Source organism: Myxine glutinosa, chromosome 5 (assembly GCF_964187855.1).
Source record: "Myxine glutinosa chromosome 5, kmMyxGlut1.1, whole genome shotgun sequence".
NCBI lineage: Eukaryota > Metazoa > Chordata > Myxini > Myxiniformes > Myxinidae > Myxine > Myxine glutinosa.
This window is the reverse complement of record NC_136265.1, coordinates 27,188,777-27,260,865: the sequence shown is the minus strand read 5'-3', so window position 1 is coordinate 27,260,865 and position 72,089 is coordinate 27,188,777. Positions and strand designations below refer to the sequence as shown.

At 46.3% G+C, this 72,089-nt stretch overlaps 4 protein-coding genes across 8 annotated transcripts in view; 2 read left to right on the top strand and 2 right to left on the bottom strand.

Moving 5' to 3' along the window:
• LOC144892224 (uncharacterized) overlaps positions 1-7,329 on the top strand; it is a 38,575-nt gene extending 31,246 nt beyond the window's left edge. Inside the window, exon 6 of the mRNA XM_078777743.1 lies at positions 6,598-7,329. Within this exon, the coding sequence (XP_078633869.1) occupies positions 6,598-6,613 (16 nt within the window). The 3' untranslated portion in view covers positions 6,614-7,329. The remainder of the gene's footprint in view (positions 1-6,597) is intronic.
• Positions 7,330-29,082: 21,753 nt separating this feature from the next.
• On the top strand, positions 29,083-33,868 carry MED30 (mediator complex subunit 30). 5 transcript variants are annotated; one of them, XM_068117553.2, is made up of 6 exons: positions 29,083-29,142; positions 30,757-30,957; positions 32,552-32,704; positions 32,842-32,949; positions 33,296-33,328; positions 33,453-33,868. In XM_068117553.2, exons 2-6 carry the CDS (start codon positions 30,760-30,762, stop codon positions 33,501-33,503), a joined length of 543 nt encoding a protein of 180 aa, XP_067973654.2. In that variant the 5' UTR covers positions 29,083-29,142; positions 30,757-30,759; the 3' UTR covers positions 33,504-33,868. The 5 variants fall into 5 exon arrangements, with proteins under 5 accessions (XP_067973654.2, XP_067973653.2, XP_067973651.2 ...); XM_068117552.2 differs by having other exon boundaries at positions 32,555-32,704; positions 33,296-33,868; XM_068117550.2 differs by having other exon boundaries at positions 33,296-33,868.
• On the bottom strand, positions 33,655-60,198 carry LOC137427803 (exostosin-1b). Its single transcript, XM_068117549.2, has 11 exons — positions 58,907-60,198; positions 51,172-51,265; positions 50,874-50,981; positions 50,602-50,721; positions 48,817-48,949; positions 48,445-48,563; positions 48,173-48,262; positions 47,430-47,519; positions 37,137-37,297; positions 36,743-36,914; positions 33,655-36,253 (listed from the first exon to the last, which is right to left on the bottom strand). The coding sequence occupies exons 1-11, from the start codon at positions 59,890-59,892 to the stop codon at positions 36,068-36,070; spliced, it is 2,259 nt and encodes a 752-aa protein (XP_067973650.1). The 5' UTR covers positions 59,893-60,198; the 3' UTR covers positions 33,655-36,067.
• A 2,330-nt stretch (positions 60,199-62,528) lies between these two features.
• On the bottom strand, positions 62,529-67,852 carry LOC137427799 (uncharacterized). The gene is made up of 2 exons (XM_068117546.2): positions 63,525-67,852; positions 62,529-63,087 (listed from the first exon to the last, which is right to left on the bottom strand). Exons 1-2 carry the CDS (start codon positions 64,498-64,500, stop codon positions 62,735-62,737), a joined length of 1,329 nt encoding a protein of 442 aa, XP_067973647.2. The 5' UTR covers positions 64,501-67,852; the 3' UTR covers positions 62,529-62,734.
• Between the last annotated feature and the right edge of the window lie 4,237 nt (positions 67,853-72,089).

Here is a 72,089-nt window from a genome sequence, read left to right as displayed (position 1 = left end):
TAGCTCTTTCACGAGCCTCGATTCAGTATACAAAAACAAAAACAAACAAACAAAAAAAACCTTCAAAAACAGAAGAGTTGGCTCGCACCAAGTTGACTGCTTGTGTACTATGAATACCATCTAGTTTCTTTCTTTTTTACATTGACCTTAGGCTCAGGGAGGAGCTTGTACATAAATAAAATGCAAGTCAGAGATATTACGAAACACTTACTGTAATTACAAAGACATTAGTAGACAATGGAGAGCTATTTGAACCTGAATTCTAGGCCTCATGAGCCATCAGTTAAGAGGAGAGCACCAAACAGGCCAACCTTGACTAAGTAGAATGGCCGACAGAAATATTAGTTTTAAGAGGATGATGATATATCTATGTATTTTTAACTCACCTGGACTTTAATCCGGTGAGCTTATGCGATCGAGCAGTATCCATAGGTAAGTCAATGAGTAAGTGAGTCAGTAAACACTTCAGTCATTATTGCTTGAAACAAACACGCGAATTTGATGAAACTTGGCCACAAGCTTCATATTTGAGGCCAAATGACAGTATATTTATTGCATCAAAATCTGCGGTCATTAAGGGGAGTCTACAGGGGGAGGGGGATTTGACCCCCCTCTGCCCCCCCCCAAAATATATACAAGGTATTTCCTCTCTTCTCCGAAACTACACACAATTTCGATGAAACTTGACCACAGACTTCATCGCCCATGATGTACTAAAGTTTGTTCATGGCATTAGAAAATCAGGGGTTTTCCCCCCTCCCCAAAATAGGTATTTACTTTCTTCTCTGTTACACATTTTGTGGGTCATCCACACATACGAGTATTCCCTGGTTCGAACAGGCGAGGCCAGGGGCATTGCTCATATTTTGCTTTTGCAAATTAAGCTAAACAAGGCAAATGCTTTTATTTGAGCAAGGTGAGCAAGGCCAGATGTAAGTCCATGAACTTGTCACCAGTGGGAGAGTGAGAGTACTTTGAAATTAACCTCATGTTTTGATATTCCAATAGTGCAGGAACCAGGAAGGCCTCAAAAGGAGCAAGGTGGGAAGCAGGAGAACCAGCCTTGAGTGAGGAGCTATACACCATGGAGCTCCAAAGAAAAGCCTTGTAGACCATGATGAGTTTGGTGCAGCTTCGGAATTCCATAACTCTGTGGATAATACCCAGACGGCGACGAGCCTCTGATGCTACCTTGATGATCGGAAAGATTATGGTTCATAGTGAGACCAAGAAGTTCCAGGTAGTGCACTCTTCCAGGGGCTGTCCAGAGAAGTGGAATTCATAGTTGATTACTGATCCTTGTGGAGAGACTGTGAAAGCTGGTGATTTTCCGGCGCTGAATGTCCTGTTCCAACTGGAAGAACAGCAACTTATTTTGTCCAGGTCTGATGGAAGCGATTCAGCAGTGGCTGGCCTTTCACCATAAATCAAGAATAATGGAGGTCCGAAGACACTGCCTTGTAGAACCCCAGCCTGAGGGGAAAGGTAATCAGAAAGGAGAACATCAAGGGCCACCTGTTGTGTCTGGCTCTTAAAGGAAATCAGACAACCCCTTGAGCAGGAGACCCTGAATCCCAAAGGAAGCCAACTTAGAACTCAAAACTCGATGTCAGACAGTGTCAAAGACCCCAGAGATATCCAGAGATTTTCCTCACCTCTTTGCTTTTAATCCAATGCATCAATCCACTACCTTGTCAGGAGTAACATATCCAAGGTGCAAATGTTAGAACATTGAGTTTAATAACTGTAGGAAGGGACAGATTTGGGACATTGGCCCAGAATTGGGACATTGAGTGACAACAGAGCTTAAGAACTCTGGTTAGGTTAAGCAAGGTTAATGTGAGTAGAGAGGATCAGGGGTTGGAGACAGGGGCTGGCAGGATAGCTTATGCCCCCTTTACACAGGGGTGGCGATCGTTGAGAGATCGTTGAGCGATGAAAAAATCTCAATGAGCGCCCAGCGATCGCTAAGATCTCTCAATGATCTCTCAATGATCTTCCAGTGATCTCCAGTGATCTCCATGGTCGCCACGGTCTCCTCAAAGTTTTGACTCAGTCCAAAACAATCTCTCAACGATCGCCAAGGGAAGCGAACGCTCAACGAACGCTCAACGAACGCTCAAGGAGCGCTCAACGATCTCATCGATCTCCCAATGATCTCTCAGCAATCTTTCAATGAACGCCAAATTTTTCCTATCGAGTAGGGCTTCATTAGGTAGGTCCTGAGTGCAAATGCATTATCCGCGAGGATGAAATAGGGGGTGTCACGGTCGTCATTGGGCAGCGGGTTTGGATCTGGGAAGTTTATGGTTCCATCAGCAAGGCACTGCTTGAGCTCACATTCATTGAAGATCTGTGAGTCCGACATTGCACCAAAGCCACCCACATCCATCCATAAGAAGTTGTAATTTGCATCTACTAAGGCGAGCAGCACCACTGAGAAAAAGCCCTTGTAATTATGATATAGGTTGCCTGAGTTAGGAGGGCATCTGACAGCCACATGCTTTCCATCCAGAGCACCACATGCGTGAGGCACATTCCATCTGGTCTTGAATTCATCTGCAATAGGCTGCCACTCTTGAGGTGAATTAGGGAATTTCATGACTTCATCCTTGTACTCATCTCGGATGGCTTGGCACACTTCTGGCACAAACAGGGAGATGGTGGAATGTGACACACGATACGAGTACTGGAGGGCAGGATACTTTTCACCTGTAGCAAGGTACCTGAGGGTCACAGCCAACTTTAACCCTGGTTAAAGACTTTCTCTCCAGTTGGTATTACTTTTAGTGATCTTAGGTCCAACCCTTTGAAAGAGCACGTCAAACATGGCCGGCTCCATGCGCAAGTAGTTGAAGAAGGCTCCCTCATCTTCCAGCCTCAGCTCTTGCATCAGTTGGTTGTAGTCACCAAACCGTAGCCTTCTTGTTTGTGTCAACCAGGGACAGACCCACCAGGTTCTTGGTCTCCTTCTTCTGCGCCTCTGTCTCCTCCTCCGGACGAGAGCAATGGCCATCTGGTTCTGGAGAAGTGCTTGGTGACCTAGTAGGATGGCACCATGTATCAAAGCTTCGTTGTTCATCTTGGACTCTTGACCTTCTGGAAATTTTTCTTCTTCAACACTTTGTCAGAGACTGATGGAAGAGCACTAGAAACCTCTCATATATATATATATACCCAGAGGCTCCCTGTCGCCCAAGAAACGCTCAGCAACCTCCTTGGTCGCCCAAGGAACTCTCAATGATCCCTTAGTGATCTCTCCTGGTCTCTCAGTGATCTCTCTTGGTCGCACCTGATCTCTCAGCGATCTCCGTATATCTCTCAGTGATCTCTCTTGGTCACCCAACGAGCACTCAGCAAACTCTCAATGGTCGCTGCAGGAGGCTTAGTCTCCATTGATATCTCAAGGATGTTTCAATGGGCGCTCAATGATCGCCAAAGTCGCTCAAAGATCTCTATAGATCGCCATGAAAGTTGCCGAAAATTGAATTTTTGATCGCACAACGAGCGCACAAGGATCTCCCAAACATTTACACAGAAACGGCTTTTTCGAGGCTTAGGAGATCGTTGAGAGATCGGGCCAATTTTTGATCGCCCAATGGTCACCCAACGATCTCCGTGCTGTGTAAAGGGGGCCTTAGCGAGGTATGCGCACTCACCTATGAGCTGTCTAGGCTCGACTTGAATGTTGACACAGCTGTAAAATGTCATCTTGGTGTTTCACATGCAGGCCGAGGCATTCATGTGTGTGCCGTTCCTCGAATAGAGGTTAAACTGGGTATCCTGTCTAACAGCATTAGTTGGTGGTCATTAAATATGCCATGATGTCCTTTGTGAAGAGGAGGCGAGCTGCCGCCAGAACCTGGCTATGCTCCATATTCCTGTTCTAACATACTTAGACAAACATCAACAACAACCAGGCCAGCCGGTTCATGAAAGACTTGGGCCGAACACTTTACCCAGCTGACCCCACAATACAGTGGGAATAGTTGTGGCAGTTAAGGAAAGAAAAGAATCAGCGATCTTCATGGAAGACTCTTTTATTCCTGTTTGAATCTTCTCCCTGAATTGATAGTCCATTTTGTTCAATGTCCGTTCCATAAATGGTAAATATACTCTTAGGGCATTGCTGAGATAGAGTGGTTCCTCATTGCGCTTACATTTGTACAATGACTTCCTGCTAAATGGCGAATCTTTCTTCATTGTACTTTTTTTGTATACATAGTCGAGGCTCGTGGAAGAGCAAGTACTAGTACACTGAATGTATCAAGATGCAACGAAAGGAACAGTAGAGAGAAGGGGAAGCACCACCAGCATAGTTGCAGGCCAATATAGAGGCGGACTTGGATGAACAATGGGTGTTGGGAGGAAGTGAGGCAAAAGAGGATGCATGGGGTGGACAAGATGGATACAGAAGGAAACTCTCAGGAGGGCAAACTGGATATTTGGAAATTGGGGTGGGGTGAAGGGTTGGGGTGGGGGAGGGGTGAGTTGGTTAACGAAAGCAGAAAAGACAATGGTTTTCGGATTGTGGACGATCGGAGATGGTGGTGAACAACTGTCTTGAAGACCTGGAGAGAAGAATGAGATTGAAGTTAATGTGGAAGTTGGTTCCATAGGTGGGGGAAAAGGGGAACAAGTGATTGGAGGTGAACAGTGATCCTGGATTTTGGGAGTTTCACCAGAGGGGGTTGGTTGATGATGGACCGTGTATGTCCTGCAGAAACCTGAGGGCAGTCGGGGAGAAAGCATGGAAAGAGCAGAGGGTGCAAGAGCAGAAAGGAGGTGGTAGAAGACAGAGTCCACTGACCTACCTACAATGGTGAAGTGATAGGCCCATAGACTCAGCTTCATCATGGGAGATTGCAATAAACTTGAAGGCCTTGGTTTCCATGGTGTCATGCTGAGCAAGATGTGAAGCAGGGAAGCCAGCCCAGAGGGGATAGCAGCACTCCATCAAGGGGGGAGGTAATGAAGGTATGAGAAGGCTACTTCAAGGAGCTGTTGAATCATTGAGGAGCCAGAGATAGCTAGGGATATCAAGCTATGTAGAGGGGAATGTGGAAGCACTCGAAATTACCGAGGAGGAGGTGCAGATACCGTTAAAGAAGAAGAAGAAGGGGATGGTGCTGGGCATTGATGAAATTCATGCAGAGATGCTAATTTCAGTAGAAGGAGTTGGAGTCAGCTGAACTAAGAGGCTGTTGAATGTATGTATGAGCGAGGACAAGAAATCTGGAGTAGTGTCAGACTGGTCAAATTGTTCCAATATGGAAGGGGAAGGGAGACGTACAAGTTCTGGCGAGGTACCAAAGCATCATGCTTCAAAAGTCATGCCTGGAAGTTCAGAAAGAGGATTGTGGATGGGAGGACTAGGAAATGGGTCCAGCAGGCGATAGGCAAAGAGCAACAGGGGTTCATAAAGGGGAGAGGGATGAAGGATGGCATGTTTACGCTGAGACAGTTGGTGTATAAGAGGTTGGAGATGCAAGGGGGGGGGGGGGGTGTATTAGGGTCTGTGGACCTTGAAAAGGCTTAAGACATTGTCCGGAGATAGATGGTGGTGGCAACGCTGAGATGGATGGGAGTGCTGGAAGCAGAATCTAGGTTGGTGGAAGGTATGTATGAGGCAATGAAGGGAAGATTTTCGGTTAGTCACAGTTTGTCGGAAGAGTTCAGCGTGAACATCGGATTGAGGCATGGAAGTTCACTCAGTGCACTACTGTTTATTATGGGGTAGCTGGTGACCCGGAGGGTCAGCAAGGGAACCATTTTGAGAAAGATAATATGTGCAGACGATCTAGTTATTATGGCAGAAAGTGCGCAGAAAATTCAAGGGGCGTTGGAGGAGTGGAAGTATGCACTTGAGAGACATGGATTAAGAATTAGCCTGGAGAACACTGAGGTAATGTGAGTCTGACAGCAGAGAAAGGAACTGAACGTCAGTTTAGAGAGGAAGACGACCTGGCAGGGAAGCAGATTTGAGTATCTAGGTGGAGTGGTGGCCGAGGATGGTAGTTTGGAGGTGGAGGTGCAGGGGAATACAGGTGGATGCGTGTGCATGAAGGAAAGTGGAGGGACTATGGCGGAGAATAAATTATCAAGGAAATTGAAAGAGAAAGTTCTGGGGTCTTGTGTAATGTCGGCCTACCTTTACAGTCTGGAGATGGTGACACTGACAGAGAAGCAACAACAGAGGCTGCGGGTCTGCGAAAACAACTGGGTCAGGAGGATAGCAGCAGTGAAGAGGATGGATAGAAGAAGGATGGATAAATTGAGGGAGGAGATCAATGTGAGAATGAGCTTGACGGAGATTGATGAAGAGCCAGCGGATGTGGGCCGGGCACCCGGTGTGGATGGAGGAAGAGAGATTGGAAAATAAAGCAGATGAGTTGAGGGAGCAAGGCAAGAGAGGCATAGAGGGCAGTAGACTGAATGAGCTGAACTGAATGCCAATTGGTTTTCTTGCGTTTAAGCTATCCCGACTGTATAGGCCTAAAGATTTTACAATAACGAGTCTGCAGAATGTACCTGTTCCCTACAATTACAAACGAATCACTTTTGTAATACATAAATGTTTCTTTCTTTCTTTTCCAGGCAACACGTCGGGTAACGGACCGCAACAACGGAGGAAGTACATTTGTCACCGTGCATACCCAAAGGATCGACGGTAGATGAAGCTGATGGCAGGCTGTCGAAAAGCCATAGGTAACAGATGTGTCCTGAGCCAGATCATGGAAAAGACTTTCCAAAAAAAGACATTTATTGTTTTAACGCACACATACTGTGGATATGGTGGACTTTGCCCTGCTGCAACTGTGAAGCAGTGAAGGGAGGAATGTGATTGGACACACACGGAGATATAAGCCAGTTCCAGAGGTGCGAAAACGAGAGGGACAAAGAAATGCAGGTGAGAAGAAGCTTGGACTTCAAAATGATGACAAGGAAGGGTGATGTTGAGGTTTGCTCTGTTACAGATTGAACTTCCTGAGTTATCACCAAGATCATCAGGAATGAAGGCTAGACTGGTGGAACTGATGGTTTGCTATGTGAATGAAATAGTCTGTTGCTTTACAAAATGGACATTCACACATATACCGATAATGTTCACCACTTGACCTGTCAGGGTAGTGCCAACACAGGTAGCTCTGAGTTGTGGTAAGTTATTTCTGACTGGAAATAACTGGGATCCTAAAGTTCTCATTTGGAAAATGTATGTTTGTCGTGAATAGTTCTACTTATTGTGGTTGTCAATCAACCAAAATGTATCGTGCACCGCCCAAGGTTGTTGTTTTGTATGCAGCCGGTAGTGGCTTTGTTGGAACCCATCTGTGGATCGGTCCCATCGGCCAATGGGTCTGACCCGTTTGGCGACCCATCTGTGGATGCACGAGAAATGACAATGCAGACCCATCGGCCGATGGGTCTGCGCCATCTGCGGATGTGTTGTTCACCTTGAAGGAATGTGTTGACAGAATGGTGCTCTTCAATCAGGTACACAGTCATTGGAATTACATGTGGTAGGAATTTAACAGAGATGATTTTTAAATGTTTTATTATCTATTTCTACCCATCTATTTATACATTTTGTCAATACATTTTGTAATTAACAGATACATGGCAGTTTTAGTAAAGCTTTACATAACATACTCAACATTCATACAAAACATTAGGTGTTCTTCTGATAATGGCGGAGGGGAATGGTGGCAGGGTAGAGAGTGGCAGGTGCTGATGATTAGGGTTAGGGTTAGGGTTAGGGTTATTAGGGTTAGGGTTAGGGTTAGGGTTAGGGTTGTTAGGGTTAGGGTTAGGGTTAGGGTTGTTAGGGTTAGGGTTACGGTTAGGGTTGTTAGGGTTAGGGTTGTTAGGGTTAGGGTTAGGGTTAGGGTTAGTTGTTAGGGTTAGGGTTGTTAGGGTTAGGGTTAGGGTTAGTTGTTAGGGTTAGGGTTGTTAGGGTTAGGGTTAGGGTTAGGTTAACTCATCCACCATTGATGCATACACATTCCTTCAAGGTGAACAACACATCCGCAGATGGCGCAGACCCATCGGCCGATGGGTCTGCATTGTCATTTCTCGTGCATCCACAGATGGGTCAGAGCCATCGGCCGATGGGACCGATCCACAGATGGGTTCCAACAGCTTGACTGCATAATTTTCTGGGGCTGCTGTGGACCCCTGTTACCAGTCATCTGGTACTCATTTTCCGAATTCAGAAGGATGACAGGCTGAGTAACCCACCTGGAGTTATTTCAACAGCACCACAGGGGCTATCAAGCTCAAGACCCTGAGATCTTAAGCCAACCACCTTAACCGTTAAGCCATCACCAGGCTTATTGCTCAAGGTAATTGCACATATTCTATTGTCACGATAATCCACTGGGGTAGCAGGATAGCCGAGACAGACCTGCACTCTCCTCAGAGCTGTCTCGTCTGGGATCGAATGTGTACACAGCTATAAACAGTCACCTTGGTGTTTCGCAGGCATTGCGAGGCCTCTGAATGTGCCGTCCCTCGGTTGGACGTTAAACTGGGTGTCCCGTCTGTCACAATTATTTGGTGGATGTTAAAGATCCCACGGTGTCCTTCGCGAAGAGCAAGCGAACTATTAGTCAGGTTCACTATGTTAACAAATATAATTTCGTTCAAAATTTTGGGAGATTAGCAAACCTGTACAGTTTTGGAATCATCAGAGCATGGAGAATGCGAAAATCAAAGTTGACATTTGCACAGACACCTGCATGGCCGCCATTTTGGATTTTCAAAATGGCCGCCATAAAATACATATTTTGCGCTATCTCGGCTTCTGGTCAACCTAGAAACTTAATTAAATATGCTAATCCTATGTTTTCTGGGTCAAGGAATCCAATAAAGGCCTCAAAATAGTGCTCAGGATTATAGAAAAGCAACAAACAAAGGTAATTGAAAACCATTGTCTTTATATTTGTGATATAACTGTATTACATAATACATGATATTGCAAGTCCTTTGAAGTTATAGGTTGTTATAGGAAGTTATAGGTAGTATCAGATTGAACTATAAGTCCTATACACAGGATCTACGAGGTCTACACCGTTCAGGAATATGCTTTTACAGATCTTCATCACTGTCCTGAGTGTCATTTTCGCAAAGGTGTCTACGCAAATGTAAACATTAATTTTTGGATTCCTCATGCTCTGAATATTCCAAAAATGTATAGTTTTGCTAATATCCCAAAAAAATTAACGAAAAAACATAGTGAACCTGACTATATTTCCTGCACCATGGCCAAATTACAAATTCCTACCCGAACTTACAAGGGACACTGGATTAGCCAGAGAGCTGCGTCCCCAACAATGATGCTACTCGCAGACATGTGCTGCATACAAAAGAAGAACATAACCTACTAATTCTTGTGTTTGTAAATTGTTGGTTATTTTTTGCAGCAAAAAAAATTGCTGAGCATTGTACAAAGTTCTTTATACGTACGTCTGTATTTATTGCGACATTTTTCTCCGAAATGTATTGCGGAATTTATAAAGTGGGCTTACATTGTTAATTTTATCTTGGTATCTTGCTTTCTTTATAGTTTAAGGCTCTTGGATGAGATGAACAACATAAGGTGGCAGGTTGATGAACAAACAGGAAGGAAACACGTGGACAAAGGAAACATGGGGAGATACACACACACACACACACACACACACACACACACACACATATATATATATATATATATATATATATATATATATATACACACACACACACACACACACACACACATATATGTGTGTGTGTGTGTGTGTACACCCCATCTGGGAGGGGCTTTTTATTGTCACTTAACTAACTCATCCACCTCGTTTTGCCAAAAGTCACCTACAACTTTTTGAGATATCATGCTGTGTATCATTTTCGCTCCTATCACTTAAAATTGTCGTATCCTGATTTGGATCTTCACCAGATTTGAAGCAATTCTTCCTTGTCGCACGTCCAACCTGTCCACCAAGGTTCGTTGGTCCGAATCCGTCCATAGCGTTTTGAGATATCGTGCTATTTATGGACACTCGCAATGCTCATGTGCCCGTGTTTCCTCGTCTTGGTTCTAAACCTGATGGAATATGCTAAACCTGAATATAAAATGCTGTCCTGATGTTTTGTAGACAGGAAATTGAAATGGGTGCAGACCTTCGGGAGGGACGGTCAGTGGTACACTCCATCTGGTAGCGTTCGCTTCTGAATTTTAACTGAAGACCCCATCATTTAAAAATGGTACCCTGGCCAAACTTCAAAATCCGACCTTCTGATCTACAATGTCATTTGTAACTGAGAATACATACTGGATAGAGCGAGAAAGCAAGATGAGACATTAAGATGAGACATTCCGGGTTGAATGCCCTCCTGGTAGACAGATGCTCTCCCATCTGTTGTTTCCAAGGAACACTTGGAAATCTCCATGACTATTCCTTCCTATTCCAGCATACAACTAAGTTACTTTTCCAAAAGGTCATTCCTAACTTAGAAACAAATCCTTTTTTTTTTCCGACTGCAATTGTTTGCTGCATTGTGAAAATGCTTGATGTGGAAATGGTACCAGCAGAAACTTCCTGTGAATGGCAGAGTGACAAAGCCATCTGTGTGATGAGAATCTCTTATCAGGAAGCTGAGTCTTGGGTCTGCACCTTGCTCATGGTAGGAAGATCGGCGGCCTGTCACTTTTCTAGTGGCTATGGTCTGGCTTCTGCTGCCCACTCACCTCTTGGGCCAGCCGAAACCCCTCCACCTTCACATGGATTCTAACCACAAACTATTTCCTTGTTAGCCTTCCCAAGTGTAAACTCAACGCACAACTCAATTCTCTCATACCACTCTTTTTTATTACGTGTGTAACTTTCGGAGTCTATTGTCTCAAGTTCTCAACGGGACTTCAGGTCACCTGCCCACCATAACCTCACGGTCTCTCGCATTTCCACCACTGAGTTTTGTTGCAGCTGCTGAGATGCTGCTCTCAACCTTCTCTAACAATATTCCTCCATTTGTGCTTCTGCACACCTACTTGATGTCATCGTTTTCCCTTTGCCCCATTTTGTTTGCAAGTCCAATGTCCCCTGTCGTTCAGCTCTTCCATTTCCAGGCTGTGTTTAGATGCTTGCAGTGCACACTTTCATTAACTCTGCACAAGATCTGACTTTAGTATTGTCCTGTGGTTCCCTCAATTAACACTAAAAGAACCACGGAAGGCAAACGAGCGTTAATGGAGGCGTTTCGAATCCAACTATGTGGCGGATTATACGCGAGGGGGAAGAAGAGTACCGGCTTACCTGGACGGGTCTCGCCGACGTCTTCACCCTGCAAAAATAAACTCAAACAAAAACCGGGTTTATAAATGCACAGAAAATAATGAAAGGGTTTATTAAACGGATGCCGATAACAAGAAAACGCAACGGTAAAATCAATTTCCTAATCGGGAGATCCCAACACCAGAATTATAACACAGACGATGGGAAAAGATAAACTGGATAAAATAAATGATGTGTGTTTTATCGTGGCACTTAGCTCAACTCGCTGCCTCGTCAGAAATTGTCCAGGCCTAGCGTGTAGTCTTGACGCGGCCCCAGCGTTGGCGGGAAACCGCTCGTCATTTGGGGTGTGCGCACAAAGTCAGGCCTCCGTTCTCCTCGCACGCCAAAGGATCATTTCAGTCAGAGTGTCGAAGGCCAGGGGTGAGCGAGAGGCAGGAACGCCGAGGGACAAGAGGAAGATGCGAGAGGCGAGGATGGGCAAAAACCTCACATTTACAAATTAAAAATGGTGGAATTCCCTTTGAAATACACATTTAAAACTTGTATTCCAACAAAACTCCATTTGGGATGACAGGATAGCCTGGAGGTACGTGCACTCACCTCTGAGCTGTCTTGGCTGGGTTCAAATAGCTACCGTCCTGGTGTTTTACGTGCAGAGCGAGGGAATGAAGGTGTCCCTCGAATGGATTTGACATTTCATTTCAACTGGAATTTAATGAAATCTTCTATTCTGTGTTGAATTATATTTAGTGATATCTTTCTGGCATGTGAAGGTCGCATTTACATACCAGCACATTCGCAAAACCTAAACATCCACCAAAACAATACATCTGCCGAACTAAAACATCTGACAAACAAACACATCCGCCAAACCAACACATCCGCCAAACCAACACATCCGCCAAACCAACACGTCCGCCAAACCAACACGTCCGCCAAACCAACACGTCCGCCAAACCAACACGTCCGCCAAACCAACACGTCCGCCAAACCAACACGTCCGCCAAACCAACACGTCCGCCAAACCAACACATCCACCAAACCAACACATCCGCCAAACCAACACATCCGCCAAACCAACACATTCACCAAACCAACACATCCACCAAACCAACACATCCGCCAAACCAACACATCCGCCAAACCAACACGTCCGCCAAACCAACACATCCGCCAAACCAACACGTCCGCCAAACCAACACATCCGCCAAACCAACACATCCGCCAAACCAACACATTCACCAAACCAACACATCCGCCAAACCAACACATCCGCCAAACCAACACGTCCGCCAAACCAACACGTCCGCCAAACCAACACGTCCGCCAAACCAACACGTCCGCCAAACCAACACGTCCGCCAAACCAACACGTCCGCCAAACCAACACGTCCGCCAAACCAACACGTCCGCCAAACCAACACGTCCACCAAACCAACACATCCGCCAAACCAACACATCCGCCAAACCAACACATTCACCAAACCAACACATCCACCAAACCAACACATCCGCCAAACCAACACATCCGCCAAACCAACACGTCCGCCAAACCAACACGTCCGCCAAACCAACACGTCCGCCAAACCAACACGTCCGCCAAACCAACACATCCACCAAACCAACACATCTGCCAAACCAACATATCCGCCAAACCAACACATCCGCCAAACCAACACATCCGCCAAACCAACACATCCGCCAAACCAACACATCCGCCAAACAAATACATCCACCAAACCAACACATCCACCAACCCAACACATCCACCAAACCAACACATCCACCAAACCAACACATCTGCCAAACCAACACATCCGCCAAACCAACACATCCGCCAAACCAACACATCCGCCAAACCAACACATCCGCCAAACCAACACATCCGCCAAACAAATACATCCACCAAACCAACACATCCACCAACCCAACACATCCACCAAACCAACACATCCGCCAAACCAACACATCCACCAAACCAACACATCCGACAAACCAACACATGCACCAAACCAACACATCTGCCAAACCAACACATCCACCAAACCAACACATCCGCCAAACCAACACATCCACCAAACCAACACATCCGCCAAACCAACACATCCACCAAACCAACACATCTGCCAAACCAACACATCCACCAAACCAACACATCCGCCAAACCAACACATCCACCAAACCAACACATCCGCCAAACCAACACATCCACCAAACCAACACATCCACCAAACCAACACATCCACCAAACCAACACATCCACCAAACCAATACATGCACCAAACCAATACATGCACCAAACCAATACATGCACCAAACCAACACATGCACCAAACCAACACATGCACCAAACCAACACATGCACCAAACCAACACATGCACCAAACCAACACATGCACCAAACCAACACATGCACCAAACCAATACATGCACCAAACCAACACATGCACCAAACCAATACATCTGCCGAACTAAAACATCTGACAAACCAACACATCCACCAAAACAACACATCCGACAAACCAACACATCCATCAGGCCAACACATCCACCAAACCAACACATCCACCAAACCAACACATCCACCAAACTAACACATCCACCAAACTAACACATCCACCAAACCAACACATCCACCAAACCAACACTTCCACCAAACCAACACATCCACCAAACCAACACATCCACCAAACCAACACATCCACCAAACCAACACATCCACCAAACCAACACATCCACCATACTAACACATCCACCAAACCAACACATCCACCAAACCAACACAACCACCAAACCAACACATCCACCAAACCAACACAACCACCAAACCAACACATCCACCAAACTAACACATCCACCAAACTAACACATCCACCAAACTAACACATCCACCAAACCAACACATCCACCAAACCAATACATCCACCAAACTAACACATCCACCAAACTAACACATCCACCAAACTAACACATCCACCAAACTAACACATCCACCAAACTAACACATCCACCAAACCAACACAGCCACCAAACCAATACATCCACCAAACGAACACATCCACCAAACGAACACATCCACCAAACTAACACATCCACCAAACTAACACATTCACCAAACCAACACATCCACCAAACTAACACATCCACCAAACTAACACATCCACCAAACCAACACATCCACCAAACCAATACATCCACCAAACTAACACATCCACCAAACTAACATATCCACCAAACCAACACATCCACCAAACTAACACATCCACCAAACCAACACATCCACCAAACCAACACATCCACCAAACTAACACATCCACCAAACTAACATATCCACCAAACTAACACATCCACCAAACTAACACATCCACCAAACCAACACATCCACCAAACCAACACATCCACCAAACCAACACATCCACCAAACCAATACATCCACCAAACTAACACATCCACCAAACTAACATATCCACCAAACTAACACATCCACCAAACTAACACATCCACCAAACCAACACATCCACCAAACTAACACATCCACCAAACTAACACATCCACCAAACCAACACATCCACCAAACTAACACATCCACCAAACCAACACATCCACCAAACCAATACATCCACCAAACTAACACATCCACCAAACTAACATATCCACCAAACTAACACATCCACCAAACTAACACATCCACCAAACCAACACATCCACCAAACCAACACATCCACCAAACTAACACATCCACCAAACTAACACATCCACCAAACTAACACATCCACCAAACTAACACATCCACCAAACCAACACATCCACCAAACCAATACATCCACCAAACTAACACATCCACCAAACTAACACATCCACCAAACTAACACATCCACCAAATTAACACATCCACCAAACTAAAACATCCACCAAACCAACACATCCACCAAACCAATACATCCACCAAACCAACACATCCACCAAACTAACACATCCACCAAACGAACACATCCACCAAACTAACACATCCACCAAACTAACACATCCACCAAACCAACACAACCACCAAACTAACACATCCACCAAACTAACACATCCACCAAACCAACACATCCACCAAACCAATACATCCACCAAACTAACACATCCACCAAACTAACACATCCACCAAACTAACACATCCACCAAACTAACATTCACCAAACCAACACATCCACCAAACCAACACACCCACCAAACCAACACAACCACCAAACCAACACATCCACCAAACCAACACATGCACCAAACCAACACATCCACCAAACTAACACATCCACCAAACTAACACATCCACCAAACTAACACATCCGCCAAACCAACACATCCACCAAACCAACACATCCACCAAACCAACAAATGCACCAAACCAATACATCCACCAAACCAACACATCCACCAAACCAACACATCCACCAAACCAATACATCCACCAAACCAACACATCCGCCAAACCAACACATCCACCAAACCAACACATCCACCAAACCAACACATCCACCAAACCAACACATCCACCAAACCAACACATGCACCAAACCAACACATCCACCAAACCAACACATGCACCAAACCAACGCATGCACCAAACCAACGCATGCACCAAACCAACGCATGCACCAAACCAACACATCCACCAAACCAACACATGCACCAAACTAACACATGCACCAAACCAACACATCCACCAAACCATCACATCCACCAAACCAACACATGCACCAAACTAACACATGCACCAAACCAACGCAGGCACCAAACCAACACATCCACCAAACCAACACATCCACCAAACCAACACATGCACCAAACCAACACATCCACCAAACCAACACATCCACCAAACCAACACATGCACCAAACGAACACATGCACCAAACCAACGCATGCACCAAACCAACACAGCCACCAAACCAACACATCCACCAAACCAACACATGCACCAAACCAACACATCCACCAAACCAACACATCCGACAAACCAACACATCCGCCAAACCAACACATCCACCAAACCAACACATCCACCAAACCAACACATGCACCAAACCAACACATGCACCAAACCAACACATCCACCAAACCAACACATCCACCAAACCAACTCATCCACCAAACCAACGCATGCACCAAACCAACACATCTGCCAAACCAACACAAACGGAATTTAATGAAGTCTCCTATTCTGTGTTGAATTATATTTAGTGATATCTTGCTGGCATGTGAAATCAAGGCAATTATTGCCAGATTTCACCAACAACCAGTTTCACCAGGTATGGCTGGAATCGTCATAGAAACCAAAGAGTGGTTGTGAGTGTGTGGATGTCTTTCTGGTGGGGTCTGTACTCGGACCAATATTATTCATAATTTAGTCGACGATATGGATAGTGGGCTGCAAGTAGGATTTCTAAATTGATCTGCTTGATCTGCTTAACAGAAACTTTCCTCCTTCAAGATGTCTCTGATTCCTTAATATCTCTTCCTGGTTACTCCCTCCTCCGGTATGATAGACCTGAGCCTCGTCCTGGTGGTGGGGTTGCTATCTTTATCAAAAACTCTCTTCCTCACTCTCCTTGCACTGCCCTCTCTCCACCCCACCCCCAGGAGTACCTCTGGCTACGGCTTCCTCTCCGCTCCCGCCTTTTGTTCATATGTGTTCTGTACCGTCCTCCAAACAGTGATGACTCCATTTACATTTCACTGTCTGACAACATGGACCAACTTCTATCAACTCATCCCAACTCTCTCTTCCTCATATGTGGTGACTTCAACTGTCATCATGCCAGCTGGCTGGGTGTGGGTTCCTCTCTCACCAGCCATGGCACCTCAGCAAAGGACTTCTGCGACTCATTGGGACTGACACAATCTGTCAATTTCGCAGTCAATGGAGTACCTTCTCTTCTAAACTTGGTTATGATAAACTTCCCTGCAAATGTCTGCTGCTCTTCTTCTGCTCCAATCGGTTCTTCTGATCATGTGCTTGTTAAAGTGGACATCTCTCTGGCCATTCTCAGAGAGCCTCCTCAGCGTCGACAAGTCTGGCATTTCACTCAGGCCGACTGGCACGGTCTGCAAGCAGCCATCAATCATCTGGACAGGTCTCCCATCTCTACTGCCTCTGACATCAATTCTTCCTGGGAATTCTTCCAAAGCAAACTGCTCTCTCTCATGCGCAGATTTATCCCATCTCGTCTTCAGTTGTCTTACCCTTCCTCCCATCTATGGTACACTGAATCTTGTGGTGAGGCAGTTGCCCTGAAACAACTTGCCTTCACCTCTTGGAAGGCAAATCCAACTGAAGGCAATCTCAGTTCCTTCCACCAACCTCGGAACAAGTGTGTGTCTACCCTCAGGTTGGTTGGTTTTCATATCGGCTGAATCGTTGGTGGACGTGGGGCGTGGATTGCACTCACGTTTTTGGGGATCGTTACCCCGTGCCGCCATCTGCCCGACCTCTCACCTCTTAACTCCTCATCCGCAGCCGCGCTGATACCTGCCTGTTGTTCTTGTCGTTCTGCACGACTTCGACCTTCACCCAGCGTTGGAATTCGTGCACGGACTTTGGGATTGTTACATTCCACTCACGTTTGGCGTATTCACGTTCGTGAGTTTATTGCTTTGAGAGCATTGGGGAATGATGGTACCATCATATGTAGTGTTCATGAGATGCAAATGATATTTTCATGGTACTTTCATTAAGAGTGTTATTATTGTGTATGTGAGAGTTCTTAATACAATTACTTATTTTGTTCGACACAATTGCATTGGTGTGGTTTTACCATGGTTTATTAGAACACTCAAAATAACAAATCTTTCTGCCGTGTTCCCGCTCGAGACTCTGAGGGACACCGTAACCGGAGTTTGGGGAGGTAACACGTAACAATAAGCTTAAATTGGAATTAGAGAGAGATAGGTATAAAAAAACAAACAAAAAAACACCTTCAGAGGCCATTTCCCCCCGCAAAGCGGGGGTTGGCCTTTTTCGGGCACCGTGGTTGTTGTTGTTGGTCCCCTTTTTGAAGCAATGTTTTACGGCCGGATGCCCTTCCTGCCGCCAACCTTGTTTGTCGCCTTTTACGACAAACAGGGAATTACCAGTGAACTGGTACTCAATTAGCCGACCTCGGAAGGCATGACACGCTGAGTCAACCCCCCTGGCGTTAATTCAGCGATCGACCGGGATTCGAACCCAGGACCCTAGGATCCCAAGCTGGCACCCTAGCCGCTAAGCCAACACCAGGCTTAGAGAGAGATAGGTATACCCGGAAGTATTTGAGATTGAAGGGTATACGGTTGTTGGCAGGACTTTCAGGTAGCTCGAGTATGGATGGGTGATTGTGTGTATCTGTGAGGATTGTTGTCTGCAGGGGTTTCGTTAAGGGGTGGTGTGTGGTTCATGTTGTGTTTCTCATCCGAGAACCACCTTCGCCCACTCCCCAATCCCCCCCCCCCCCCCCCACAGAAAAAAAATCTATAAAAAACTTTTGCAATTTTTATATAAACTAGTCTGGTGTTGGTTGCCGAATGGCCTTCTCCTGCATCTAATTTCCTTGTGTGTAACTGATTGGGCAGGCCTGATCTTCACCTTTCAACTGGAGCCTGTTGGGGCAGGAATTTGTCACTTGTTCAGGGTGTCGACGATACCTCGCCTACTCTTCCTAGTAGCGTCCAACTTGTTTGCAATACCTCGCCAATACCTGATTGACATCAATCAAGTAATGCTAGTAGACCGGATAATCAGCTTCACGTCCATCAGACGAATGGCACACTTTGGGATGCCTGTGAAAATCACCAATCCCAAAGTTCGTAGTCGGGTCAGGAATGAAACCCAGACCAGACAGCTCAAAGGTAAGCACTCTACAACCAGTTTCACCGTCTTGTTGGACCCAGGTCAAATTTCAACCACCTTCGTAAAATGCCTGAACATGCGATTCCGATTGAACTACATTCTCCGGAAGAATCCAAATCGAAATAAATTTCCCCCAAGTTTGTTGTATGTTGTTTTGGATCATTTCACATCGTGTTAAAGGGGGGAAAAAACATGAGTTACACTGTTATTCAAAGACATTAAAGGGTTTGTTTGTTTGCATGTTGCCATGGAGATGACTAAATCAGACAGGTGTCAAATATTTCAACAAGCTTTACTCCGCCCATTGCTATAGATGTAGTCACGTGGTTTTCGGGAACTGACACCTCCACTGTCATACGTCAATGTTCGTTTTAGGTATTTATACTGTACATGGATTGAAGGCAAATTACATGCACAACAAAGCACGAGTCACCAATGTACTTTCACCTGAGTTACAGGGACAATTGACACATATGGGACTCGAACCTGGGTTCCCTGCATCGTGAGCCAGGGATTCCGATTGGAAGATGAGCAGGCCAATTCAATTTAACATGTTTTTTTGTTTGCAAAGTCGAGGCTCATGGAAGAGTGGGAACACTGAACCGATCAGGACGCAGCAGAATAAAAAGAACACAAAGATGGGATGGTGGCACCAACACCTGGTTTGAGGAACAAAATGGAGTCTGGGGGTCTATCACTTCAACATCGCAGACAGGTTGATGGTCTCTCTGTCTTCTACCTCCCCCTTTGCTGTTCTTGCACCCTCTGCTCTTTCCTGAATCCAGGATCACTGCTCACCTCCACTCATTTGTTCCTCTTTTTCCCACATGTGGAACCAACTTCCACATTCTCTTCGGTCTCATTCTTCCCTCCAGGTCCTCAAGACAGCTGTTCACCACCATCTTAAATTACCCCCCATCCAAAATCATGATCTTTCCTGTCCCTGCTAATCCTGCCCCTCCCCCCACCCCAAGCCCACCTCCTTCCAATTTTCCAGTCTTTCCTTCCTGAGAGTTTACTTCGGTTTCCATCTTGTCCACCCATGCGCCCTCCCCTATTCCCTCATTGCTCTCGCAACATCCCTTATTGGTCCAAGTCTCACTTCTTTTTTTGTATACCAAGTCGAGGCTTGTGCAAGAGCTAACACATAAAACATAATAAAAGGGGGTGGGAGACAGACAAGAGGGGGAGAGAGAGAGGGAAACACAACACCAGTTGAGAACAGGTACATCGGGAGATCTGTGGAAGGGAGAGGGTTGAGTCAGGGTACACGGGATAAACAAGTTGGACACTACGAGGAATTTCAGGAAAGAAAATGGAATTTGAAGGAGGTGGATGTGATGTGTATTAACTGGGGTAGAAAAGATCAAGGTTTTGGATGGGGGAAGATAAGAAATGGTGGTGAACAGCTGTATTGAAGACCTGGAGGGAGGAGTGGGATTGAAGAGAGTGAGGGAGTTTGTTCCAGAGGCGGGAGAAAAGAGGAATTAAGGAGTGAAGGTGAGCAGAGAGTCTTGATTTCGGCAGTTTAACCATAAGAGGGTTGCTGGCAGATCTTGTGCGACCTGTAGGAATATTTGGGGGACAGAGCACAGATAGAGCTGGGGGAGCAAGGCCGGAGAGGAGTCGGTAGAAGACGGAAAGACCACCAACCTGTACTTAATAAAAAATGAATTTCGTTAAGGGAATTGCTGACAAAAGTTTTCAGTAATTACCGCCATCTGGTGGAATGTTTTAACAATCACACAAGGTAAATACCCTACATCCCAACGCCTATAACTCCAACTACCGGGGACGCCTCCTCTCTCTGTCGTGGCCCTGACTTCGTGAAGGTCGGGGTCCACCATCTTGGATGTGGGGGATCTCTGGGTCGCTCCTGGGAGATCGATCGGCTGTCTCGGAGCCGCGGGCTTGTTCGAGAGAACTGTCCGGGGCAATACAAGAACAACACCACCACCTATAACTGCCATAACAACCCTTGGACCACTACATTTACCAGAGATATACATTACATCTGACGGTGAAATAAATATGAATTTCACACACGTTTCGTTCAGTTTTTGTTAAAAAATGTGTGAATCGAATGAAAATGTGTATTTTTTTCGTGCATTACCTCACCTCAGTCCTTGATACATTCTAACATTTTGTCGTGTTATAACTTGAGAACGGATTTCAATAAATACAACTACGGTGGATTCGGGTAAGTCCTGGGAATGTTTGTGATCCCAATTTTTTGTTTTTATTTTTAAGTGTTATTTTAAATTATTTTTTTAATTTAATTTTTTTTTAATTATGGGTACACACTACAGAGTTCTATAAATAAACAAGAGTCGCAGTTCCTCTACCTCTAACGTTACGATCGTGTGCGCACATGAGGGCACGTCCGCCATTACCAAAGAGGGCAAAAATGGCTCGGATAACCCGGATGTACATGCATTGGCGTACGAGTTTAAATGTAAACAATACGTAAAACTGTCACTGGTGAACGAAACCGTACCTGGCTTTATCTTAGCCAAATAATGGAAATAAATAAGAAAAAAGTATTTCCTGCAAATGCATTTGATAACAGAGTGTATTTTCTTACCTTAAATTGACAATTTAGGGCTGAATGTCGATGTACAGCTTTGAACAGAAGTGATTTGTATCGGCGATATACACAGTTATAATGCAGTGAGTTAAGCTTTAACTTGGTAAGCTAATACAGTCTATTCCATGCGACAATCCGGGGTAACACGATAACAATCATTCTAAAATGGAAACAAAATCAGTTCAAACGTCTAATGAAGTATCCAATCCAACAAAGTGCAGCATAATGATACGTAACATAACCGTACATAACCGTACATAACCGTCACTTTTCGGCAGCAAACAATAAAATTGTAAATATTAAAAAAAAATTAGTAAAAAAATTAATAAATAGTGAGACCTAATACATAAATATTTATTACATCATTTTAGACCTAGACTATTTGTAAATACAATATCTGATCTACGCCTAAGGCTTAATCTCCTTCAATTAAACTTCACTTCATGCCTAGTAGGCCTAGGCCTATAGAGTTTTAGTCGTCTAGTCACAATTTAAGGCATCAAAGTTTAGACATTTTGCTTCATAAGCTGTCAGTAGTGTAGTCTCGGTCCCAAGGCCTACGTATCAATCTTGGCCCTAATAACATATGATATGTTGTGGCGGACACAATGCCGGCGGGTCATAAATCCGCGCACCAGTGGGTGACGCGAGCGACCGGACGTGGAAGCAAGGCTCGGGCCACGCCCGGAGCAAAGGAGTCATGAGGCTTAGGGGTTGAACTGAAATACATGCCCCGCCTTTCGGCCGACCGGCCACGCCCGAGGGCAAGGCGTGGCCTCGGGATATATACGCGGGCTCGAAAGTCGAGCCCGCCCAGTGCTTACAGTGCTTACGCCTTGAATAAAGTGTTTGGTTTTGTTCAATGCGTGGTGGCCTACCTTCTTGGCAAACGAGCTGTGTGTGCATAGCACCACACTGGTGACCCCGACTGGTTCAGCCATAGCTGACCCCTGAACGTGCCGTGGCTACCAACGCTGTCGCCGTCAAACTCCCGGAGTTCTGGGAAGCACAGGCCGACATTTGATTTGTGCAAGCCGAGGCCCAATTCCAGCTCCGGGGCATCACAGCGGACGACACCATGTACTTTCACGTGGTCGCCGCCCTTGGACCCGGCACTGCCGCCCGCGTCGTGTCCTTCCTGTGGCACCCGCCGGGTACCCACAAGTACGCGGCGCTCAAGCGACTTCTCATCACCACGTTCGGGCTCACGGAGGCCGACAGCGCCGACCGGCTCCTTGACCTTCCCGCCCTCGGCGACACACGACCATCCATTCGGATGGATTATATGTTGTCCCTTCTTGGAGACAAACGCCCGGATTTCCTTTTCCGAGCACTTTTCCTCCGCCAGCTACCTGCGCAGGTACGGCTCGCGCTGGCCGGTTAGGCTATAACGGAACCCCGCGCCCTGGCCAGAGAGGCGGACAAATTTTTCGCGGTCTGCGACGCGCAGCCGACGCATAGTGCTGCCATAGTGGATACCGGTGCGGAGGCTTCAGCGCCCCCTGAGTCCCTCGTGGCCGCTGCTACGCCCCGCCCACCACCGCCGTCACGGCCGACGCGGCAGCCACCACCGCAAACCTGGTGCTATTATCATGCCAGGTTCGGCCGCAAGGCCCGGGCGTGCCGCCCGCCGTGCTCTTTCGACGGGTCGGGAAACGACCGGGCCGGCGCTCACTTGCGGCCATGAGCGTCGGCCATTCCGGCAGCCTCCTTTTCATCAAGGACACCTCGTCTGGTCATCGCTTTCTGTGCGACACTGGAGCGCAGGTAAGCGTCCTCCCTGCCTCCGCGTCCGACAAGCAAGCCGCGGGCCGGGGCCCCGCCTTGCTCGCTGCCAACGGAACTCCCATCCGCACATTCGGGAAGCGTTGTCTCTCGCTGCGGTTCGGGCAACAGCGCTTCCAGTGGTCTTTCATCACCGCCAGTGTGCCAATGGCCCTGCTCGGTGTGGATTTCCTTTGTGCGCATGGGCTGTTGGTGGACATTATGTGCAGACGCCTCGTCCAGGCCGAAACCTTCAGTTCGCTTGCTTGCTCGCTGAGCGGCTCGTTGAGCAGCTCGCTGAGCGGCTCACCAAGCGGCTTGCTGAGCGGTTCCGTCCCGGCGAGGTTGGTCTGTACGCTTCCGGCAGCGGACGAGTTTAACCGCCTCCTCACCAGATTCCCGGCGCTCACGCGGCCCACCTTTTCAGCGGTGGCCATCAAACATGGGGTGGAACACCATATTCCCACCGTCGGACCACCGGTCTACGCCCGAGCGCACCGCCTCGACCCAACGAAGCTTGCCATTGCGAAGGCGGAATTCGCCACGCTGGAGCGGCTGGGCATCGTCCGGTGTTCCAACAGCGCATGGGCCTCACCGCTGCACATTGTGCCCAAGCCCGGCAGCGGATGGCGGCCGTGTGGTGACTACCGCCGGCTCAACGACGTCACCACCCCCGACCGCTACCCGGTCCCGCACATTCAAGACTTTTCCGCCCGGTTGGCGAAAACGACCATTTTTTCCAAGGTGGACCTCATCCGGGGCTACCACCAGGTGCCCGTCAAACTGGAAGACGTCCCGAAGACGGCCGTTATAACACCTTTCGGCCTCTTCGAGTTCTTGCGGATGCCTTTTGGGTTGAAAAATGCGGCCCAGGCGTTCCAGCGGCTCATGGACAGCGTCTTGCGCGACTTGTCCTTCGTCTACGTCTACCTGGACGACATCCTAGTCGCGAGCGCGTCCCAGGAGGAGCACCTGCTCCATCTCCGCACGCTGTTCGAACGCCTGGGCCAGCATTGCCTGATAATCAACCCCGCGAAGTGCCGGTTCGGCATCACCGCTATCGACTTCCTGGGGCACCGCATCACCAGGCACGGGGCCATTCCTTTACCAGCCAAGGTGGAGGCGGTCAGGAGTTTCCCGTGCCCCCGCACGATAAAGGGGCTCCAGGAATTCCTGGGCATGGTGAATTTTTATCACCGCTTCGTGCCCCGCGTCGCCCAGCTCCTGCGCCCCCTGCACGAGGCCCTCCGGGGGAAGCCGGGCAAAGGTGATATCGCCTGGACGGAGCAGATGGACGCGGCGTTTGCGGGCGCGAAGCTGGCCTTGGCCAACGCCACCATGCTGGCACACCCGACGCCCGATGCACCAATCGCCCTCACCACCGACGCGTCGGACTATGTGGTGGGCGCGGTGCACGAGCAGTGGGTGAATGGTGCTTGGCAGCCACTGGTGTTTTTTGGCCGGCAGCTCCACCCGCACGAACGCCGGTACAGCACCTTCGACCGCGAACTTCTCGGGCTCCACCTAGCGGTCCGACACTTCCGCCATCTTCTCGAGGGCCGCCCATTCACGGCCTTCGTCGATCACAAGCCCCTTGTTTTCGCGATGGCCAAGGTCGCCGAGCCGTGGTCGGTCCGGCAGCAGCGTCACCTCTCTGCCGTGTCCGAATACACGACGGACATCCGACACGTCGCGGGTAAGGACAACCCGGTGGCGGATTGCCTTTCCCGGTCCGTCGCACACGCGGTCCACCTCGGGATCGACTATGCCCGGATGGCGGCGGACCAGACCGCCGACCCCGACGTCCAGGCCTTTCAGATCGCCGTCACAGGCCTCCGTGTCACCGAGGTACCGTTCGACGTCGCGGGCACTGCCCTCTTGTGCGACGTCTCCCTCGGCCGGCCTCGCCCCATTGTACCCGCTGGCTGGCAGCGCTCGGTTTTTGACGCCATCCACGGCCTGTCCCACCCGGGCACGAAGGCCTCCCAGAAGCTGGTCGCGGCAAAGTTCGTCTGGCGTGGCCTCCGGAAGAATGTCCGTGACTGGGCCAGAACGTGCCTCGCGTGCCAGTGCGCAAAGGTCCACCGCCACAACCAGGCCCCGTTGGCCCCGTTTACGGTGCCCGAGCTTCGGTTCGACCATGTCCACGTCGACTTGGTGGGACCTCTGCCCCCCTCGCGGGGATTCACCCACCTCCTCACCATGGTGGACCGCACCACCCGGTGGCCGGAGGCCGTGCCATTGGCGGCGACGGCTGCGGCTGACGTCGCGCAAGCTTTCATCGCCACTTGGGTTGCCCGGTTCGGCGCCCCCTCGGACATCTCGTCCGACCGCGGCCCCCAGTTCACCTCGGAGCTCTGGGGAGCGGTGGCACAAGGGCTCGGCGTCAAGTTGCACCGCATCACGGCCTACCACCCCCAGGCCAACGGCCTGTGCGAGCGCTTCCATCGCTCGATGAAGGCCGCGCTCCGTGCCAGCCTCCGTGACAGCAGCTGGGCCGACAAGCTCCCCTGGGTCCTGCTGGGCCTCCTGACAGCGCCCAAGTACGACCTGCGCGCGTCCTCGGCGGAGCTGGTTTTCGGACAACCGCTGCGGGTACCGGGCGAATTCATCCCCGACTCCACGGCACCTTTGTCCGCGACGCAACAGCGCTCCGCCCTTCAGGAGACCGCCAGGAGGTTCGCCCCGGTGCCAACGGCACGTCACGGTTGCCCGCCCTCACACATCTCCCCGGAGCTTCGCACGGCGGAGTCCGTTTTTGTCCGGCACGACGCCCACCGGGCACCGCTGCAGCCCCCTACGACGGGCCCTTCCGCGTGCTGGAGACCGGGGACAAGCATTTCACCATGGACATCGGCGGTACTCCAGATCGCATCTCTGTGGACCGCCTCAAGCCGGCCCACCTCGACCTGGACCACCCCCCGCCAGCAGCTCTGCCTCCGCGTCGAGGCCGACCCCCGGCGGGCGGACCCCCGGCACCCCCCACCCCCGCTGTCCCGCCACCCCCAGCCCTGCACGCATCGCCAGAGGGCGTTTCGGCCGGGTCATCCGGCTTCCCCGCAAGCTCACCCTTCAGGTGCACGGGAATTCTGGGGGGACGCGTGTGGCGGACACAATGCCGGCGGGTCATAATTCCGCGCACCAGTGGGTGATGCGAGCGACCGGGCGTGGAAGCAAGGCTCGGGCCACGCTCGGAGCAAAGGAGTCATGAGGCTTAGGGGTTGTACTGAAATACATGCCCCGCCTTTCGGCCGACCGGCCACGCCCGAGGGCAAGGCGGGGCCTCGGGATATATACGCAGGCTTGAAAGTCGAGCCCGCCCAGTGCTTACGTGCGAGCCTTGAATAAAGTGTTTGGTTTTGTTCAACGCGTGGTGGCCTACCTTCTTGGCAAACGAGCTGTGTGTGCATAGCACCACAATGTCATGGTAGTAGTACCATCACTAGTTACTAGTACTAGTATCATCAGGCCTAGCTAGGGGCTAGGCATAGCCATAGGGCCTAGGCCCTATCCCAGTTTATTTTTTCCCACTAGATTTTCATGCTGTTTATAAACATGACCCAAACCTCACAATTATGCCTACACGATCCCCTCCCTCTCCTCCCCTCTCCTTCCCTCTCCTTCCACTGTAAGCCTTGCTTCCGTGATACATTTGGCACAAGTGTGAGAGTGTAAGGGCTTAATCATGTTATAACAGCCGAATATTTGGTCTTGGGCTAGGCCTATAATATTTTGTAATCTCTACCAATCTATCTCCAGGCGTGCTATGATAGATCAATTCGATTTCTTGCATGCATGGACTGAAGTTGGGGACATAAAAGTAAGTTCAGTTAAAGTCCTAGCTAAACTAACATGAATTCAGTTGTCATGACATGCATTCATTCATGCATTCATTTTTGCATTCATTCATTCATTCATGCATTAATTAATTCATTCATTCATTCATGCATTAATTCCTGCATTAATTCATGCATTAATTCATTCATTCATTCATTCATGCTTTAATTCCTGCATTAATTCATGCATTAATTCATGCATTCATTCATGCATTAATTCCTGCATTCATTCCTGAATTCATTCAGGCATTCATTCTTGCATTCATTCATGCATTAATTCATTCATTCATGCATTAATTCCTGCATTAATTCATGCATTAATTCATGCATTAATTCATGCATTCATTCTTGCATTAATTCCTGCATTAATTCTTGCATTCATTCCTGCATTCATTCAGGCATTCATTCATGCATTCATTCATTCATTCATGCATTAATTCATTAATTCATTCATGCATTAATTCCTGCATTAATTCATGCATTAATTCATGCATTCATTCTTGCATTAATTCCTGCATTAATTCTTGCATTCATTCCTGCATTCATTCAGGCATTCATTCATGCATTCATTCATTCATGCATTAATTCATTCATTCATGCATTAATTCCTGCATTAATTCATGCATTAATTCATGCATTAATTCATGCATTCATTCTTGCATTAATTCCTGCATTAATTCCTGCATTAATTCATGCATTCATTCCCGCATTCATTCCTGCATTCATTCATGCATTCATTCATTCATCAATTCATGCATTAATTCATGCATTCATTCTTGCATTAATTCCTGCATTAATTCCTGCATTAATTCATGCATTCATTCCCGCATTCATTCCTGCATTAATTCATGCATTCATTCATTCATCAATTCATGCATTAATTCATGCATTCATTCATCAATTCATGCATTAATTCATGCAAATAATTCATGCATTAATTCATTCTCGCATTCATTCATGCATTTGATCATATTCATAATTATCATTGCCATTCTTCATGTTCTTGCTAACTAGAAATTTATGATTTTAAGCTTGCTCAGAGTAAAGTCTGTCACTTTTAGAGGAAATAACTTTGAGTTTGACAAAAAGATTGTGAAAGGTTTATTTGTTAGGGACAGCCATAAAAATCCTATATTTATTCCTATTTAACCAATATATGGGGTTAATAGGGACTATAAGTTGCTTTTAAAAAAAACAAGAGAACACTTTCAACCCAAATATCACCAAATCAGTATGGTTATCAATTTTCAGCGAAAAAAGTTTCCGAACTATTTTTCAGTTTGTGTCCCTATTCACCCCATTGTCCGGTACCGTTGCGGTGTTTTAAATGTCGCGGCCGGCTGACGTAAACAGCGCTGATTTTCACTTTGGTAATGGCGGCTCACTCTTCAAAACGTCACAGGATCACGTGATAGGTGCGCACTCTTCTTTATTTATAGAACTCTGTGGTACACACGTGTAAAAACTGTAAACACGTGACGTTGTCGTTGGTTATCCCTGCACGGAGAGCAGGATCTCCCAGGAATCCTTTTTTTTTTTTCCCCCCCATAGATTAGCCATCGCAGCAAAGATTGGTATTTCCATCTGCGAAGCGACGGGTCTTCTATTCTATTCTAATACGAATAACATGAAAGAAAATAGCATTTAAGATATATTAATATCGCGAGAGTTAGACATACTATCGCGAGATGAATTTATCTCGCGAGACTCATAACGCCTAAATGTCGCGAGAACCCCCGATCTCACAACATTGGTGAAGTTTAATATCGCGAGACTGGACACCAACGAGCAAACTGCTGCGGTAACTGTAAGTTTTATTTTTGTTTATCACGTGTTTGTCAGTACAGGTCGTTGATTGAATGCAAAATTTGCACTGTCGTTACTAATTTAGGTAAATATAAAGAATAAATGCAGAGATTTAAAAAAATAATATCCCGTTGCACCTGCTTCACTGGTAGTGGTATTCAGTGTCGTGTCTTTAAATCCACATTTTCGCCTCAAGGCGAGCGTGGTCCTTCCTCACCGGTTATCGTCCTTTTCTTTCATCGTGGCTTAAGTTTTAGATGTGCTCGGTCATTAAACATTTGAGGCTGGCGTTGCGTCAGGACAACAAACATCATTCGGGTAAAGCTAGCCCGACCTCACGTTTTCTCGTTGCTATGGCCGCTCAAACACGGCTAGGCCCAGTTATCTCTTTGGTAACTTTTCTGACACCTATTGCTCAAAACAAAAGTCAAAAAGTTGGCCACGATTTCACTTTCTGTATTCGTACGGGAAAAAATAATAATAATCAAGTTCCAGCAAGCTTTTGCTCTGCAGGTGACTTGTGTGCACCTTGATTTTTGGAGAATCTTTCACCTGCATGGTGCTCCATTACGTCATACCGCCTTCACCAGGGGTGTGTTCCGTCTTCAAGCGGCTTGCGGCCCACCTGTCGGTGTTGGCGAAGTGATAGGCCCATAGACTCACCTTCATCGCAAGAGATTCCAATGATCTTGAAAGCCTTGGTTTCCATGGCGACAGGCTGAGCAAGATGAGGCAGGGGAGCCAGCCCTGAAGTGAGAGCGGTACTCCATCAAGCTGTGGATGAAAGCCTTGTAGGTGTATAGGAGCTCAGGTGTGCCGAGGAAGGACTTTGCTTGACGGAGGATGCCCAGTCTGGCTTTGGAGGCCAAATTTGAAATGTGGCTTGCACAACAGAGATCATAGCTATAAGAGTGGAGGAAGTCAGCAATCCAAGAGTGGAGTTGGCTTTGGATTCCATAGGAAGACAGTTTGGAGATCAGGGCCGTCTCTCAGAATTGAGGGTAGCCAACATTTTTTTCCACTTTCTCTGCTGCAAAAGACACAGAATCCAGGAGCAGTGACCAACAGGACCCTGGTTGCAGCACCAGTTGCCCTTGCGATTCTCACTAATGGCTGCGATAACGCTGCTCATGCTACCTGGTCGCCTTTCTCAGCATTGTCTCCGTTTGTTTAAGTCGACGGGAAGCCAGACTCGGATCGATTCGGCAGAGACCTCCATAAATCTTTCTTATCAAACCACTTGGGCTTCTAAGTTCACTGCCACAAGTCTGCACATAGGTGCTGGTGACCTTGAGAACACAGTGGCTCAGGTGCCTCACTCTCTGTGGGTAGGGCACCAAATGTTCCTGTTCATGTTCGAGCACTACACGGAGAAAGGAGTGCAGTTATGCTTCTGTAGTTCTCGACCCCCATAGAAGGCCCGACCATTACCTCATCCTATCCCGATTTTACCCTTGGTGGATAAGTCTGATTCCTGCCCCGAAGACGGAGTCCGCTTAAGCTCATACCTATATTATGAAATGTGAAGCCTCAGGTCGATACGTTAATTTTCAATTTAATGTTTTAAAATTTCAATGCTGCTGCTATTTCAGGTGTTTTGTGCTTTGGTTTGCAGTAAATGGCAGCGCCCAATCCGACTGCTCAGGGTGTGCTGCTTCCTGGTACGGGCACAACCGGTTACCCGACGGGTGTTCCAATAGTAACTGGTCCCCCGAGGGAGGTTAACACGGCATCCTTGTGCCGCATTGGTCAAGATACGATGCAGGACATCGTAACGAGGACAACCGAGGTGTTCCAGATTCTTCGTGGGATGCAGGTGTTTATCTGTATGTTTTCTTATCTTTGAGTCACCTAAAGCTGTGTTGATAAAATTTTAATTGCTTTGTCTGTCAAATTGTCCTGTAAATTGTGATTCTTTCAAAAATCCCTCCCGATTCTATGTTGTGCAAAGTCCTTCCTTAGCACACCTGAACTCTTATCCACCTACAAGGCCTTCACCTGCAGCTTGATGGAGTACTGCTGTCCCCTCTGGGTTGATGTCCCTGCCTCACACTTTGCTCGGAGTCAATGGGCCTATCACGTTACCATTGTAGACAATCGGTGGTCTCTCTCTGTCATCTACCTCCTCCTTTCTGGTCTTGCACCTTCTGTCCCTGCCCACCCACCATCCCAGGGTGCTGCAACCTCCTCCTAGTGAAACTTCCAGGATTACAGCTCATCTCCACTCATTTGTTCCTCTTTATTCCCCACCTGTTGAATAACTTCCACGTTCTCTTCAATCTCATTCTTCCCTCCAGGTCTTCAAGACACCTGGTCCCCATCATCTCAGATCATCCCCAATCCAAAACCATGATCTTTTGTACGCCTGTTAAACCCCCACCCAACCTCCAAGTTTCCCCTTCCTGAGTTTGTTTCTGTATCCATCTTCTCCCAATCCTTCCTTTCTCACCCGCATTCCCTTCCTCCCTCTCTCTACTGTTCCTTCTGTTCTGTTGCATCCTGATCCATTCTGTGTTCCAGCCCTTTCACGAGTCTAGGCTTTGTATACAATCTCCACCCCCCCCCTCCCCCCACCGATTTTAGTATTTGATGCATCCCAACAGTTGAGAAAATTGTGGCATTTAAAATGGTTTCATACTTTGGGGCTATCTTTAAATGGCAGACTTGAGTGGAAATTATTAGTTGTCACAGTTGATCCCGTCTGGCAAAACGGGCACGAAGCACACCCGTCCTCCAAGATACCTTCTGGACTACCCTTTGGAAAAATGACAATTGATACAAAGTGGTCTTCTCAGGTAATTCTGTTACTTTGCGGCCTTCATTCATCTCGTGCATTTTGTGAATCGGATTTTCAAAATTGGGAAAAAAAAATTAGAAAAGTATTTTCCCCCATACAAATAAGGGGCCTCTGAGGAGCAAAATGATGAAAGCCAGCAGGATTAGACTAGCAAAGGGTATTTGTTGGGGTGGGTGGGAGTTTTGGTACGACAGACATAAACGGCCTCGTGGGCAATGGCATGAGAAGAATCGTGTGTACAAGACGTTGTGGATGTGCTTGGTTGAGCATAAGGTAGTGATGGGCAACACATTTGAAAGACTGAAGTGAGGAAGAACATGGAAACTTCTAAAATTGAGGATGAGACGATGGACATAGGGAGACTTCTAAAAGTGAGGACGAGGCGACCTACACAGGAACTAGGAAGACTTCTAAAATTGGGAATAATGGGACAAATAAATGCGGGTGGCGAACCGGCTTGGTCTTGGGGTTTGTCATTTACATTCCATTTCCGAGGAGTCTTAACTGCCACCGTGTTTAATTCTACGCGGTTATTTTCTCTTGCGTCACAAGTTTATATACATTTTTGGAAATAGGACTTGTACTCCCCGAACCTTTTTGCACCATTCCCTAGCAGCTTCCCAACGGGGGTTCGTACAGCGTTGCTGTGCATACTGAGCGTCAAGCAAAATTGCAGGAGCACCTACGCCAGCTCACGGTGCTTTTCCGGAAATTGCGGCTCGTCTTCGACAAGTGCCGTGAGAAAGCCGGGCCGGGGGAACCGGAGGTCGAGTATGACGACGGCGATGGCGGATCTGATTATTTGAATGCTCGGCGTGTGTTGTGGCATTACATCTCCCGTCTGACAGTTGTTCTACGTGAAAGCCGTTTTTCTTGAAGCAACCTAACAGTTGCAACATGCAGGTGCCGCTGCTGCATATCCCTTTCGTGGATGAGGAAGGAACGAAGCAGGAGGAGAAAACGAACCCTGCATTGCTCAGTGCCAATGAGGAAAGGCACGAGCTCATCGAGGTAAGGATGCGAAATCGTCTTGTGTGAATGGCCTGGACAATAATGTTCATTTTGCGTACAGCTTTCAACATTCCAAATGGATCAGATTTGTACTTTCTTGTATCCAAATGTCATATGATGTCATTCACCATCCTCGTCGGTTGTACCATGATCGGAGGCCAAGCATCAATCCAGGAAGTGGTGCGTGCCATTTTTAGTCTTTGGTATTACCTGGCAGACTCGGAGCGAACGCTCTAATCATTGTGCTGAGTCTGGTCGCCATTTTTTATTTATTTAAATACACAACTACAAATCGTCAACAGCAGGTATCACGATGTTATTAAAAGTGTCGTTTCCATTTTTGCAGAAACTACGGCAGAAGAACCAACAGCTGAAGCAGGTGATAGACATGCTGCGAAACCTCATCTGGGACATCAACTTGATGATGTCTGCACGGAGCTAGTACTGTTTTCCTTGTACACGTTTATCGTGCTCATCATTTTTTTTTTTACGTCACCTCGAAGGTCATTAACGAGCCAGCTCAAGTTTTACCGACAAGATGGGAATGCTCATGAATGTGGGATCCCACAATCATGAATTGGAACTCAACCGCTTGCCATGAGGCCACCGCTGTGCTCACAAATCCTGTTATCTGTAGGAGAGGGGGGGGGGGGGGGGGGGATTGCAGGACGTCCAGTTTCTCTATACAGACACAAGATCCTTCAATGAAAAGCTTGTTGTGTTTTATTGAAGATATGAAATTCGATGAGGCATGACGGAACGTAGTATCAATTGCTGCAAGTAATTAAAGGAAAAAAACCCATTTAAGGCTGAGTTGCATACACTGGTTTTTAACGAAGGTTTAAAAAGCAAGTTTGATTTGAAATGAACCCTTTGGCAGTTTATAATTTACATCAGAGTAAAGAATTACCCCCAATAATTTGCTTTTGATCTGCTTAATGATTTGTAGTGGAGAGAGGGTGTCTTGTGTGTGTGTGTGTGTGTGGAGTGTTCAGTTGTTTCCATTTTCGATGTTTCAGTCTTGGGTGATACCGCTTACAATTTACGACATCCAGATGAGACTGGGTGACGGACGGACCGTATCCGTGAACGAGTTATTTGTACAAACAAAAGGATCATCCTACGAGGCCGAGCGGCGCGTTATTAGATCGGGGTTGTGCAACTTGTCTTTAAAAGCTTTGTTTCATTGTCTCATGTAGTGTTTGCTTTCGGCCGTTTAACTCCCTGGTGCCTTATTGTGAAGGCCGTGCAATAATTCCATCAAAACGGCAGTCCTTCAAGTGTTTTAGCAAATAGCTGCCTTCCAAAGCACAAGTAGAAATACTTCCTTCCGGGCACCCTCCGTCAGGATACAGCGAGTGCTGATAAATTAAAAATAATGTTAGATCGAGAGACATTTTAACCAAAAGTTGTGGCTGCAGCATTGGTTGCTCTGCTAAGAATGCTGCAACAATAGGACAGTCAAGATTCAACACTAAAAGGTCACAGGCCTTAAACCTTGCACGTCAGAACGAGCTTGATCGGGTTCAAAACCAACGGGCAAGTGCACTTGCTTGAGAAACCAAAAGACTCGACACATTGTACAAAACTCGGGTAACGGTATCTCGTGAAATAATTGAGGAAAAAACATTTAAAAAAATAAACGAGAACTTGAACCACCCGAAACATTGTTTCTGAAATGCCGAAAGTGCTCCTGCAGCATCCAGTCCTAATGTATATGCACGGTCGAGGGTTAATCTGAGCTCGATTATATTAACGCAATAAGTAATAACCGGATTTTAAATTTTAGGAAAGGCCTAAATGTTCTTGCGTTAGCGATGATGCGTTTCCTTGCAAAATTGCTACATGATGCTGTCAAAAACCTTCGATTGGTTTATTAACCCAACTAATCTGTGTCACGTGATCGATCATCTGATGTTTTGCAACCGGCAAAATCGTGGCATTAAATTGATGATCGGCCCCTTTACAGGTGCAAGACCAAAAAAAAACAGTCATTCTGAACTAAAAACGTAAACGGATGTTGGTAGGATGAGTGGTCTAATATTTCTCCGTGTACTCTAACCACCATTTTCAAGTGCCGACGCCACTGCATCATCCAATGTGCTTGATGCCGACTTTATCACCCGACCTATTCATAGCAACTTTAGAAAGCCACGGTGCCGTACTCCTTTATAAGAGGTTAGGTGTTGCTGAATCGCTCTCATGCAGGGGAAATACGGCGAATGTTTTGCCATTGCCTTCTGGGTAAGAATAGAATTTGATCCCATGACCATCAAATTCCCCCCCTTTCCACCAAAAAAATAAATTAAACCATGATAAGCGGTTGTTGCCCAACAGAAAACTGATTATCCTGCAATTTTTGAGCAGTCTTAATTGGCCGAACGGTCCACTAGTCGAGCAAACCCCGACTCGTACGAATGATCAAAATATAAACGATAACGAAAGAAAGTAATTTAAATGTGGCATGCGTACTCTTGAGGTTAATGCTACATAAGAAAAAAAAGTCGATACCTATTAATCCCGAAACGCATCTTGACGGCTGGCCTGCAGACTTTATCTTGCTCTTGGCTACGCGCGTTCCAAGCATCAATGTGCCTCATTTCCAGGTACTGGTGATCAAACATATTTCGATTGAAAATCTTTCACAGGATAACACATTGGCTCAGAAATCCGAGGGAAAGTCCTATCTTGCTGGTGACGCCAGCGCCATAAGGAGATCAAAAGGAGGGTTCAACCGTTTTGCGTTACACGACCCCCTGAATACAAAAATAATCACAAATTTGTACTGGGGCTGGTCACTCGATGGCCAAGTTCAGTGGTTTACACGGTCTGGCCAATGACCATCGCCGGATGTCTTCACAGCCCCAGTGAAGATGAGTGTGATACTGCTTCGGTAGCAAATACCAGCAAACAAAACTTCTGGAATGAACACATCCACAAAACAAAATATACAACATATAGGCACGGGTTAAAAGTACTAACTACATCCGAAGATGCATCAGAAAAACAAAAGCGTCTTTTGAGTGCTCAGCTCCTCATTCGGGTCTGTTAGATCGAGGGGCGTCGAGAATCGCAAAGGTCCGGCGCCTGCAACTCGACCTTTTTGAAAACGTGTGCTTCACAGTCGCTCAATGTCACGGTATTTCTTCCGTAGGACCGACACCTGGTCCTTAAAGAGCAGAGGGTCGAGGCGTGTGCGGGAATGGCGCAGTGGCATGAAACCGAAGATCGATGCAAAGGCGTCCGTGCAGCTCTGTCGCTGTGCGAAGTGTTCGGGGTCTGCCCAGCGCGAAGTCCGCGTGCCCTGGAAGATCAGGATTGCAAATTGAGATATTTATCATGAGAACATCCTTCAATATGAGTTACTTTTTTTTTGTTTGTTTACAGGTGCCAGGCAGGACAATTGCATGCAAGCATATCCACTTTGGGCAGTGGAGGGAGGAATGTCATTGGGCAGTTTTAGGCAGTAGGTAAACTGAATAGTTTGCTTGTGCTTTCACAGCAGCAGCCACGGGCCCAAATTTAGAAACCCGGGCAGACTTCTGATTCACAATGGCCTACTCTTTAGTACCCACAAGTGACTGCTGGCAAAGAAGTCTAAGCTAAAGGGACCTGTTAACGACACAGTGCGAGTAAGCAGGGCAGCTGACATTCCTCCCGATGAGGTCTACTCATGCTGCACAGAGCACTACTGTGTGAAATTCCAGGGTGACGGTTTATAGTGCGATGCGCAATTGCATTGTGATAGGAATTGGAACGCGATGTCAAGCCGTCATACCAATGAAGACCTCACCGGCTGCATCATGGCGTCTTTGTATTGCTTCTTGTGCGTGACCTTGATGGGAGGACGTTGCGTCACGATGGAAACCAGGAAGTTCATAAGGATGTCCTCACAGTTGGACAGCGAGTCCACCATCGTCCGCAGCTCCCTTGGTGCGACGTGCGTGTAGAGATGATGGTAGTACCTAAAATGGTACGGAGTGCACGCACCGGAAATAATAAGCAAATCACTTGTAAGAACAGTGCATATCCATGTGTTGCACATGGCACTTGAATATTGTGTTTAAGGTCATGAATGACGAAAGTTGTTCATGTGCGAAAAACCATGAATAGTCTACGGTTGGTCGAAACACGACATACCGTGCCGTCTTTATTTTTGCATTGCGGATAGTGTTTGCTCAGATTACCGATGGTAAAATGCTGCTCCTGTGAGAACCATCGAATACTCGTTTGTCCATTTGGATGTGTAACCCCAGCGCTCTCTTGCTGCATCCCAGAAGTGGCTACGGGCAGGATAGCCCACGATCCGATCCGGAAAGCTAAGCCACACAGAGAAGGCAAAGTCCACCTGGGTTTGGGAGCAGGAAGGAATCAAAAATTGAGAGCAAGCTGCGATTTAGCTTTCACAAGTTGACGTGTGAAAGTGATATGCAAGGGAATGTTCCATCCATCATGGAATTCAGTCTACGGTATGCAAATTGTAATAACCCCATTCCATAAACTTACATTTGTTTAATATTAGTGAGGTACCCATGCTACACACGGGTGGGAGGCCAGAAGCAAACAGACAATGCAGAAACGGCGAATGCTAAAGCATGAAACCAATAAATTCCACATTCCTGTAGCACCTTCAGTCGCACGTCAGACATGGACAGCAGGTTCGTGAAGGACTTCCATGAAAAACGTACCCGTTGGCAAACAAACGGGTACGTTTGTTCCATACCCAGTCAATGGCGAATCTGCATATGGCGATCCGCGAATTCACGTTGAGAAAGTAGAAACCGTCACGGCATTTCGTCATTCACTTGAACTCGATATCTCTTTTTTCATTCCAAACAGCATAACTCCAATCACAAATTAAATAACATTAATATAAAAAATAAACTTTTAACAACATTCGTGACATAAACAAATATTTAAATCCTGATGTGAAGTTCCGTATCGTTGGGTGAATACAATTAGGAATTCAAAATCGTACTTGTATTCACTCAATTCCAATCATCAATTGATACTTTAACAAAACGATTAAAACGATTAACGATTTAACATTACGATTGAATACACAACAACATGCATTTTATTTAAAGGCCATTTTCCCTGCTAGAGCGGGGGTTAGCCTTGCGGTCCCCATGACAATCTTCTCCATTTTGCCCTATTTTCTGCATCTCTCCTTGTTAACCCCCTTGCCCGCATTTCTTCTTCCACCATCTTTAGCCAAGTCTTTCTCGGTCTTCCCCGTCTTCTACTTCCTTCTACATTAATTTCCATCACTCTTCTCAACCAGTCACTTTCATCCTTCCTCAACACATGACCAAACCATCTCAACCTGTTCCTCTTCACAGCATCAATCACAGGCTCTATTCCCATCATCTTTCGCAATTCATCATTTGTCTTCCTCTCTCTCAACGATACTCCGCACATCTGTCGAACCATTCGCATTTCCACCCTTTCCAACCTTCGTTGCTGCTCTACGTTCATTACCCATGTCTCGCTCCCATAAATCATAACACTTCTCACACATGCAGCATACACCTTTCCCTTCAGCTTCAACGACACTCCCCTCATCATCAGCACGCCACTCAATTCCCGAAACTTCTTCCATGCACATCTCACTCTAGCAACCGTTGCCGAGTCTGATCCACCTTCTCCATTCAGCATGTCTCCGAGGTAGCAAAATGTTTTCACACCTTCCAGCTTCACGCCGTCTCCAAGATCCAACTCAACGTTTCCTTCATCTGCAGCTCCCTCTGTGCACACCTTACATTTGAATGTAGCTGCCACACTGGTTAATGACCCTCTCAGACCACTACATTTTTGATGAACCCACTCAGCGCACATTGTACACTGAATGGAGTTCACTCCGACACCCTTCCTACACACAGCACAGGGCCACTTCCCAGTTCTTTCCACCTCACCACATGCTTTACCACTTGCCATCACCTTCGTCTTTCCGATATTCACCTTCAGACCTTTTGTCTCCATACATTCCTTCCACGTGTTCATCTTTTCCTTCAGTACATCCATACTTTCCGCAATCAACACCAGATCATCTGCATACAACAACTCCCACGGTAAACCCTCCTTTACGTTCTGAGCCAGCACCTCCATCACAGCTACAAATAGTAGTGGACTTAGTACCGACCCCTGATGCACTCCCACCTTCACCTCAAACTCACCACTGTTCCCGTCCTTCGTCCTTACAGCTGTGCGCGCTCTTTTGTACATTGCCATCACTACTCTGATCAACCATTCCTCCACTCCTAACTTCCTCAATGCCCATGTCAATATTTTGCGTGGAACCCGATCGAATGCTTTCTCCAGATCAACAAACCCAAGAAACAACTTCTTCCTCTTCTCCATGTACTTCTCCTGCAACTGCCTCAATGAAAAGCGCGTCTGTCGTTCCTCTTCCTGGCATGAATCCAAACTGCATTTCGTCGATCTTCACTTTCTTCCTTATCCTCCTCTCCAACACCCTTTCCAATACCTTCATTCCATGCTCCAATAACTTTATCGCTCGGTACGAGCCACACTCCAGAGGGTCACCTTTCCCTTTGTATAGAGGGACGAGGGTACTCAGTTCCCAATCCACTGGAATGCGGCCTTCTTTCACCACCAGATTACAGATCTCTGTCATTCTCTTCACACCCCAACTTCCTGCTGCCTTCAACATATCTCCCACAACTCCCGTCGGCCCTCCCGCTTTTCTACCCTTCATTGCTTTTATCGCTTCCTCAACTTCCTTCTCAGTTATCTTCTCTGCCGGTCCTAAAACTGGGTTACTCTCAATGTTGCCATCCCATTCATTCTCTGTATTCAACAGCATTTCCATATATCTTTTCCATCTTCCTTTAATTCCATCTGGGTCGACAACGATTTGTCCCACTTCATCCTTCAAGCAACTCACCCCCATCACATCACACCTCTCTTTCGCTATCTGCTTTGCAATCCTGAATACTGCTTTCTGACCCTCTTCCGAATCCAAGTGTTCTCCGAACATTTTCCGACATGCCTCCTGCACCTTTGCTACCTCTTTCTTTGCAGCGTTCCTGGCTGCCTTATAACTTTCATGCTCTGCTGTTTCTGCTCCCGTACCCTTCGCCTTCTGCCACTCCTTGAACTTCTTCCTCTTCTCGTCAATCCTCTTTCCAACTTCATCATCCCACCACCATGTTTCCGAGTGCCTCGGTGGTCCTTTTGTCCATCCACATACCTCACCAACGGCTCCCAACAGACTAGCTTTCATTGACATCCAACCACTTTCAAGCTCAACCACATCAGCCTCGACCCTACTCAGCCTCTCTTTTAATGCCTCCCTTACTGTCACCTCTTTCAACCTCCACACCTTCATTCTCGGTTGGTACTTCACCCGCCGAGCTCTCCTCGCATCTTTCACCCTTACGTCGCAGACAACCAAGTGGTGCTGTGAAACAGCCTCCTCCCCCGGGATCACCTTTGTGTCCCGGAGGTGTCCCCTATCTCGCCTACGCACCATCAGGTAGTCAACGGTTGTCGTCGACCCACCTGACGTGTATGTAACAAGCTTATTATCCTCTTTCTGGAACTGAGTATTACAAATCAACAAATCAGCTTCATCAGCAAACTCCAAAATCCTTTCACCTTCTCCATTTCTCACACCATATCCGTAACCCCCATGAACTCCGTCAAAACCATCCATACTCCTTCCCACATGTCCATTTAGGTCTCCTCCTACCACAACAACTTCCTCATCTTTCACGTTTTCCATCAGCTTCTCTATCGCACACCAGAACTTGTCCTTCTCTTCATCGCTTCGACCAACCTGCGGAGCATATCCCGAGATGACGTTCACCAAGAGCTTTCCAATCATCATTTTCACCATCATCAACCTATCACCCACTCTAGTCACACTCACCACACTGTCTACAAACTCCTCAGAAAACAGGACACCAACACCATTCACACACTCCGGGCACCCTTGCCACACAAACTTGTATTTCTGTCCCTGCCTACCCTTCACTGTTCTCACACCACTTCCCTTCCCGTAACATTACGATTGAATGACGGTTGTATTTGGATATTATCAAACCCGCGCATTGCCGTCATCTGTCCACTTCCGCATTCGCGGCAGGTTCATAATTGTCATTAAAATCTAAACAGTATTTGTAGAATTTCAATAAAAGCCACATCTCTGTTCATATCGGTAAATATTCCATCGTGTTTGGAAAAACTGGAAAATTGGAAAAACAATATAGCCTATTTTACTCCCAGGGGTCCCAAGAATAGCTACCCAAAATATCGTTGCGATCGGTTGAGCCGTTTTTGCGGTACCTTCGAACGGACAGACGGACATTTGGTGAATTATAGTAAGATTGTTGCGCTTTTGGGAAACCACTGAGAAGTAATGGCAACCACCATACAGGTCCCTTAGAATAGCTATTTCATAGCAGAACATTATCTTAGCCCCTTCCCTTTATTTCGGGTTAGTATGTCTTCATGCGTTGAGGAAGGGAAAGATAGGCCCTCCACTCATAAAGGATAATTAGCCAGGCGTATGCACAAAGATTGCATCCACAGATTGATTTAAAGTCTTGAAGGACAGACCAAAGACCATTGGGATGTGCACCAATCAGGGCCCGAGTCCCTTCGAGAGAGCCAGTGGAGGCGGAGTGACAGGATCCACCAATCGGGAGCCAGGACACCCGAAAACACACACCTTCCCCCCAACCCCCCTGCTCTCCCACGCTCGGTGAGGGTGGACAAAAGGTGATTCAACACGTTTTTGCACTCTTGGTTTTGGCCATTGTTGACCTAGCACGTGCCTGCATCTCTCTCTTGGCCTCGGACTTTGTTGGCTGTGCAGGTGGGCTCTAGGCCGGACACTCTCACAGGCCTCTGCACTTGATTCTCTCTCTTGGCCAGACTCTCCCTGTTCTCTGTTGGCAGCCAGACTCCCTCTCGGTGCACATTTGCATGACTTTCTACACCTACACGTGCCTGCCCTTGTTTGTGCTGGGATCACCTTTACCTGCTCGTGTTCAGGACTGCCGTTTGCCGGCCAGATGCTCGTTGGTGAGGTTGCGAGGAGAAGTATCTGGTAACATCGTGGCCATTTCGATAACAGGTTCCCAATGTTCGTTTTCCCCTCCCCCTCCCCCATGAATGTGTGCTGGGCCAATGTGTTTATTTGTTGTAATCGTAATAAGGCGTAGGATAAGTTTAGTTCCTGCTTCTTGTCCTTTTCTATTTTCTATTGAGTAATTACACTGTAAATACTTGTTAATAAATCAAATCGTTAAACGTTTCCTTTCTCTCTGTCTGTGAATGTCTTTTCTTCCATTGGTCCGCCATTGCTCGCACCCAGAGTAGCGATCGGCCGTAACAAAATTAGCATTAGCCTGGCGGGTACCAACAGTTGCTCGGCCATCTAAATTTCCATCCAGGAACAAAAGAAAGTGGTACACTGCCGGAGGGTACGTACAGTCACGTGAAAAAGTAAGTACACCCCATGTAAAGTTTTGACTTTTTAAATATATTTCAACATTACAGCTATTTGATCTTCATCTATCTATAATTCCAGTAATCTCTGTACGTCTGTACGTCTGTTTGTCTGTGACCGCTGTTTCTCGACAACCACGGGTCCGATATACTTTTAACTTGCCAGGTATATTGCTGGGGACCCGAGGATGTGCCTTTTCAAGGTTTCATATTAATCGGACAATTACTTACCGAGCTATGTCCAAAAAACGATTCAACCAATCAGAGAGCAGCGAACGATCGCGTGTGCCGAACGTGGAGGACACACTCTGCCTCGGATGGCACATTTGAGAGCGTATTCATTTATTTCACGTTTGCAAACTATGTTGGCGTTAAACTATGTTTTAAAACTAATAAAAACGAATTTGCGATTCATTCGCTTTCCTGCGCGTTTGTGCACGCGATGGCGATTTCTTTACCAAACTCCGGAAGCCGTTCGCTTTGGACCAAACCATTGCATGTAAATAGAGGGGGGGGATTGTCACCGTACTCGCAAGCCGTTCGCTTTGGACCAAACCATTTCATGTAAATAGAGGGGGGGGATATAATTTTAGATATAGATATAGTACGGGCAATGCCCTAGTTTCAACAATATTGATAGATAAAGGTGATATAATATAACAAATATCATGAAACTTTCACATTTTGTAGTCGATTGCATAATTTAAATAAACATAAATGCAAGTTTCGCATGTGGAAAAAGTAAGTACACCCCTACATTTATCACTACTTCAAATACCTAAAATTAGAATCAGGTGCACCAGCTCAGGTGCAATTGATTAGAACATCGTTAGAGAGGATCTTGGAGGAACCTGTCTTATTTAAACCTCAGACATTTAGTTTGGATTTCTCTTTGTTGTTGAAGTGTGTGGTGCCACCATGCCTAGATCAAAAGAGCTCTCTGAGGCCTTCAGAAAGAAGGTTATAGATGCCTACGACTCTGGGAAGGGATTTAAAAAGATCTCCAAACAATTTGAAATAAATCATTCGACTGTCGGGAAGATCATCTACAAGTGGAGAAGATTCCAAACAACTGCCAACTTGTTCAGGCCAGGCCGCCCCAGCAAGTTCAGCCCGAGAGCAGACCGCAAGATGCTGAAAGAAGTCTCGAAGAACCCCAGAATGTCATCACGGGACCTACAGGGAGCTCTTGCCACTGTTGATGTCAAAGTGCACGAGTCTACCATTAGAAAGAGGCTGCACAAATTTGATCTACATGGGAGGTGTGCCAGGAGGAAACCTTTGCTGTCCAGAAAGAACATCAGGGCAAGACTAAAGTTTGTCAATGAACACCAAGGCAAAGACCAGCACTTCTGGAACAATGTGCTCTGGACAGATGAGTTATAGGTAGAGCTATTTGGCCACAGTACTAGAAGACATGTTTGGCGAAAACCAAAGACAGCATTTGACCACAAGAACCTGATACCAACTGTAAAGCATGGTGGTGGAAATATTATGGTTTGGGGCAGCTTTGCTGCATCAGGACCTGGGCAGCTCACCATCATCGAATCCACTATGAATTTATTCATTGTACCACAGGGTGCTTGAGGATAATGTGAGGCCATCTGTCGGAAAGTTGAAGCTCAATCGAAGGTGGACCTTGCAACATGACAATGACCCTAAACATACCAGTAAATCCACCAAGGAATGGCTGAAAATAAAGAAATGGAGGGTTCTGGAATGGCCAAGTCAAAGCCCGGATCTAAATCCCATCGAGATGTTGTGGGTGGATTTGAAACGAGCTGTGCATGCAAGAAACCCCTCAAACATCGCACATCTGAAAGAATTCTGCATGGAGGAGTGGGCAAAAATTTCTCCCAGTCGATGTCAGAGACTGGTAGACAGTTATAAGAAACGCCTACTTGAGGTTGTTTCTGCCAAAGGGGGCAATACCACCTATTATTATTATTATTATTATTTTTTTGTATACTGAATCGAGGCTCGTGAAAGAGCTAACATTTATTTCACAAACAAATCAACCAGACAAACAAAATATACAAAAAGAGGGAGCGGAAGACAAGATGGGGAGAGAAGGGGAAGCACACAACCACAACATTTGAGAGCAGGGAGAAGTGTGGGAGGGAGAGGGCTTGGGGGCAGGAGGTGTGGGAAGGGGGGGGGGGGGGGGGGGTGGGAGAAGTATAAAACACAAGGGGACCGAAATTAGCGGGGGTAGAAAAGATCAAGGTTTTAGAGCCAATGGTGTACTTACTTTTTCCACATGCGAAATTTGCATTTATGTTTATTTAAATTATACAATGGACTACAAAACGTAAATGTTTCATGATATTTGTTATGTTATATCACCTTTATCGATCAATATTGTTGAAATGAAGATCAAATAGCTGTATGTTGAAATAGTCAAAACTTTACATGAGGTGTACTTACTTTTCACGTGACTGCACGTACGTTCCCCCATTGAAACAGTCACGTGGTACAGGTAAGCGGAGTAAGACGATGAACCCTGCTATCGTACGACGGACCAATTGGCGTCCGTAGTAGCTGGTTCGCAACTTGCCGAAGTACGAAGTTATTCGTGTGTGGCAGCCGCAGGTCCAGTAAGTTCGGGAGGGAACGGAGGCTCACCCCCTCATAGTAGACCCGAACCCCGGGCCGTAACAATATATATATATATATATAAAAAAAATATCTTCCGTCTCATTCATCAATAATCTGGTGTTGGTTTAGCGGCTAGGGTGCCAGCTTAGGATCCGAGGATCCTGGGTTCGAATCCCGGTCGATCGCTGAATTAATGCCAGGGGGGTTGACTCAGCCTGTCATCCTTCTGAGGTCAGCTAATTGAGTACCAGTTCACTGGTAATTCCCTGTTTGTCGTAAAAGGCGACAAACAGGGTTGTCGGCAGGAAGGGCATCCGGCCATAAAACATTGCTTCAAAAAGGGGACCAACAAAAACAACAACAACCACGGTGCCCAAAAAAGGCCAACCCCCGCTTTGCGGGGAAAAATGGCCTCTAAAGGTGGTTTTTTTAAATTTATTCATCAATTCCTGTGTAGCACGTGGCTGCTCATCTACAACATTGGCGGGAGCACGACTGTGCCACTGATGCAGTGCCCCATGTCGGTTAGAGCAGGAATTCAGAATTTGTTCCACGATACCGGCGATAAATTCCCTACTCTTCGTGAAGGACACCGTCGGGTCTTTAGCATCTATCAACTAAACCTAGAACAGATTAGATGCCAAGCTTCATGTTCATCCCAAGGAGGGCGCACTCAGTGATGCAGTGATTCGACCACCCACTACAACCAACCACCACCTGCCTGTGAAGCACCGGCCCTACAGTTTATAGTTGGACCGTAAATCAAACCCGGGTTAGAGGGCTCAAAGCCAAATGTTCTAACTTTGCGCTATCATGTCAGAGTCCTGTCCCACTTTACTTAAACTCAGGACATGTCATACTCATACAAGGAATTAACGTGTGTGTGTGTATGTGTGTGTGTGTGTGTGTGTGTGTGTGTGTGTGCACGCGCGCGCGATCCACCAAAATAATCGTCAAGATCTCCCGAGTCGATTCGGCTTCCAGGGGATGGAGATATGTTATTAAAGGAAGCAACATCAATTAAGAAACACTCGATATGATGCTGATGATTGATCCAGCAGCAGTGATATGTTCAACTTAAAAACGCAGTCCTCAAATTTATAGCATTATAATTAGTGTGAGCGGTCAGTTCCGTCCCCTGTTCGAATTATCAATTTCATTACTGGTGAGCACTAGCAAGTTGCCCATGCTCACATGCAATTATATATGGGGTGGGGATGTCGGTGGCAAAAATGCAAGTGGCGTCTTCTGTCATCGAGCTGGCAAGCTGGGAGCAACAACTCGCGTTTATTGCCTCATCTGATGCATTTAAATGCTCTAATGGCGACGAGGTGGTCCATTTGAAAATGCTTGTTTGATGCGTCACTTTTTGATGCCTGGAGTACGCAATAAAAATTTGTATTGGTGGCAAAGAATGAATGAAATGAATGAATATGAATGATCGTTTTAAGGCCATTTTCCCCGCTGGAGCGGGGGTTAGCTGGAGCATGACAATCATGGTTTCCTGTTTGAGGCAATGTTTTTATGGCCGGATGCCCTTCCTGACGCCAACCCTTGGTCGCCTCTTACGATGCGCAGGGATATTGCGGTGTACCTATTCTAAGTCGGGGTACACACCGTGATCATTCATCCCAGCAAGCTGGTAATCAATTTGCCGACCTCGGAAGGATGACAGGCCGAGTCAACCCCCCTGGCGTTAATTCAGCGATCGACCGGGATTCGAACTCAGGATCCTAGGATCCCAAGCCGACACCCTAACCGCTAAGCCAACACCAGGCTTAGACAGTGACCAGGCTAAGACAGTAAGACAGTGACCAATTGCAAATTAATAGTAGAACATCAAGAGTCTGCTTTATCTATCATCCTCATTTCCTATTACAGGCTTACAGGTGTGTGTTGAGACCCCTTAGACCTTGGAAGACTGTTTAACATTTGAGACCCAAAAGTCTCCGATGACCCAAAAGATCCAGATGACCCAAAAGATCCCCAAGGACCCAAAACACCAAGATGACCCAAATCACCCAAAAGTCCCCAAAAAGTCCTTTATGAACCAAAAGTCCCGGAGAACCCAAAAGTCCCCAAGGACCAAAAAGACCCAGATGACCCAAAAGACCCAGACGACCCCACTGAGTCCAGCAGGCAGGTATGCTACAAGGCCGTGAAGACCAATGAAAATTTGGTACAACGGGCCCACTAGTGAGAATAGAAAGGTCAGCTCCAAGTATCAAATTCTTATTGGTTAAAAGAGGAAGTGGACAATAAATCCAGCTAAATATACCACGCCGCACTAATTTTAAGTCTCCGCAGAAGCAGGGTAATGCAGTGCCCCTTCCTGGCCCCACACCCAAAGATTTGGTCAAACATGATGGGATTCAAACACAGAGGCTCATGGTGCACATGATTACCTCATCAGTAGACAGTACAGAATCCTCATCGAGGCTCAGGATGGCATCTGTCTGCACAGCCTCATATGGAAAGAATCGAGCACTCATTGACTAAGGAGGGGAAGGACAAAGATAAGAAACAAAAACAACATTATACTGTATTTAATATTTACTGGAGTGAAGTCGATGGCGCGTCGTCGCAAATCCCCATGGTTCCCACCTAAAGCAACGTTGAAAGATGGCAAAGAGTTCCATCAGGAATGACCCAACGTCAAATGTAGAGTTAAAGTATTTCCCTCTGCGAATGAAGGTGGATGCAGGTTCTGTTTTCACACCTGTCTGTCTGTTTGTTTGTCTGTGAACACGATATCTCAAAAAGTTGTGGACAAATTAATACAAAACTAGGTGGATGAGTTGGGTAGGTGACAAGAACAAGCCGATTCGATCTTGGTTCAGGTCCGGATCCTAAGCTGTTGCCTAAGCTGTTGCCTAAGCTGTTGAGCTTAATGGAAGTATGCGCTCTACCGAGTGCCGTTCCAGTTGTTAGTCAAGTTCATCTGTGAAACAATGACCTGTTTTGGAGTGCAGGTTGATTATGAAAGAAGGTTGGGGAGAAATGGACCAGGAAGATGATAAATGAATGACTTCCTTTACAAGGAACTTCAGTGCAGGAGGAGGCCATTAGGCCTCCGCAACGGTTTCTCGCCCGTGCTCTATCGCTTTAAAATGCCTGGTTAAAATGGACGTAAAAGGAATGAACGCACCTTGTTCTTCGCTTCAATCACTGTTAATGCAGTCGGGTTGCTCGTCCAACGGGAGAGAGGAGGTTTATCACACGTCCAGATCAAAACAATCTGCAATCGCAAGGAACTGTAAGGGTTGTAGGACACTTAAAAACATTCCGTACATAAAGCATGCTTTAGCAGCAGATGCATAGGTAGGAAATTACGTAGACTGCTCTCGGTGTTGATCTGTACTATCGCTAGCCCATCAGGGTCGAGGAACTTGCAGGTAATTTCCCAAAAGCAATACGCACCTTGGCACAGAACTTTGATCGAGCAACAGCCTGAATGAGTCGGAGCAACGGCTGTGACTGGGATACCACGGGAGAGATGACGTGAATGAGGCCTGTGAACATTTTAGTCGGTCTGGTTCCTGCGGATAAGGCAATGTTAGCGTTGCGAGAAAAGTTACAAGTCCGGAATTTCACAAAGCCTAATCCGATCCGGAATTTTACTCCATGACTGCCTTCACAACAGTTGGGAATTTATTATTATTATTTTTAACAGACAATTACGATGGAAGTGGAACTCGGAAGTGGACAGCTCGTAGGGGGTAGCCTCCTAAACTGATCCACAAGTGAAAGGTGAAGCAATTGCAACGATGATCGATTTTCACAAAAACCTACCCAGGTAAGTGTAGTAGAAAGGAAACCTTCCAGGGTCCGTAGAGAATTCTGGACGTGAATAGAGACCTCCTGGAGGGAGGTTCCATAACAGAAAATTCCTCGAGAATTGTGAGAAGATCCGATCCCGGATGATCTAAAAAACAGTAAAATAAAGGCATCAGAGAGCATAAGAAGAAGATGCAAGTACTGTTTGAGGAGGGAGAGGGCACATTATTTGCGTAACATTGAGGAGGGAAAAAACAACCAGGAGGAGAGAAAGGAGAGATTACAACAACAACAACAACAACAACAACAGGCATTTTAAGGCCATTTTCCCTGCAAGAGCGGGATTTAGCCTTGCGGTCCCCATGACAATCTTCTCCATTTTGCCCTATTTTCTGCATCTCTCCTTGTTAACCCCCTTGCCCGCATTTCTTCTTCGACCATCTTTATCCAAGTCTTTCTCGGTCTTCCCCGTCCTCTACTTCCTTCTACATTCATTTCCATCACTCTTCTCAACCAGTCACTTTCATCCTTCCTCAACACATGACCAAACTATCTCAACCTGTTTTTCTTCACAGCATCCATCACAGGCTCTATTCCCATCATCTTACGCAATTCATCATTTGTCTTCCTCTCTCTCAATGATACTCCACACATCCACCGAACCATTCGCATTTCCACCCTTTCCAGCCTTCGTTGCTGCTCCACGTTCATGACCCATGTCTCACTCCCATAAATCATAACACTTCTCACACATGCAGCATACACCTTTCCCTTCAGCTTCAACGACACTGCCCTCCTCATCAGCACGCCACTCAGTTCCCGAAACTTCTTCCATGCACATCTCACTCGAGCAACCGTTTCCGAGTCTGATCCACCTTCTCCATTCAGCATGTCTCCGAGGTAGCAAAATGTTTTCACACCTTCCAGCTTCATGCCATCTCCAACTCAACATTTCCTCCATCTGCAGCTCCCTCTGTGCACACCTTACACTTGAATGTAGTTGCCACACTGGTTAATGACCCTCTCAAACCACTACATTTTTGATGAACCCACTCAGCGCACATTGTACATTGAATGGAATTCACTCCGACACCCTTCCTGCACACAGCACATGGCCACTTCCCAGTTCTTTCCACCTCACCACATGCTTTACCACTTGCAATCACCTTCGTTTTTCCGATATTCACCTTCAGACCTTTTGTCTCCATACATTCCTTCCACTTGTTCATCTTCTCCTTCAGTCCATCCATACTTTCTGCAATCAACACCAGATCATCTGCATACAACAACTCCCACGGTAAACCCTCCTTTACGTTCCGAGCCAGCACCTCTATCACAGCTACAAATAGTAGTGGACTTAGTACCGACCCCTGATGCACTCCCACCTTCACCTCAAACTCACCACTGTTCCCGTCCTTTGTCCTTACAGCTGTGCGCGCTCTTTTGTACATTGCCATCACTACTCTGATCAACCATTCCTCCACTCCTAACTTCCTCAATGCCCAGGTCACTACTTCACGTGGAACCCGATCGAATGCTTTCTCCAGATCAACAAACCCAAGAAACAACTTCTTCCTCTTCTCTATGTACTTCTCCTGCAACTGCCTCACAATAAAAAGCGCGTCTGTCGTTCCTCTTCCTGGCATAAATCCAAACGGCATTTCGTCGATCTTCACTTTCTTCCTTATCCTCCTGTCCAACACCCTTTCCAATACCTTCATTCCATGCTCCAATAACTTTATCGCTCGATATGAGCCACAGAGAAAGGAGAGATTGATTTAAAAAAAACAATAACACCACCTCTAGTGTCGTAAGGACTATCTTGTCGATGGAGGAGAAATATGAATTCCAAAGAAATTGGGTTTGCTGTCGGAGAGCCAGGATTTGGTTGCTGTCAACAGATCTGACGATAGTTGGTATCTGGAGAAAGAGGAGAACAAGGAAGTCAACTCATTCACCTGGGTCCGTTCATTTAAAGCTGTGTCGGGATTCCAACGTAGGCTATACATCTCAGAGGCAAGTGTGAATACCCTCGGGCCTAGGTCATCCTGCCAGGCCGCCACGCTTGTTACCTGCAGCAACAGCCTCTCGTCTGCTACGACTGCAGCTCTCTTCCAGTCGATCACTTCGGAAAAAGGCAATTGCCAGCCGTTGCTCAGAATGACTGGGATGCAAGCGGCCTGTGGGAGAAGCCGTCCCTTTATGAAATCCAACATCAAGACAGCAATGTTATGCAGACAATTGTAAAAGTTACAATGTTAAGATTATTGTACGCAAAAGCATTTTCGCATTCGCAAATAACACGGGGAAAACGAAAACGCAAAGTGATAATGAGAATCAAGAACATTCACTTGAAGGTAGTGGACAAACCTGCAGCGCTTCCAGGAAGCGAAACGAGCCAAGACGTCGCCCCCTTGGCACCAAGCAGAATGACGCATTGTGGAGAAGGTCGCCGTACTCATACCTAGGTCAGAATGCAATAAACAGAGTTAACTCAAAAATTGTAAATCTCACACCTGTACCTGCTATACCTGCCTGTTTCTTGGTATTGATATCTCCTCAGGACATTTTCTGGCCCAACCAAATACAAAGTAGAACTCGAACGGCACTCTGTAGAGCACATACCTCCGCCAGGCTGAACAGTTTATGTTTTGTATCCCACTGATACGTCAGATCTGGATTCGGACCTGAACCAAAATCGAATCGGCTTGTACTTGTCACATAACCAACTCATTCACCTTGTTTAGTCATAACTCATCCATACCTTTTTTAAAATATCATGTTATATATCGCTTTTCGCTTGATCTCTTAATGGTGAAGAAGCACTTAGAAATTAAATAATTGTTGTATCCGAATCCATATTCAGATCTTCACCAAAATCAAATCGATTCGTCCTTGTCACACACCCAACCTGTCCACCAAGTTTCGTCCAAATCTGTCCACAACTTTTTGAGATATCCTGCTATGTATCGTTTTTGGCCCGATCTCCCAATGGTGAAGAATCACTTTAAAAAAATTCGATCCGGATCTTCACCAAAATCTAATCATTTCGTCCTTGTCACATGCGCTACATCTCTGCCCAATTTCGTCCGAATCCGTCCACAACTTTTTGAGATATCTTCTTCACAAACAGAAAGCCAAAAACAGACAAACAAACAGACAGGGGTCCTCATACATAACATAACATACAAAACATAACCTCCATCCACCTTCGGTAGCGGAGGTAAAAAGTTAGAAGATGGTAAACACAGAAGAAAGAGATAAATTAGAAAGAATCAAAGCCAGCAGGTAGTCATTTAATGTCCTCATAGAGTGCTAGACCTAGTGTTGGTGACCTCAGGATATACCAAGAGCTGTCGAGATGTTGGTTCTTTGTCTGACACCTGTAGCTCATCTCCTTTGACGAAGGTTGTGTGGTCGTCATCGCTGCAGGTGTACCAATAACAAACTATAATAATCGCAATCATGATGCCACAAGGTACGTAGCTGACCGGCCTTTAATGAGACATTTTCTGGCGCATTGGGCCTTCCTAAGTCACCTTTGGGTAATGTCCCTATGGCATGAAACTCAAATGTTGGAAATAATACAGGCAGGCCAAAATTATTGATAGATGAAGTTAGAAGGACTTTACAACAGAAAGGTGTGATACTAAATCTGACGGAACCTGCTAGTGACGGTGTTGATGTCGACCACGTCGTTATTTGCCGAAAGCCTTTCAGCACTGAAATGAATAAACCAATTGTGAATGAATAATCTTGCATTCTTCTGTAGAGTTCATCAAAGGCTGAGTGGGTGAATCCTGGTTATATTGTCTGGGCCAGGTGTGGGTTAGATCCCCATGGCTACTCAGCAGTGGGCAGGTATCCCTTGCCTTGAAATTACTCGTACCATCTCACACCTCCCCTCCAAGGAGGGGGGTTGGGGGGGTTGTGAGATGGTAGATCGAACCCACACCTTCAGCAGAACACTCTGTGGCAGCACAAACCGTTTGGGGGTAGGGGGGGGGGGGGGGGGGACTCGGAACACGAATCAGAAAACTCGAAACATGAATCAGACTTTCTTAAGGATGTCACAAAGGACACAAACAACAAGCACGAATAACTAAGGTAACATGTTAAATAAGGTGGTGTAAAAGACGCAGCGATCAATGGCGGTAAACTTCCAGAAACATTTTTTTCTGCAACCTTTAAAAAGGCCATGGACAGGTATGCGGCTCTTAGATCCGTCCATGGCCTTTTTTTCTCAGGTTTGCATGGAGTTAGGTGTTCTATGAACTCTCTAGACTGACCTCCGCCACCAAAGGTGGATGGAGGTTATGTTTTCACCCCTGTGTGTTTGTTTGTCTGTTTGTTTGTGAACAAAATATCTCAAAAAGTTGTGGATTGATTCGGACGGAATTTGGCAGAGAGGTAGTGCATGTGACACGGACGAAATGGTTAGATTTTGGTGAAGATCCGGATTTGGATCCGGCTACTAGCATTTTTAAAGTGATTCCTCACCATTGGGAGATAGGGCCAAAAACTATATATAGCAAGATTTATGGACGGATTGGGACGAACCTTGGTGGACATGTTGGATGTGTGACAAGGACGATTCGATTCGATTTTGGTGAAAATCTGAATATGGATTCGGATGTGACAATTTTTTATATTTTTTTGGGGGATTCTTCACCATTGGGAGATAGGGCCAAAAACGATACATAGCAGGATATCTCAAAAAGTTATGGATGGATTTGGACGAAACTTGGTGGACCGGTTGTGTGTGTGACAAGGAAGAATCGATTCGATTTTGGTGAAGATCTGAATTATTTAATTTTTTAGTGATTCTTCACCATTGAGCAATATGGCCAACCAGGCGGAGGTGTGCTCTCCACCGAGTGCCGTTCTAGTTACCCTTTTAATTCCAATTTTGCTTCTTCCTCTATTTTCCGGTGACTGTTTCAGCACCCTTGCATTCACGATATCCTGCAGCTTTAAGTCAGCGGGTATTTATTTTGTCAGTTACTGACCACTTGTCCTGCTGGAGGTCTTTTGGTTTCTGATGTGGCTGAGTGGTTATGGAACGTGGATCTACACCACGTTCTAGGAAGCAGATTTGAGACTACATGGATGAGAGTCACAAAAGCTGCTTTGAGCATATGAATTGGAGTAGATGTGCGGTAAAGCCACCATGTAATTCCGATACTGCTGATGAGGAACATTTATTTGAACAAGATATATTCTTCACAAAAAAATGGCTTCTTGAAATTGGTTTGCAAGTCCAACTAGAGCCAAGTCGATGGCGCAGCATCGCAAATCCTCTCGCTTCGCGCCTAAAGCAAAATTGAAAGATGGAAAAAGGTTCCACCAGGATTGACCCAATATCAACAAATTCAACAAATTATTTTCCCTGTTTTGACCCTCGTGACTCGAAGTCCCCGCCACCTGGGGCATGAACCGGGGTCGAATCCAAACAATCGTTACATATTTCATGTTTCCCCCAATGTTGATTGCATATCCAAAGTTTCATTTGAAAATGTGACCATAATTGCAATTTTTGGTATCTATCTGACCTGTTGACCCCACCCCAGGGAGGCATGGCCAAAAATGGCACTGCTCTCAAACCTTCTTGCCATGTTGTGATAACTACCAAATTTGGTGAATTTCTGCACAACGGTTTAGGAAGAGATAGCGTGACGGACGGACAGACAGACCCGATTACAATATCCTCCGTTTTTTTTGTTTTTTTTTAAATCAAAAAGCACGAGGATACTGAAAATCAAATTAAAGATTCATTAGACGTCTTTAAACTTTCACGTGCACAAAACTATCGTTTAAAATGGAGCAATATTTACCAAGCCCCGTCGAAGGTCACACTAATAATGTGTTTGTGCAAATTATTAAATTTCTCTTCCATATTCTCGAGTTGCTTTTGAAAACGGCAGATTCGAACCTGGGATCATCAATTGGACCAAAATCAAAACGGTTTCTCCTTGACTCTCCTTGGAGCAGTACAAAAGTTGGACTTCGAATGATCCAAGTTAACGACTGGAAAAAAGAAAGTTAAAGGGCAACTTCTTACTAATGACTTTCTTGGCTGGACATTTCATCCATTTCTTTAAAGTCTGGCAGTGTTCGCCACTTAGAGTGGAATCGGAACATTGGTACGCTGGACAGTTGAGCATTCCCATCAGAAACAATCACTCGTGTCAGAATCCCAGGTTCAAATGGTGTTGCTTTGACCGTCTACTCAATCAAAACCTACATCCACCCAAGATCAATGAAAACAAGAATGAAATGAGTATTAACAAGAACGGAGCTCGGTAGAACGCATACCTCCGCCAGACTGAATAGTTTACGTCATATATCTAACCAACGCATCCAAGTTTCGTTTGAATCCGTCCATAGCTTTTTGAGATATATTGCTCACAGACAGAAAAACGAACATACAAACAGATAGACAGGGGTGAAAACAACCTCCCTCCACTTTTGGTGGCGGAGGTAACACATTTATAAACAAGAAAGAGCAATCAGAGATTGCAGACCCTCGCCAGGACATGTTATTAGTGGGTTTTTTAAAAAGGCTTTTGTGTTAAAACAAATTTAGCGGACGAACCACGTGACCGGATGACGTCATTTTTTTTTTCCTCCAATTTATCCATAGATGACGCTCAATAAATTTCATCTTGATCGATGAAGTTTTGTACTTGTCGAATTATGACGTCATAATGGAGGCAGCTATGACAATCATTAACATGTTATTCCCCATGGCGAGTTCTTTACAATATTTTTTTTTTTTTTTTTTTGTATACTGAATCGAGGCTCGTGAAAGAGCTAACATTTATTTCACAAACAAATCAACCAGACAAACAAAATATACAAAAAGAGGGAGCAGAAGACAAGATGGGGAGAGAAGGGGAAGCACACAACCACAACATTTGAGAGCAGGGAGAAGTGTGGGAGGGAGAGGGCTTGGGGGCAGGAGGCATGGGAGGGGGAGGGCAGGGGGGAGAGGTATAAAACACAAGGGGACCGAAATTAGCGGGGGTAGAAAAGATCAAGGTTTTGGATGGGGGAGGATAAGAGATGGTGGTGAACAGCTGTTTTAAAGACCTGGAGGGTGCAGTGGGATTGAAGAGAGTGAGGGAGTTTGTTCCAGAGGTGGGAGAAAAGAGAAATGAAGGAGTGAAGGTGAGCAGAAAGTCTTGATTTTGGCAGTTTAACCATAAGAGGGTTGCAAGCAGATCTTGTGCGACCTGTAGGAATATTTGGGGGACAGAGCCCAGAGAGGGCTGGGGGGGCAAGGCCAGAGAGGAGTCGGTAGAAGACGGAAAGACCACCAACCTGCCTGCGGTGAGTGAGTGAAAGGCCCTTGGAGTTAGCTTCATCGCGGGAGATTCCAATGATTCTGAACGCTTTGATTTCAACAGCGTGAAGACGGGCTAGGTGTGAGGCAGGAGCACCAGACCAGAGGGGAGAGCAGTATTCCATAGAGCTGCGGATGAAAGCCTTGTATGTGGTGAGGAGCTCAGGTGTGCCAAGGAAGGACTTCGCACGACGGAGGATGCCCAGTCAGCGACTGGCTTTGGAGGCCAGATTTGAAATGTGGTTTTCCCAGGAAAGATCATGGCAAATAGTGAGACGTCTCAATGTCTCAATGTCAATTGTGTTTGTCTGTTGTCTCAATTGTCTCAATGTCAGTTGTGTGCTTCATCGATCTCAATGTCAATGTCTCAATGATGAGCCCTGTCTCAATTTTTTCTATGCAGTGCTTTCAGAGATATAGACGGGCAAAGTTTTTCGGTTTTTCAAAGATGGCACCCATACCACGTGACCTATGACGTCATAATTATCATTAAAATATTTTACAGGTGTCCCGAAGGTGAAAATTTCCTGGCAATCGGGCCAATAGTTGCAGAGAAAATCATATTTATTCTGTGCGGACAAACAGACAGATGAAAAATCACTCATAGAGCGACACTTGGCAAAAGAGAACAAAGCAGAATGGCACTCAGTAGACCATCCTTTTGACCTCTTAAATAATTGTTGGTTTAATTCAGTTAGCTGACATGAAAATCCAATTCTAATTTCAAGTCAATCGGATAAAAATTGAGGCTTTTAGAAATTTAAAAAAGTGGTTGACCTTTGGCCTATTTTGACCTTTAGGCCTATGCTGATCTCAAAAATAGTTGTTGGTTGAATTCAGTTAACTGATATGTAAATCCCATTCAAATTTCAAGTGAATCGGATGAAAATTGAGGATTTTAGAAATTTGAAATAATTGTTGTTGACCTTTGACCTATTGTGATCTCAAAAATAGTTGGTGGTTGAATTTGGTTTGCTGATATGTAAATCCCATTCAAATTTCAAGTGAATCGGATGAAAATTGAGGATTTTAGAAATTTGAAATTGTTGTTGACCTTTGGCCTATGTTGACCTTTGACCTTTTGGCCTAAGCTGATCTCAAAAATAGTTGGTGGTTGAATTCAGTAAGCCGATATGTAAATCCTATACAGATTTCAAGTCAATCGGATGAAAATTGAGGATTTTAGAAATTTGAAAAAAGTGGTTGACCTTTGGCCTATGTTGACCTTTTGACCCCAAAAATATATAGGATTTTGTCGGACCACGAACTCTACCATTTGGTGAAGTTTCGTGAAGATGGGTTTAAAATTGTGACCTGCACTCCAGTATAAGTGAGCGGACAGACAAACACAAACAAACAAACAAACAAACAAACAAACGGACTCAAATGCGATACCCTCTCCTCTGGCGAAGGTAACAAACAAACAAGCATGCACGTTACATCACATGTTACAATTTGATATTAAATGTTCACAGGATGGCCGAGAGGTACGCACACTCTCCTCGAAGCTGTCTAGCCTGGGTTTGTAATCCCCATCCATCTACGAACCGTCATCCCGGTGCTCCACAGGCAGGGCGATTCATCATTGTGCGTAACGGTCCCTCGGATGTACGTTCCGGCTGCCAGCATTAGTTGGCGGACGATAAAGATCCCATGGTGTCCTTCGTGAAAGAGTAGGCGAGCTATCGCTGGCACCTTGAACGAATTCCTGCTTCAACCGACAGGGGGCACTGCATCGGTAGCACAACTGTGCCCCCTAGCCAATGATGGCACCCCGCAGCCTTGAGCTGCGTACGAAGGGAGATTAAACCATGAACAATTATTTCGATCCTCTGTGCAATCGAATTATAATTGGCATTTGATTTTCCGGATGTCCGAACAGGGTGATCAAAGTTTTGGGACGATGGAAAATGAAATTGGATATTTTTTTGAGATTTAACCAAAAAACAAACAAACAAGGAGCTGATACTCTAGGTCCCCCGCCTTTCGGGTGGCACGAGGACTAGATCTTTGTAATATGAAAGGAAAATCTCGAACCGTTTTTGAAATATCGTGTGCACACGCCAAGTTATCACCATGGCAACACAATTCAGCCAATCACAGCCATGATCTAATCAGGTTGAGATAACGTCGTGAGGAATAGCAAGGTGTTGCATCAGTAAGTGAATCATCCTTTGGATGAACCATTAAGCTGGCCGTCCGATCTGCTAGTATTCGTTGGTGGATGGTAGAGATATCGCTGCTTGTTTTGTACGAGGCACATGGCTGCAGGTACCATCATATTCGCAGGCCACAACTGGTGCCACCGATGCAGTGCCCCCTCTGGGTCCAGGCGTTTGTTCATGGTGCCGGTGATAGCTCACCCGGTATTCGAGGACCCCGTGGGATCTTTAACATCCACCTACTGCCCTGGCAGACGGGACGCTCAGTTTAACATCCATCCGAAGGACACATTGATGAATCGCTCTGCTCGTTTAAAGTTTAGAGACAGGTCGGGATTCTTATCCAGACTAGAGGTGCATACCTGTAACGCCATCCTGCCTGCCCAAATGGCACGGTACCTTCTCGCTCACCTTCCACCAAAATAAAAAAATCCTACAATTGGGTCACGTGTCAACTTTCCTCCATCAAATTGAGTGCGCACATTCTAACTGGGACATATTAGGCCACAAATGACTCGAGCACCGAGCGGCCCAGTGCCAGCCGGCGTTAACTCGGACCACGTGCGATGAGGACCTCACGTCTCAAAACCAAACCTACCTATCGTATTGCGCATTGTCCTTCTCACAACGTGGATCTCGATGCCTCCACCAGTCCTTTCCATGTCGACAGGTGGTCAGGAGGAGAACGTCACGACCATTGTGGAGGTGATGGAGGGCATTCCTCACCTCGGAACCTATCCCCGTCAAGTACCTTTTGCCCTTGAAGGCCAACAGGTAGCGCCGGCTGGGAGGGAAATCATTGGACGTCAACGCACCCGGAAGTCCTCCACGAACGGGATGATCCCGGGAAAAGAGCGGCAAGGAGACGTCAAAACGAGGCCGGAACACCTCGGTCGAGACGCTTGCCTTCGCCACCATGGCGTAACCCGGGTCCAAGCCGAGGTCTTCGCTGTAGTCGGGCCACGTGCCCGAGTAGAGGTTGAACAACAGGTGGTTGTGACCTCCGTTCCAAAACGGAAGCGAGGGAAGCTTGGAGCGCAACCCGTGCAGGTAGCTCGACGAGAGGCGGTCTCGGTCCAGCATGTCCAGGCTCGGGACCAGGAGGCAAGCTCCCCGCGGGTCGCTCGTGTAGTAAGGAGAGCCACGGATCACCGACAGGACCTTCTCGTAGCTCTCCGAGACCCGCTCGCCCTTGCCACGTGGATACACGTACACGGTGAATCCGTGCGCCGAGCACGGAGCACGGTCGAAGCAGGTTTCCATCCGGCACGACCGACGGTCTCGCACGAGGGGTCTTCGCTGGGCGCGCCTCGCCTTGGGCCCGATGCGAGGACCCTCCTCGGGCGCCTCCAACTCGTTGACCCCTCGGTTTCTCTTGTCGACCGACGAAGACACCGGGCCGACGGCCATCCGCGGAAACCTATCGGCGCCCTGCCAGCGTGGCCATTTCCTCGTCGGTCGTCGCGACGTTTCCCTCCCGAAGGGTCTGTTCGCTCCGTGAAGGGCGCCGATGGTCAGGAGCACGAGCATCGCCCAGGCAACGGCGGCCGCCAAGAGCAGCGAATACCTCGTGGTAGCCCGCATGTGAAGGCCCAAGACCGAAGGACCCCGAAGCCGTCGCTCAAGAACCTCAATTCAAGAGTTGCTAGCAGATAAGGTCAGGCCGCACACGGGTGGGACCTCCTTCTCCGCCCCCTCCGCCACTACCTCCACCATCGTCGTCGTCGTCGTCGCTCTTCCAACTCATCGCAACGACGTGTGGAGAGGCCAGGACCTTGCGGAACGCCCCACAGTACAAGACATTATGACTCAAGGGGACAAATCGGCTTCTCCGACAAACACGAATCCCTGATATTCCTACTGGTAATAATACTTTCGATGAATAAACTCGCCCCAAGGGTAGGTATCTCCCTGCCAAAACGATATAAAAAAGACAATACCTGCCCCGGGGGCATATGTCCAAATAATAAATGTTTCTCAGCTCGTTTCGCCCTTTGCCCTGAGTGCACAGTCTTCCTTCCTTTACGTGCATCATTCTGCATTCCAGACATTCCATCCTCCTTTTCAACTTTTTGTGGCGCTGATACCATTAAAGCAGTTATAATGCCGAAGTGGTCCGCGTATCCCACTTGAAATATACATATTTCTGAATCCCGCAATGTCTCAAAATATAGTTACAACACATGCGTTTCAGGGTCATGTCGATTATTCAAATACGTCCGTTCGACAAACAGAACATTAAAAAGTAATTATGATCTAGAATTATGCGACATATATAGATATAGATGTGTGTGTGTGTGTGTGTGTGTGTGTGTGTGTGTGTGTGTGTGTATGTATGTGTGTGTGTGTGTGTGTGTGTGTGTGTGTGTGTGTGTGTGTGTGTGTGTGTGTGTGTGTGTGTGTGTGTGTGTGTGTGTGTGTGTGTGTGTGTGTGTGTGTGTGTGGTGTGTATAAATGCATATTACTCGTGGTGTATGCTTACACATTGTGTAAGCAATAACAAAACGTGCTTCGTACATAAGTACATAATAAATAGAAGCTTTATGATTCCAGGCAAGCATCATCGATCTCCTGCTAGATATCAATTGAGGTTTATCATATTATTTTTTTACGGACGTGTTCACCGATTTTTAAAGTGTAAAGTTTCATTAAACTTTTATTTTAGCAGTTTACAGTTAGAGAAATTACAATTTTCAAATGATAGATATCCATTGAGTTTTTTTATATATATATATTTTTTTACAGACGCTTTTCCTGTTTTGCAACGTAAATTTTCATTTCTGGACACTTTCTGATGGTTCTGTGATATATATATATATATATATATATATATATATATATATATATATATATATATATATATATATATATAGTTACGGACACGGCTAGGATGTTGTTTGCCGAGCGGATGACCGCCGCGCCCGAACAGTTACCCCGACTAACCCGATTCCTGAATGTTGGCCAAAATCGCGCCACAGATATTCAATGGGGAAAAGACTAAAGCGAAAGATGTGAAGAAGAAGAAGACAGAAGTAGGGAATACGGATATAATTTATTTGCTATTTACAACCAAAAGAAACCAAGGAAGAAGGAAGGATAATAAAATAATTTACAGAAGAAATCAGAGACACAGTGAAAATCGCTAGCTTATCTAAACAGGCTTAATTAATACCCTGGGACAAGACACACAGAACAAACTCACGTACACGAATGGGGAAATTGCAGGCAGGAATGACAGGAGGTGGGTGGCTGGAGGGGGAGGAAGGCACGGAGCTGGCTGGAGCTTGATCCCGCACGGGACGTCGGGCTGGACCTCGACAGCCGCCGATGCCACCGATCCTGTCGTGTGCGCGGGGTAACGGGTCGGAGCTGCTTGGTGGAGCCAACGCTGCTGGTGGGGGGTCTGGCGTGATGGGTTCTCTCTCCCTCTCTCACAACCTCCAGGACTCTTTCTCTCTTTGCTTCGCTTCGCTCCTTCTCTCCTCTCTCTTTCTTAGTCCAACCCAGTCCAACTCTTCGTCCAACTCTTAGTCCAACTCTTCCTCTCTTGCTTAGTCCAACAACAACTTCCTCTCTTGCTTTCGCGCACGCTCTATATAGCGCCTCAGGCGATCAAGCCGCTGGTGTCCAGGACACGCCCATCGGTGAGCTCGCCTCGGCCCTGATTGGTCAGCACGGCCCTCTGGCTCCGCCCTTGATGACGATGGGCGGGCACGCCCAAGAGTCGGCAGCTCCTCCCCCTTCTTCTCCAAGCCGACCTCGTGGCGAATGGAGTCGCGGAGGGAACAGTTGGCAATTGTTGGAAGGGGAATGTGAATGAAAGGGGATCTACTCTTATTTCATTTGGTGCAATTGAGTATTTAAATTAATGGAAGACACAGCCTTACACTAATACACATATAGACTGTGGGCCCAGAGACCAATATCGTTTTAGTTTTTTGATTTCGTGACCTACCTCTGGGGTGGGGGCAAACATGATGGTAAATGAAAGGCTATAGTACCACGAGCAACATACTTTTTTTCACAAGCGTAAATGTTGCACATAAACGAGAACCGCTGGCCCAAAATGTCATCATAGATCAAGTATACGTTATTTTAAAAAAACACATTTAGAGTTCAAATAACAACACAAAGTGTATGTAATTGAGTTGAAAATAGTATTAACATAAATATGTATCGATTCTGATTTTAAAAATATTAAAAAACGAGTGACACAAAGGTTTGCATGAAATTTTATTTCCTAAATTGCAGTGATCTAATATTGATGTCACTTTATACAAGTATGCCATCTTTCAAGATGAGAAATGCTTTTGGACCATGAGCACAAAATAATTCTTCACTGCAGTGAGGAAATTTTTCACTATGTGAATCAATTGCATGTTCCTGGTATTAAATTTCCGAGCCTAAAATGGACCACACACTAAACTCATTCATTTTCTGTGTCAGGTTCCTCTACTTCCCCATCACTGCCATCATCAGAATCATTATCCTCACTATCATCGTCTAAGTCATTGTGTCCAGTGATATTGCAACAGTTATTTCTAGCACACTTGCACAGATCTGTACATGGAACATTGTTTTGAAGACAGGTACAAGTATCAGCATCACCGCATTTACTTTTCTTGCAGTTACCAGTGCAGAAAGCTAACTCCATAACACCGTCTGGAGCAGGAGGAAGGTTCATCCAGTTGATGACGAGCTCACCGCTTTCCATCTTCCACCCATGCCCATCAGGAACGTGTATCTCTGCATTTGGTTGTAGGCTCCTCTTGTAAATACCTGAAAATATTGAAAAGGTGAAAAAAAAATTCAGCCTCAGTTGTTACCTTCCAATGTTATGTTATGCTGCAATGAAGGTATTGAACAGTAACATTAAATTGTGGAGTCTGCCTCATAATGAGATCTGCTTCATTCCTTTTTCAGCCTTGTGTACATAGTAAAATGCATTATGATCATGGAATATAAGATATCTCTGAATTAAACACATATTCATATTTTGGTTTTTTTTACAAATATTTGATTGTTGATTTGATGTTTAAAAAACACTAACAAAAGGATATGAGCAAGGCATTTATTTCCTGACTGACTCCCAAAATATAGTATTATTTTTGCACCTGATTAACTTTACACATAATTATGACAGGTTTACATGTTGCACACAAGTCTTACAAATTATATCTTACAATGAAACTGTAAACGTTATGGAAGGCACATACATGCTTGGTAGTTAGCCCGTTTGATGTGTTCCCTCAGAGCATCTTGGTTGGGAGGCATTGTGATTTCAGATTTCCTTGCCAGTCGGAACATGTTGTACCTGGCCTCGTTGATGGTTGTGACGCTGTGTTGTCCATACAATTTGCAAACAAATACCTCCAGTAAGTCTAGCTGTATGTCAAAATGCTCGCCAAGGTCCTTCAAAGCATTGCACAGCTCCCTCTCCTTAAGAAGAAGATTAAAGGCTTTCTTCTTTCCCTTGCCGTAAAATGAGCTTACGCTGTCACACCCAGTGAAGCAATGTAGGCCTATTAATGCCTGGCTGACATCATCTCCGATACTATCATGAACAGACTGCAGATCAATGGTTCTCGAATTCACTCCTCTCCCCGTATGGAAATGCATATGTGTAGGAACTATGGATTGAAGAGCTATACGAATAATGAAGATGTCAGTATCAGGACCGACAATGATGACGTCGGCATAGGTACGGGCTGCACATGCTGCATGCAAATACATCCTCGTATCGGCTTCTTCCTGTGTGGAGCAGAGATGTGGCTCCTCTACTTTTAGCACCTGATCAGTCACCTCCTTTCCTGGCGAGAAAGAATGGCACATCCTTCCATGTGCCAAGAAAACCTTCACTCCCCTCAATTCTGATGTGGGAACTTTAGTCCATGTCTCGTCCAAATGCTCCACTAGCAATTCCTTATTCTCTCCATTTGAGAGGAACTTCTTCCACTGTTGAGGAAGTGCCTGGCCATGAATTCGCATCAACTGAGAGCCATTTTCTGCTCTCTTGGCACTCTCGGCATTCTTAATGGAGACTTGCCTGTAGGTATCGGTCACAAAGTGAATCTCTTGTGATCTGTTTGCTTTTGCCATTTTCACAAGACGTCTCAAGATGGCAAGAGAAAGGCTGAGAAATGTTCTTTGGCCTGGTACCTTGTTCACATTTAACTGCTTTATCATATCCATGCCATCCACAACACACACACACCACCTATAATGGGAGTTTCTGCTAGAGGCTTCTCTGGCTGACTTTCAAGGGCATGGAGCAAGTTGGCTTTGTTGGTCTTGACCAGAGACCCTTGAGAATTTGCGAGTGAGAGTGGTAACGGACCCAAGGAATACGTCAGTAGCTCCTGCACATTAATATTCCTGTACCGTCCAATCACGACCAGTCTTGCTAGCAGATTTCTGTCGGCTTTCAGGGAGACATCCTTTCCATGTACTCTGCGTTTTACAGTCTTAGACATACTGGTAAATGTCTTCAGCTTCATTTGTTTCATGCTGACAAACAAGTCCACTTCTCCTGTTTGTAGACAGTCTCTGGACAACTTGGTGAATTCTGTTTCACCCCTTTCATACGCAGTCTGCATATCAGTTTGGACATCTTTTGTCGCTACTGCACCTGACGTGATGTGTATCAGCTCATCTTGTTCATAGTCGAAAGGATTGACCATACTGTTAGTTGTATCCACAATTTTCTTAACATCTGCCTTATCCCGTTTCATACGGCTTTGCAGGAGATCTGATCATGTTGTGCTCTGCTCTTCTTTGCCTGCCATGGCCTCACATTCTCGAGCGATTAAGCCTCTTGCATGATGGGACCATATCCACCTGTTTACAGTTCGTTTACTGGTTGTAAAACCTGTCATACCTCCTTTTGTTTTTGAGTCACGGTTTGCTGTCTGTTCAATAGTTTGGTCATAAGCAAGTTTGGCGAAGGCATTATTGCTCCTCTGAACAGCAAAGTCACCTTCCAGACATTGCTGATGTATTGTTGGGTGGGTAGTTGCAAGATCAGACATTTCAAGCCAGTACACAGGAAGGTATCTACTATAATTGAGGTGGTCTTATGCAAACACCCATGGTAGCATACGTCTTACACATGCCAAGTGAAGTTCCCAATTTGCTTCACGAGTACCTCTCAGGAAGAGCAGGAGAACTTCTACCATCTCAATATACGAACTCAAGAATCCAAAGGTCTGCTTCTTGTTGCAATCTTCTATGAATTGACTGTAAGATGTCTCAAACTGATAAATCTTTCTCCATTCAAGATTTCTTGATATTCAGGTTTGGGGAAGGCTTGGGCCAAGTCTGCCATCAGCTGTTTTACTCTGTTTGCCTCTTCAGGAATGGTGTCCAGATAAGCATCGAGTCACATTTGATGCATTGCCTCCACCACCAGCTTGTGAGCTCTGACTGCTCTGTTGTAGTGCTTACCAGTCGTCATCACCCCATTTACCGAGCCTGTCGCAAAAAATCTCCGATTCTATCACGATATCTTGAAGGCAAGCATCTCTAAGGCGCTTTCCCAAACAACCAAGAAAGGACATAGCTGTGTGAAAAGCACCAAGTCGTATGACCAGCCTCTTCATAAACTGCGCATTTCTCCACCTAATCAGTTGTGCCTTCACATAGATTGCTTGATCCATCACAACGACGACCATGTCCAAGCTTAGCTGATCGGCAATCTCGACACTTCTCTGCAGAATTGTAAGGACTGTGTCCATTTCTGTGGTGCTCCCATCAATGACAGGTAAATAGCCTATTACAGACTTTGGTGGAACCTCAACTTGGGAAAGGAGCTGGTTGAACCCAGTCCAAGAGGGCAAGATCTTGTCTGTTCTGAATTTTGTAATGTAGTAGGCTAGGTCGACCTTCATAGGATTTTGCAGCAACGGTGCATTAGCAGACTGAAGGAGTGAAACATGCTCTGCAAACGGCACTGGACCTTCCTTTTTTCCCCCGTAGTATGTAGCTAGATTCACCACTGGCAGCTGCATTGACCTGTTTCCTGTTCTTTTCACAGCTGGATCTTTAGTGCTAGAGGACCTAGGTTGATTAGTTCTTGGACTGACATTACTCTGGACGACAATGCCATTTGTGTTGTGGGTAGTTCCACGTCCAGATAACGTTTCTTCTCCAAAGTCATTGTTATCCCATACTAACGTGGTTGGAATCCCTGGCTGTATGGTGGATGGAATGGAATCTTCACCGCGACTAACCTCTTGTGTAGCAAGTGCTGTATCATGATTTAAAATCAGAGTTTGAAACAGAGTGTCCCAAACCATTTAACAGTCCTATCAACTGGGCTGATTCTGATAGATGACGCACTGTCATACAACAACAACAACAACAGGCATTTTAAGGCCATTTTCCCTGCAAGAGCGGGGGTTAACCTTGCGGTCCCCATGACATGTCATAGCAAGTGACATATGCTTAGGCATCAGTTTCCGTCCTTTAGAAGCCAGAGAAATTATATCCTGTGATATGGACAGGAGTTTTCTATGGATTGGTGCAGATACATCTACCATCTTCTCCGTGTCTGGCTCATCAGATGCGCCAACTGCCCATGCTAAAAAATTGTATAGGCTGCAGAGCACAATTGCTTCTGCCTCTTTCAAATTCAGATGTTCTGCTGTCGGTGGCCATGGCATAGTAGGTTTGACTTCTCTGATTGTTTGCCTGAGATCTAATGCTGTCATGTAAGTATTGCGCAGTGCATTTGGATCAGCATACACATAGCCCATTTGTGATTGGTGGCCTGCTTGTGATGGTGCTTCTGTGTCATCTGTTGTCGAATCCATTTCACTGTGGGTCGTGCTTTGCATGGCTTCTTGAAGGTTTGTCTGCTTTTCCACAAGAGTAGCTGTAGAAATGTCATTAACATAGACGATGTCTCCTTGTGATTTCATGTGAGGTGTTATAAAACATAGCTGTGGAAATTCCTTTGATAACCTGTGCTTCAAGTATCCAGGCTTATATGAATTTGCCTCAACTCCATGGCTTATCTTAATTTGTTTGATGAATAAGTCATTCACTTTTTTAAGTCTCATGATCTCTTTGTTGTCAATGATGCGAGTTTTCACTGTCTTGCTGAAAACTTCAAATGCTTCTGAATAAGAAGTATCACTTCCTGTTTGTGTGTTGGCTGGCCTGGTCAGGTAGCGTGTAAAGTCCCTGTAGCATGAGTTGTGGTACCTAACTTCGATTGCCACACAATCCTTGTCTTTAATCTGCATGAGAAGTGACACATTTCCACTGTCTTCTGCTGCTTGCTGTAAATGGACAGCATCTATGGTTGAACATGTGACGAGGTGTTCCTCTTTTCTCTTGCGGGTGGATCTGCATCTTATAGTTTTTTCTTTCTGGCATAGGATACATATGTTTGGTAGAACATGCTGTGATCTTGCTGGCACTGGAGGTCTACCAAAGCTGGAACGAAGAGCCCGTCTCTTTGTTGGTTTTGTATTTTCTGCTTCAACCTTTTCTCCACCGACATCAGCTTGGGGCACGGTTGCTGTATAAAAAGAAAACACACACACACACAAAGAAACAAAAATTAATGTGGAAAACCCATAAAACCAGTAATATAAGAACATTGGAGAATAATGGATTTTTAACAAATTTTAACCTTATAAAGTGCAAGTTTTAAACCTACCCGTAGAGGCTAAGTCATCGGCTTTCTTTTTCATGCTTTTCCTCACCCTTTCAACACGTTGGGAGTCTGTAAAGCGTGCGTAACACGGCTGATGGAATCCTCCGTGAAGTGGTATTGCTGGCGACGGCGCTGTGTTGGAATCTGCACTGAATCCTGCCGAGTGTTGAGCAACGTAATATCTCGCAATTTTTGCTTGAGGACCATCCAAAGACTTCCATTTGTTGACATATTCTAAAAAACGGGACCATGTTTTGTCTGAAAATTGGACAATTTTGCACTTTTTGTACGGGAAGATGCACATAAAACACTCTTTTTCTTGAGTATTTTCGTCACTCGAAGACAACACGTCCTCATCACTGGAGGCCGCCATGTTGTGTCAAGGCGTTACCACACCGTTCTGGTACTGCGGTTGTCATTGGCCAATTGCCGATGATATATTGAACACGTCTTCCGATTGGTTATTTTCCAGGATTTTCCGTTCGAGGATACGCGCACATTTTAAACATGTAAATAATTAATTAAAATCTAAATTACTCATTAACGTACCAAAATCTTTCGTGTGAAAAGTGACAGAATGTTTCCTGTAATATTTTCTATAAATTCATACCAAAATCGTGTCCACCCATTTTGTAGGTCATGCAAGAAAGCAATATATTACTACGGCTGTGTGCCTATATGGACTTCTTTTTCTGGGGATGTGTAAAAGACAAGGTTTTCGCACGCAAGCCACGTTCTGTTGATGCCATGATTCAGTTCATACGGGAGGCTTGCCAGGAAATTGATGCTGATAAAGACCTTTGTGCCAGAGTGTGCATGGGTGTCCACACTCGACTAGTGGAGTGTGTGAATGCCGGGGGCAAACAGTTTGAACATTTGAGGGATTAATATGTTTAATATTGATATGTTTATTATTGATATGTTATTATTGATATGCTTGTATAATCAATAAAATACGTTTTGTGCGCACGTTTTGTTTTTCATTACTGTATACCTACTTTTGCAGCCCCCTGTATTATTACTGAATATTGTTACGGTTTTTAGAACCTTCACATGTAAATTTAGTCGTAAATTCCCTTATAGATGACCCCTGTGTACATGTCCCCTTAATTGGCTGTTAATTAAAGATTGCACCTTAGTTAGTCCATGTACAACACGTAGGACACTTTAGGACCTCTCTCTAGTTATATCATTATTATGTGTTCCAGGTAAGGCTGTGTTTCCAATAGTTGACTCCACGTTGCAATCAATCAAATAAGATAGGTCCCCGATCAGATCCCCAATCGTCTCTGCCAAGTGCCAGTGACAGTTGGGCTGTTTCGTTGGCATTACATCGCCCCAGACTCCATTACGCACGAGGTCATCTCGGAGAGAAGGTGGGAGGAGCCGCCAGAGCACGGGCGTGGCACCACCTTGTCATCAAAGGTGGAGCCAGAGAGCCCTTAACGACCAACCAGGGCTCGGTGGGCATGGCTTGATATGGCGTGGCAAGAAACGTCTAGAGAGTTCGAGAGGGTTCCAAGGGCGTGGATATAAAACCCTTGGCGCGAGGCCCCCACCAGCAACGTGGGAGGAGGTTCAAGAGAGGCAGATGAGCGAGGAGCACTGAAAGACGCATGGGCAAGGAGCACTGGAGAGAGACGCGAGGAGAGATGCGCTGACGACTGGGGTTTTGCTGAACCAAGAACGAGTGTGTGCACGCGGGCCACCAACGGCGTGCTGCGATTCCCGAACCTCCCTGCCCACCAGTCCTGTGGACCGTCTGCCCTTCTCATCCTTCCCGCCATTCCTGCCTGAAAAACCCCATTAGTGTACGTGAGTTTGTTCTGTTTGTCTTGTCCCTGGGTATAAGTAAGAGTGTATAAGGATTTGTGCTGTGTCTTCTTCTTCTTCTGTATATTGCTTTCGTTTCTCCTTTGGTTTCTTTGGTTTTGTAAATAGTTAATAAATCCCTGTTCCTTCTTATTCGTTGGCTTCTTTCTCGTCCGATCGCTTTAGTGATTTCCCGATTGAGTACCTGTGGCGCGATTTCAGCAGAACCGCTTATAATCGGGTTTAGCCCTTCGTTAACGGCCCGCGTCGCGGCTCGCTTCGCTCGGCGCAATTCATCTATTTCGCTGCGGCTCAGGCGGGAGTATTTCCTCGCGTACCGGAAGGCGCTGGTACTTAGGTCATAGGAAGGATTGGCCTACTACCCTATTCAGCGCTGACCGGGCGTGACGTCATACCCACAGGACCGGTTGGACGGCCAGCTTAACAAGACAAGGGGATTAACCCCCCCTTGCTAACGGGAGTGCCGTACCCCGGATCCATAACAATTGGTGTCTGGGAGTGGGATTTGAGGCCTGAACCAAATTTTGAAAACATCAAAAAATTTGGTCAAATTTTGGAGCGGCCGAAATTTTTATCAATACCCTAAATTAAAGTCGCGCCATGGATGATCAAGGCGGTCGGATGCCGGTGGGGGTAGAAGAAGAGGGTTTAGAGGCAATCCAGGACCCCAGGGAGGAATTGGAGGAGGAGAGCAATACGAATACGGTAGAGGGGGTTTCAGGCGCACAAGATGGCGGCCTCGCGCACGAGGTTAGAGGCGCACAAAATGGCGGCGGCTCGCACGTGGCAACGAGAGCCGAGCCCGTGGTGCCAGCGGGGTGGGACTTGTATTTGCTCATAGAGCAACTGTGAGCGTCAATAGAAATGCAGAGGGATGAGGCAAGGGGTACCAGTGAGCAATTGGGAGGCCAAATTGGAGCAATGAGGAATGATATGGGAAGCCAAATCGGGGAATTGAGACATGACATGGGAAGCCAAATCGGCGGGCTCGAAGGTAAATTAGGGGGCCAATTGGAGGACATGGGTAATCAAATTGGGGAAATGAAGAATGGGTTAACGGGGTTGGAAAATAGGATGGCTACCCAGGAGGACCAAATGGAAAGGGTGAAGAATGGGTTAGAGGGGTTAGAAAACAATATAGAAGGCAAATTGAGGGAAATAGGGGAGCAATCCACCCGGGAAATTAAACAGATGGGAAATCAGATAGAGGAGGACAAATCCTGACAATCTTTCAATTTTGTCTTTCAATCCTGACAAATCTCAAACTCTTACGATGTCTCTCCGAAAAGACCGACTGGACAACCCTCCCATCCACTTTCTGAATAATCCTCTCCAAGAAGTTCTGTCACTCAAGCTTTTGGGTCTCACTATCTGCCATGATCTTTCCTGGGAAAACCACATTTCAAATCTGGCCTCCAAAGCCAGTCGCCGACTGGGCATCCTCCGTCATGCGAAGTCCTTCCTTGGCACACCTGAGCTCCTCACCACATACAAGGCTTTCATCCGCAGCTCAATGGAATACTGCTCTCCCCTCTGGGCTGGTGCTCCTGCCTCACACCTAGCTCGTCTTCACGCTGTTGAAACCAAAGCATTCAGAATCATTGGAATCTCCCGCGATAAAGCTAACTCCAAGGGCCTCTCACTCACTCACCGCAGGCAGGTTGGTGGTCTTTCCGTCTTCTACCGACTCCTCTCTGGCCTTGCCACCCCAGCTCTCTCTGGGCTCTGTCCCGCAAATATTCCTACAGCACAAGATCTGCCTGCAACCCTCTTATGGTCAAACTGCCAAAATCAAGACTTTCTGCTCACCTTCACTCCTTCATTCCTCTTTTCTCCCGCCTCTGGAACAAACTCCCTCACTCTCTTCAATCCCACTCCACCCTCCAGGTCTTTAAAACAGCTGTTCACCACCATCTCTTATGTTCCCCCATCCAAAACCTTGATCTTTTCTACCCCTGCTAATTTCACCCCAATTCCACTTTTTTGAAATACCAACTTCTGTCCTGGAAGTCATTGGTGTCCTTGTGTTTTATACTTCTCCCTCCCCCCCTCCCCCCTTCCCACGCCTCCTCCCCCCAAGCCCTCTCCCTTCCACACATCTCCCTGCTCTCAAATGTTGTGTTTGTGTGCTTCCCCTTCTCTCCCCATCTTGTCTTCCGCTCCCTCTTTTTATATAATTTGTTTGTCTGGTTGATTTGTTTGTGAAGTAAATGTTAGCTCTTTCAAGAGGCTCGATTCAGTATACAAAAAAAATAAAAAAATAAAAAAATGTATGGCCAGGCTCGAC

Bases quoted from the DNA above. Each gene is read 5' to 3' on its own strand.
- MED30 (XM_068117550.2), top strand. From the start codon at position 30,760: ATGGCAGCGCCCAATCCGACTGCTCAGGGTGTGCTGCTTCCTGGTACG. The intron at 30,958-32,551 runs GTGTTTATCTGT...ACCATTCCCTAG, and splicing joins AGATTCTTCGTGGGATGCAG to CAGCTTCCCAACGGGGGTTC. The intron at 32,950-33,295 runs GTAAGGATGCGA...CCATTTTTGCAG, and splicing joins AAAGGCACGAGCTCATCGAG to AAACTACGGCAGAAGAACCA.
- LOC137427799 (XM_068117546.2), bottom strand. From the start codon at position 64,500: ATGGATATGATAAAGCAGTTAAATGTGAACAAGGTACCAGGCCAAAGA. The intron at 63,088-63,524 runs GTATGTGCCTTC...CAATATTTTCAG, and splicing joins ACGGGCTAACTACCAAGCAT to GTATTTACAAGAGGAGCCTA.
- LOC137427803 (XM_068117549.2), bottom strand. From the start codon at position 59,892: ATGCGGGCTACCACGAGGTATTCGCTGCTCTTGGCGGCCGCCGTTGCC. The intron at 50,982-51,171 runs GTTTGTCCACTA...CTTCTCCCACAG, and splicing joins GCTTCCTGGAAGCGCTGCAG to GCCGCTTGCATCCCAGTCAT. The intron at 50,722-50,873 runs GTAACAAGCGTG...CTCTTTCTCCAG, and splicing joins ACGAGAGGCTGTTGCTGCAG to ATACCAACTATCGTCAGATC.